Raw genomic sequence first — 70,227 nt, forward strand, 5'->3', positions numbered from 1 at the left:
TATTATTCACGAAAAATAATGGAGAGGGATGTTTAGCAATGGTACAGTAATTGAGGACCATCCTGCAATGTCATTGGCTGATAGCATAACAGATCGACGCGATGAGACAACTTATTGACATGACAACTCCTCCAAAGTGGTGGTTTGGACTTCAAGTAATTCAGCAAATGCGTTTAAATTACGGATAACCTGGCAAAATTACGAAAATTGTAGGAAAATACGAAAAATTGATGAAAATACGACAAAAAATGTGGAGGGTAAGGTTACTTACATGCTCACGTAGGCGTACGAAAATAATTCCATACCTCCACTGGTGGGATTGACAACTGATGGTGCAGTCTATCCATGATCTATGGGTTTAAGTCCTGCAGAATATCCCGCTTGTTCCATATGTGGTTATGCACTGTAAGTGATAAAAATGCGTAAACTCTGCATGATTGTGAGTTTCCTCCTGTACATTAGTTTGCTATTTTTCTCATTGTAATAGCTCTCTACTTAGCCAGTGACGGGTGAAGGACCAGACAGCCTTCTAACTAATGGCATAGTGCTGTGGGATTGTGACGGGATTTCGAGGGAATTAGCTTTTACTCGTGAAAATATTTCGACTCAAATGCTATACATCGAAGACTGGAAGATTCGTGAGAATACGGCAGGTAACACTGAACAGTAAATTTGAAGTGAAAGTGCGTAAATTGCATGATTTTGAGTCAGATATGTTTATTTCAGTATAAAATGATACAAAATCATCATCTTCATAAATATTTAACTCTAGTTTTTTTTTAAATTAATCTGCACTTTTGTATAAATAACTGACTAGCTAAATATGCATTCATGTTTCAAGATTCAGCATATCAAATTTTAAGTGCATAATTACTTGAATTATGTTATGCGTTATGCATTGATAAATATCAGTGCCATTCAGGAAGTACAAAAGTAAAATATTAAGAAAAAATGAAGATAATATTACATGAATGAAAATATTTTGTAAGTCTATTTTGTACCAGAACTATGTAAAGCATAGAAGAAAATATATAAATTAACTGGTCACAAATGTATATAAAGGATTACAAATGTTAAATGTCCATATGTACAGTATATACAACTACATATTTTGTTAGAGATAAATTCAGAAGATGACCGTTTTCGCTTGGCTTGACGTTTATACACGTACTCGGGAACATCCCTTATGACAGTCCAGCAACAATCTGCTGAAATGGTAGGGCTCCACTTTCCGGCATACCTCTTCTCAAATGTGGCAATATCTTGATGAAATCGCTCCCCATGTTCATCACTTACTGCATCACAATCTGTGGGAAGAAGTCATGATGACTGTGTAAGAAATGCATTTTAAATGACATGTTGCAACCAAGTTTTTAATAAGAAGACATGTTATCTACAATCTCCTTTTAATGTATTGCTCGTTTTCTCGCTAAGAACTGTAAACAGACTGACTTAAAACATTCCCATGCATGCTTCTCATCGCCTTGTATCATTCCATCAAAATACTCTCGAATCTGTGAGCCTACAAACATGCCCTCCTTTACTTTTGCATCACTTAATAATGGAATTTTTGCCTTAAGTACTTAAATGTGTCACTATCTTTGTTCATTCCCTTAACAAAGTTTTTCGTGAGAACCAACCTGATGTGCAAGGGCGGGAGCAGAATCCTGTTAGGGTCTACTAAAGGTAGAGATTTTCTAGTGGGCCATTCATGTTTACTGTAATGAAATGCACTAGCTGGTCTTTCCCATTCACAGGGAAAGCAGCAATATTTAGTATATCCTAATAGCAGTGCAACCACTTTCAAGTCACCACAAATCTCCCATTGAAAATCATTATACTTATGGCTTCTAGCAAACTTTTCATGTTTTGGTATGACTCTTTCGTATACACACTGTGCCCAACTGGAATAGAAGGGAGCACATTACCAACGTGTAAAAGCACTGCTTTTGAGCTCAACTTTGACGACTCAATAAAGAGTCTCCACTCATCAGGGTTGTAATTAAATCTGAGAGCCTTCATTAGACCATTTATGTCTACAAATGCACACGACTATCTTGCATGTTAAAAAAAGGAGTGAATTGTTGCTCTCTTCTGCAGTAGAATGAAACATTTACATTGCTTTCCAGAAAATTGCGCTGCTGCAATCTTGATGCCAAAATCTCAGCCTTAGATTTAGAGAGCTCCAAAATCTCTAAGGAGATCACTTAACTCATTTTGAGACAATTTTTGTGGATCATCAGTTGATGATATATTTGGAAGAAACTCTGGATCTTGTAATGTACGTGGTTCAGGACATTCAGAATCCCTATCAGAAGTAAATTCGTACTATGTCGGTGGTTCAGGTGTTGGCAATCCTTCCCCATGTAGAACTGGACGTGTGGCAGATGGGATGTTAGGATGGATCACTGTCCGCTTCTTCTTCTTAGATATTCCCTTCTTGATAGGAGGAACCACACAATAGTAGCAGTCACTGACATGGTTAGTTGGCTCACGCCAGATCATGGGCACCGCAAAGGGCATTGAACGCCCTTTCCCATGCATCCAATCCCTGAGGTTGCTGGCGCAAGTGTTGCAGATCACATGTGGAGCCCAGAATTTATCCTGATCACCTATTTTACACCCAAAATAACAACTGTAAGCTTTTTTAATCGATAGAGTTATTTGCTGCAAATCTCACTTCTCCACACACGCAGCAAAATGTGTCAGCAGTGTTAACACAAACTCGTGGCATTTTTGTACACTTCAATAGCAGTCAACTTGAAGAAGTGGCAGTTAACCTGGAAACAAATGTGCAAAAATTATTACATGCATTTATAAAGTCACTGAAGTTGAAGAGGAGGGAGACAAAAATATCACTAAAATTGGTATCAAAATGTTTATATCCAAAATATTGCACACAAGTAAGACCAGGGACAATAATATAATCCATTGTTACTAGTTATTATGACTTTGATAAAGCAATATAATATTTGACTTTAAACTTAACATAAAAATCCGTATATAATTATCTCACCGTAATAAAACTGTGTAAAATGAATACTAGAAAAAATGGTTCAAATGGCTCTGAGCACTATGAGACTTAACATCTTTGGTCATCAGTCCCCTAGAACTTAAAACTACTCAAACCTAACTAACCTAAGGACATCACACAACACCCAGTCACCACGAGGCAGAGAAAATCCCTGACCCCGCCGGGAATCGAACCCGGGAACCCGGGCGCGGGAAGCGAGAACGCAACCGCACGACCACGAGCTTCGGCCAAAATGAATACTGGAGCTAATTTTGAATTGTCTTTGTGATATTCGCGATCAGCACATTAGAATTGATAGGAACTGGCTGTTTTCATTCGATTTACATTTTCATTGTTGCACAGTGATAAGCGACCTCGGGAGAAAGAGGATTTGAGATGTGAGCTGTATACCGTTTCTTTTAAGTGTTGTGGGCAAACATATTACTACCTTTCACATACGTCTCGCCAAGTGACTGCAGTAAGAAAATTAGGAGCTAATACGAAGATTTTTAGTCAGAGACAATCAGCAGCAGACGTTTCATCTTCTGTTCTGAATAAGAGACAACATTCTTCAATGAGGTTTGTGTGCCTGTAAATGGATGGAGTGACGTCTTAACGGTAGACTAAACTTACATTTACGTCTATATGCTTAATTCGCAAGCCATGGTACGGCGTGTGGCGGAAGGTACCTGTTTCACTCGCAAACAGAGCGAGGGACAAAATATTATATACCTCCTTATGAGCGCTTATTTCTCGCATATTATCTTCGTGTACGTCGGCGGCGGTAGAATCCTTCTGTGGTCAGCTTCAAATGCCGGTTCTCAACAATGTTCCTCGTCTTCCCTCCAGGGATTGCCATTTGAGCTACCTGGCGAGTGTAATCCAATAGCTGGAAGAAAGTTATTCACCGTGAAAAGTGACTCTCATGAGGAGTTAAATTAACTAGGCTATCAAATTGATGTCAATGATGTGCCGCCAGGCGTGTGGAAGCGAGGGCTAAAGCACCACGGACATGATTCGGGGTCGGAGCGGTAATCAGGCGTTTTTTCGTTGAGGAGATTTCTTCTAACGAAATATCAAAGTTCCACCTACACAGGGAGAGATGACCATCGTAATAAAATCAGGTGTACCACCGAATTTATAATGTGGTTGATACTATAAACCTGAACTTTACAACTTCTCTGTGCTGCTACCTTAAGAAACTTTGCATGTGACGAAGAATTTGGTGGCTTTAAGAGAGTTGGAAAGTGAGGAAGCATACTGTGACAGAGGTTCAGCATGCTCTTAGTACTCCGTCATGAGCCAAAGTGAGGTAAATATTCTTGTCCTGTGATGCAGATATTAAGCTGATTAGAACAGATTTATTTTTTACCAGGTGAGAGAAAAAAGCCTATGTCATACTGTCAAAGGATTTTCACAACACGTAACGATACTTTAGCGAGTCAAAAAACACCTGTATGCCCCGATTTCTTCTGTCTTCGAAAATAACTCATATAAAAGTGAAAAATCCACATTTCGCGCATCGTCAACAGCATACCTATCTTGGATTGGGTAAAGTGGATTTTTCAAATGTTCAAATGTGTGTGAAATCTTATGGGACTTAACTGCTAAGGTCATCAGTCCCTAAGCTTACACACTACTTAACCTAAATTATCCTAAGGACAAACACACACACCCATGCCCGAGGGAGGACTCGAACCTCCGCCGGAATCAGCCGCACAGTCCATGACTGCAGCGCCTTAGACCGCTCGGCTAATCCCGCGTGGGGGATTTTTTAAACTTGAGGTGGTCAATGTCGGGGTGGAATTGGTTGGAACTACTGTGTACGCTCAAGCCGCTGCTGCTTGTCTTGCAATGTCTGCGACTAGCGTCCGAACAGAAGTGGTGGCTTAAAGAAAAGATTCTCGCTAGTCAGCTGTGGACAAGAGCCGACTAGCGAGAATCTTTTTTCAAACCACAGCCCCGAGACCAAGAGCCGGCGGCGGCCCTCGCGGCGCCCTCTGGATAACTTAATAGTGAACTAGCCAGTGTGCTGGTAGAGCGGCGGCTGAAGCGGACGTGTGTGTTACGTGAGAAGACTCAATATGGCGAGTGTTTGCGCTGAAACTGTGTAAACTGACCAGTCGACAACTTGGCGGCCACGGCGGCAGTCTCTTCTGCCTTTGATCATCTGGCGCGACCGGCGTGTGGATACCAGGAGGGGTGTGTGCAAAGACGACCAGCGGCGGTGTCCTCCGGAAGATTCTGCGATTGCCAACATCTGATCGTGGCAACTACTACGCAATGGATCGTGATTTAAGTGTATGTGTTTACAAAGTGCCCTGCCCATGTGCTGACAGCTGTTGTGTGTGGCACTGACAGTTTCTCAACACATCCGAGTGGACTCTGTCTTGCTGCTGAAAGGTGGAGCGTTTATGTTTAAATAAACATGGATTTTACGTTACTACCATCCTGTCATATGGTAGGTCCTTTCCCCTCTTTCTTTCTCCCGCTGTAGCAGAGAGAACCGACTTGGGAATTCTACAGTGCTTTAAAAAATGCACTTAGTAGACCTGTAGGTTGTCGGGAATTACACAACCGTGATGGCATAAATTCCCGCCGAAATTTGAAATTATACTTTTATACAGCGCCATTTCCAATCACGATGTCAAATTCCTGACCGATGAATTTATTGTTTCCAGTAGTGGAGTTGCGAGCACACTTCAGTCAAACACTTACCCTGTCTCTTGCAAATTGTTTAGGAACATAGCGCAATTGAGCTGAAATTTGAAATTCTCACTACCATTTTCAGCTGCATCCAATGACATGAATTTCCCACCAAACTATCTAACTGTGCCAGTGTACACCAATAGGAGGAAAGGAAAATCGAGAAGGGGCAAGATCAGGGTTTGGAAACTGGACAGTTACAGAGTCGAACCCCAGATAGCCTCAGAATTTCCCATCAAATACGTCACTCATAGTATCCCCAATAGGGAGCAAGGAACAAGTGTCCCACCCAGAGTATATAGATTTAATTAATTAGTCAATCAATTCGATAGAGTAGACCTACAGCAAATGAAATATTTCTGAAACAACCACAGCAGGGATTTATCAGGTATGCATTACTTTGTTCAGGAAGAAAGAGGTGTTAGTGCGGTTTAATTAAAATTTAATTAACATTCTGGGACAGTTTGGTCTGCTGGTCTGAGGTGCAGGTGCTACAACCGGAAGGAACCATTTGAGGAAGGAATTCTTCAGAAAAAGGACCACAGCTGCATCGTGACCTGGCGGCTGGATGGCCACAAAAATTACAACTTTCTCCTGCTGACACATCCAGCGGAGCTCAAAAATGGCTCTGAGCACTATGGGACTTAACATCTGTGGTCATCAGGCCCCTAGAACTTAGAACTACTTAAACCTAACTAACCTAAGGACATCACACACATCCATGCCCAAGGCAGGATTCGAACCTGCGACCGTAGCAGTCGCGTGGTTCCGGACTGAGCGCCTAGAACCGCTAGACTACCGCGGCCGGCCAGCGGAGCTCATTGGGCACTCAGTATGCATCGTTTAATTTCTATATTGATCGATGGTCTCCGTAAGGTCAACGTGCTGATACTGGGTATAGGATTAGCGATCCTTCGTTGCGAGGTGCGGTGTCGCGAGCCCGGGACCACTGCACCTTCCAGCAGACAATGCATGCCTCTTGGCCAGCTTAGAGCACTGCAGCGCGTGCCATAGACTGGCGATCGCCAGATACGTTTAGCGCGATCCGTGACAGTATAATTACGTGAGGTGAGTGTTTCATGACGGTATTCCTTACATGATCGGAATAAAAAAAGTGCCTTCATTGCTTAAATATTCCATGCACTGCAATCAAGTTAACAATAAATTGTTTAAATAAACAATGTTACACATACTGCAATCGATTCCCCCCCCCCCCCAAATCAATCAATATCTTCAGAAGGGGCAGTATGCACCAAGGAAAACTGTCTCATAAAAAAGGATATCGATTTAATTAATTAGTAAATCAGTTTGGTAGAGTGTGATGTGGGCTATTCAGATAACTCGGGCCTTACCTGGAGCAGCTCATGTTCAGCGACAGAATACCGAAAGTGGTACAATAGGTTAAGGGGAAGGGAGGTACCTCGGTTGAGCTATTTCCCTCCATTTTTTTCAATTAATTTAATTAATTAGTCAACTAATTTGATATCAAAAGCACTGACATGGAACAAAACATAGTTTAAGGGGGTGACAAAGACAGTGTGCCAGAACCCCTTCAAAAACACGTCAGATTCATAAAGTTCTCTTGTACCAGCAGAGAGGGAGAGGGAGAGAGAGGGGGGGGAGTTGTGGGGGATTTCCCAGAGGGATGGAGAGATGACAAAGAAATGTGTGCCCATATTGGCAGCCATGAGCCAGCCAAAGAAAACCCATAATATCATTTGCGGTGGGGGTAATTAATCGAGCAAATTTATTTATTTGCCTAATTAATTTGATATCAATTTGATATCAAAAGTGCACCAGAACTGCCATTACCCTACTAATTACATCCAAAACAATAACATTCCAGAAAAAGATCACTCAATGCTAACCCAGTATCCATTCTAAATCTGACAAGTAAATTCTTCCTGCATCGACTAACCTGGTAGGGTGATCACTGCAATTCTGTAAATTGGGACAGTTAGATCTCTCTGCAGAGTTCAAGAAGAGTACATCAGCCAATCAACTTGCCTGAGAACTTGTAGTGGGATGCGAAATTGAAGCGTCACCCATCCACCAGTGTCAGCCCAGTTTGCAGGTGAATATAAGTTTAATTTAGTGATTTGTTTATGTATTTTTGTAATATCTGTAATGGTTGTGAATAATCTAAAGTTTGTATTTATTTTTTATGTTTCATGTACGGAGAGCGCGGCGCAACGAACAGAGACAGCATCTTCACTGCCGGGACCAGAGAGAAAATTGCTGGCCACTATACGTCGTGGGTCGACAGCCGAAGAGCAACAGAAGATACTGAAACCGAGTTGTTGCATCATGCTTCTAAAAATTGAAAAAATAAGAGTTTGTAATGTTTCTACAACAATGACGTCATAGAAAGTTTAATCATGTTGTAAATGTTCAGTCCTATCTTGTCAAGGCTCAGGATCACGTCTATATGCAGGAAGATAATAAACTAGTGGATTTGACAACATTATTAATTTCGACAACGTTCATCGCGAGTTTGAGTCTTGAAAGTTTATTCGATGTCGTTCTAATATTTATTAAAGCAGATAACTAGCATTAAATATGATTTCTGAGAAGAAACAAACGACATTTAAATTAAAAAACGTTTGCGCAAACCAATTGGACTGAGTGACATAATTCTGCGCATACGACTCAAATGATGATGTTTTAATTACAGTTTCGTTCAAGAACCATTCAGAGACAATTTAAAAAGAATTTAAATAATTTTGAAGTGTGTTGTAACTGACATAGGTGACGAAGTCTGCACATGGTCATATGTCAAAAGAAAATCATCTATACAAAACTTACATCATTACACTACAAACTCCTGAAGAGATAACTCATGAAGTAAGCGATCTTCAGTTTACTTTTCTTAAAGGATAATATTATGTAACAATATTCATTGTTTATTTTGGGTTGTAAAGTATGAATTAGTAGACTTATTGTTGTTGTGGTCTTCAGCCCAGAGACTGGTTTGATGCAGCTCTCCATGCTACTTTAAATCACCAACTTCATGAATTTATTTCGTATTATAGTAAAATACAATTATTTTGAATTTAATGGTAAACTATATCAGTAATAACATGACCTTGCAATGGGAAAGCACTTAGCAGGAATCCTTGCAGATGTGTTCATTAATTCTTTAGAAATTAAATTTCTAAGCAATTTTTCGGCGTCAACTGTAGGCATTCTTTCATAAGCTAGATACGTCGATGACATAATGATCATATACAGAGGGCCTTTTTAATACGTTCAACGAGTTTCATGAAAATATTTCTTCCGCCTGTGAACCCGAAAATGAGTTCCAGCAATTGAATTTCCAAGATCTCACTCTTATGACAGTAGACAACAGAGTTAGCTTCAATATCTTCTGTAAAGAAACTAGTTCTGATCAAATTATTCCATTCAGGTCAGCACACCCGCATTCTCATAAGATGGCCTCTTTTCATTCAGTTATTCATAGAGCCACCTCCACACTCCTTTCTTCTGAAAATCTCAATTCTGAAATCAATCTGATTGAAACTGTGGCTACCAATAATGGCTATGATCCTTCTATAGCAGACAGTATTTTTAGTAGGAAAACCAGTGAGAGAGTCACCACCCTATGCCTTTCTAATGACGAATCTAATGAAAAGAAAAAAAATTTCTCTATACCATTTCTGGGTCCAATTTCTTACAGGATACAGCGTTTACTTCAAAATAAATATAACTGTAGAGTAGCCTTATCCACTAATAATTCTTTAAAAAGTAACATCATACATAATTTGAAACTTATGCTTTCCCCTTGGCAGAAATTCTGGTGTCTATAAAATTATTTGGGGCAATTGTCCTGCCTATGACATAGATCACACAGGTCGAGCTATTTCGAAAAGATTTAAGGAACACCTTCTTGGCAGACAAGGCACCAATGTTCACAATTCGCTGTGTGGGTTTAGTCAAGTAGTCTAGTGCGCTGCTGTCATAGACTGTGCGGCTGGTCCCGGCAGAGGTTCAGGTCCTCCCTTGGGCATGGGTGTGTGTCTTTGTCCTTAGGATACTTTAGGTTACGTAGTGTGTAAGTTTAGGGACTGATGACCTTAGCAGTTATGTCCCATAAGATTTCACACACATTTGAACATTAGTTCACAGTTCAACTTTCGCTGACCATTTGTTAACCACAGGACATAATTCTAAATATGTAAATGGCGTCCAGATCTTGCACTCGTAGAAAAATGGCTTTAGACCTAACATCTTAGAAGAGCTAGTGATTCTTAAACACCTATATCTAAAGGACGGTCTCATTCTGAACGAACAGCTGCAATAGCGCAATAAAAACTTTTTTCAAGGTATAGAACCACTAATTAAAAATAGTCTTAATGGCGATACTCTCCTCAATATAGACTCTTAAACATCGTTTTCCTTTCCAGTTTTATATTTTCTGTGTACATTTCGAACTACATGTCATATATAAAATAAGACCATTACAGCATATTGTAATTTTCATGCACTGAATCCTGTTGTTGTCTATAATGTTAAATTGAAACATTTGTTCTAGTCTGTAATTCGATTACTTCTTGCTAGATGGCGCGAATCTGTTTTTCATGTCCATCTTGTGGCTGCCTTGGCCTGTTAGCTGTCTAGTGTGACGGAGTTGTGGTTTGATGCAGTTGTTTGACCCTAAGCGACCTCGTGACTGCCATTGTATTTCGAGGGAACATTTTATTCTATTCGACAAACATGTTATATTTTTACAGTTTAATTTTTATTCTTGTGATAATTTCAATTTGACAAGAGCGTTTTTGCTCAGATGTTTTTCACCTACAGTGTGATTGCATGTAAGTACACTATTTCTACATTTTATGGAAGTAACCCTATTAAGTATATTGTACTTTTGAGCGATGTCATTATATTTTTTAGGTAATCCTATGTAATTTTTATTCAGACGAAGATCGGCTTAGAGCTGTCGCAGCCAGGGACATTTGACAGCAATTTTATGCAGCTAAGGTGGTTATACGTACATTCTGTAATTAAGGTAATGCACGGTTGCTGGACTTCAGCCAATAACAATGTTTATAATTTCAAAACTTCCCACATATTAATTAAAGTTAATCCTTACCCTAACATGTATATATAATCCTACCCAGAGGTACTGTAATAATCTACACAACACAGAAAAAGAAAATAATCAAAATCGTAATAATCATAACAAAACACAGAACATATAACTTCCTCCTCAGCCTTGATGCATCCAGTCCACAAGGTACATGGGTCGCCTTTTTCGGTTGCTCATTCATCCAATTCTTATTTTTGTTTCCTTAATTAATTATTGCCTCTAGGATTGCCTCTGATACGCCCTTGAAGGGCTGCAAACGTCCGACGTATACCGTCATTGACCTTATTTCCAACTATAGTTTTATATTCATAGGTGACGTTGTTTCAATCACTTAGTATGGGCCCTGATACCACATTACAAACTTCTTCTTCTTCTTCCCTTTCAGAGTATATGGACTCAACATCACCCACAGGCCCACCTTGTATTGAGGCAATGTTCCTGCATGCTTTACTGCATCCTATTGCCTTTCGAATGCCTTGGTGTTCCCTTGTTGAACGTTCATCCAAATTTCTCTCATTATTGTCTCAAATTCTCGGACTAACTCTTCCTTTCTACTCCCTCTCAGCTTATTCACATCGAATGGCGAGGGCATCTTCTTCCCATACACCACCTAGAATGGCGACTACCTGATGCTGGTGTGTACTTTTGAATTATAAACACCCATCACAAAAGATACATACATGTTCCAGTCGTGTGGTTGGAGATATAATAACTGAGCATCCTCTCAGTCGTTTGATGAACCCACTCTGTCCTTTTATTTGATTGGTTATGAAGTAGACTAGTACTTAGTTTCTTAACTCTCAACAGTCAACACAAGTCCTTCAACAGGTCTGACATGAAGTTTGTCCCTTGATCCATAACTATTATCTCTGCCACCCCAAACCTCAACACCCATCTATTTGCCACGACTCTGAGTGCATGCTGGTCCATCATTGGTATCATCTCGATACATAGGGAAAAATGGCGTTTCATAACAAATACAAAACTATTCCCTGCCAGAGTGTGGCTGAATGCTCCTCACGCATCCACCCCAATAAAATTAAATAATTCCACGCTTCTGGCAGCCTCTGCAACAGTTCTTGTTTCTGACTCCAATCTGCACGCTGACACACACTGTACCCAATTCCTGATGTACTGGTCGACATCACTTTTCCTTCCTTTCGACCAGCACTTTCTGCCACCACCTGATTCGTTGCTCTGCGTCCTCCATGGTCCAACAAAATGTGATTATGCATTTCTCTCGGTACCTCTTCCTTAGCTTCAATGGTAGCACCACTCTTGGTCCTCATCTCATCTTCCTACACAACAACCTGTCAACATACTGAACTGCTGTTGCTTTCCCTATCACCACTCTGTACTGTTTGCCACTCAACAAGGTTGCGACCTAGTACCTGTATCACAGCTGTATCACTTGCTTAATGTGTCCACATTTCTGTGTTTCTTCCCAGGTTTGTGGATCATTTCATACTTGAAATAACTGGGTGTTAATACCTATCCCATCAGTCCACCGGATTTGTTCCTTAAACTTAGTAACCACTTCAAAGCAGCGTGGTCAGTAACTACTTTAAAATTCCTCCCGTACACCGAAAGTATGTTACTCTGTGCACCAAGCTAAGCACTTCTCTCTCCATCACAGAATAATGCCTCATTGCTCCATTCAGTTGTCTGGATCCTAAAGCAGTTGTGTGTTCTATATTGCCTTCCTGGCTCAAAATGTACCCAAGAGTATGGCTCAACACATCACAAGATAACATAAACTTCTTTCGAAAATCAGAGTATACCAACACTTGACAGCAATAATTTCTTTAACTAGACAAATGCATTTTGACAGTCCTCAGACCAAACAAATCTGGTATCTTTCCTTAGTGATTGTGTAAGCGCTAGTGTATATCTGCTAAGCCTCTCAAATTTTCTATAATAATTTGTGAGGCCCAGAAAATGCTGAAACTCTTTGCTTGTTTCTGGTTCTGGAAAACCCCACAAAACCTATATCAATCTTATACCAGTCTTCATACTAACCTTACAAATTACATGACCTAACTAATTTAGTTCTTCCAACATAAAGTGATACTTTTCAGTTCTCAGTGTTAACTGAGTTACCAGTAAACTTGAAAACTTCCTTCCCTTTTTGTCTATTTTCTTGCACACCTCTTGAGAAAACAATTATTTAATCCAGATACCCAAACATGGACGAGGCTTTATCTCTTTCAACACTTCATCTGAAAAATGCATGGTGGCATATGTGCACTTTATGGCCTACAACTTCTACACAGCAATCTTCCTTATCGAGAATTTTCAAAGTTGCCTCTAACGTTCCCTTTAACAACTTACCCTCCTCGGCGCAAAAACTATCCACATTGATAGATATCACCCTGCTTCTGTCCCTTTCCTGTATGTGTACAATGCTTTGTCTTTCTGATCAACATGCTGCCTCTAATACTTTACTCTCCTCCAGCTGTTATGCTGCATACAACATACCAGTAGGTAAGTCAGGCTTCACACTCACCCACAGCCACTTCTCAGTGTAACTGAAGACTCAGTAATGGGAACTAAATCTTAATGTCATTACTCATGGTTTAACTGGGACTGCCTTGTACAAAAGAAGCTCCTCATGACAGGTCAACATTAATGACTGTTTCCCCTAATTGAAATGTCTTCCCACTAAGTTCCACCACAGCTGTTGAAAGTCTATCACGGCATGATGCTCATGTAGGAAGTCTAACGCTAGGATTATGCTATAGTCCTCCCTCACATAAGACATCACTTCTACAAACTGCTTAGACTTTCTCCGACTGAAAATTCATCATTATCGACCCAAGTGGTCATATGTCATTATCCCTCACCCCAAGCAAATTATAACATAGTGGGTTGAGTTGCCTCTTACCTACTAAATCTCTCAAGGTCATGGATATGTGTACCCCTGTGTACAACAAAAACTCATACTTCCTACCACCAATTACAGTCTTTATGGCTCATTCCGCCTCTGCATTCGTATGTACTGCGTTTTCTTTTATTGGGAACGCCTTTCAGAGGTTCTGGGGTTTCGTTTAGTGTTTAATGGGTGCTCATTAACCATCCAGACCACCCCTGCCATTATTCTTGTAACACTGCTGCTGGTTCATACCATCCCTACTTCTATTCCCATAAATCACTGGTAGCTCATACCAATCCTATTACTCCATAGCTGGCGGCACTGACTCTGCACATGCCCTGCGCATCCACAATTAAAGCACCTCATGTTTGCTGCAAACACATATCGTCTATCTCTTACCTCTGTCACAATATCAGTCTCCTCAAACTCCATTGCTAGCGTAACAGACACATGGAGATCCCTAGGGGCACCAGTGCACGTCCTCCTAGACATCTCTGGCGCTAAACCCCTCAGGAAATCATCGAGCGCCCTTTGCTCGGCTTCCGGTACCAATACCTTATTTGCCTGATCACAATGTGTCAACTCATACACATAAGCTCATTAAGCCTAAAGGACACTCCCCTGCTACTGCCGTGACTGTGTTCCACTGTGGAATGGTTGCACTCAGCAACTCAGGCTCTGCTCACATCCACCACAGAGCCACAGAGGCAAATGATGACTGTTGTGCATACGACATCACCTCCCCCCCCCCCCCCGGGCACAAAACTGCTGATGGCAGGTGTGAGGAGCAGTTTGCCAGTGCTGTGACATGAAGTTCCACAAGGAGGCTCAATGCAAGAGGTGACTGACCTGACCCAGCCTCCAAGCCATGGCTGCAGCTGGTAGTGCCTCATTGTGTCACTGTCTAGCATGGGCCAGGCGTCATGGTGGTGCTATTGGACTCTGAGTAAACCAGCCTCCAAATTCACAGCTATTTATAAGGTTCTGAGGTGCATTTGTTGCAATATTAGAAAGCCCTCCGTAACGTAGCTCACAACATTAATCTGGTGAGGTGACATCATCCCATCCACTCTGGTTATTACCACTCTGATGTATAGATTTTGCTAAGCATGGTTAGCCCATCTTGAAAGTCTTTTGCATACGTGTTATTATGACCCACAAGTCACCATACTGTGCTCACTGGTTATACTGCGCTCACCAGACAAACTGTGCTTTCCGATCTTATGGTGCTTACCGACCAGGGGTAGCTAACGCAATACTTCGTGGTGGCTTTCATGCAAATTCTTACAAATTTCACTTAAAACTAGGCAGTGACACTACATTATAATTGACTGTGATATGAGATTCAATTGTGCTACAGCTATTTGAGATACATTCATATTGAATTTTTAGCAATCAAATCCGTCTTACCTGAACGCATCATCTGTAAAATAATCTGTGAAAAGGTCCAGAAACTAGACACGCTTATAAAGTCACAGTGTCCACATAGTACTAGGAAGAGGGCTGGCTGAATCCAGTTGTCAGTAGCAGTGAGATACTAAACGCCAAGAGAAAACTTGGAGAAAATTTCGCATAAATTTCCTGGTCGTATTATAAACTTATGTGGAGATTTCAACTTACCACCAGTTATAGACTGGGAGACTCAAGTGATTAGGGTGGGTAGTAGGGACAGGGAATCGTTTGAAATTGCTCTAAGTACCTTATTCGATTAACATGAGCAGTTAACCATCTTGAAGATAACATCTTAGATCTGTTGCTGACAAACAGAATCGAACTTATCGACTAAGTTAGCGTAGAATAGGGAGTCAGTGATCATAAGAACGTTACAGCATCATTCAATACGATTGTAAACAGAAATACAAAGAAAGATAGGAAGATCATCCCGCTTAGCAATAGTGTTAAGAGACAGATTACCTGACAGGTCAACACGAAAATTTCGTCTCCAGCGCTGCCAATGTAGAGTATCAATGGGCAAAACGTCAGGAGCATCATACAATACGCTTTATACAGGTCTGTACTGAACAAAGTTGTGAGCGATGGAAAAGACCCACCATGGCTCAACAACCATGTTAGAAAGCTGCTACAAAAGCAAAGAGGGCTTAAATGGAGCTAAAGCCTCACAGACAAACAAAAACTAAACGTAGCCCAAATCAGCATAAGTAGAACTATGGGTGAAGTGTTCAACGAATGCAGAAATAAAATTCTATCTATCCACTTTACAGAAAATACTCAGACGCTCTGATGCATTGTATCATTTGTGTTAAATCAGAAAATGGACTGAAGCAATAATTGCATTGAAAAAGAGACTGACACAGAAAGGCCCAAATACTAAAAGTCTTTTTCCAAAACTGTTTCACAGAGGAAGATCGCACTGTAGTTCCTCCTTTAAATCTTCACTCAAACGACAAAATCAAAGACATCGAAATAGGTGACCAAGGGACAGAAAACCACTTGAAACCGCTCAGAAAAGAAAAGACACTAGACCCGACAGGATATCAGTTCGATTCCTCAACGAGTATCTGAAATACCTTGTTCCTCTTCTAGCAGGAGTGCACCTTGGGGCTCACGAGTAGATCACTGCGGTTTCTGCCCCAAAGATCGCTTATGTCAGCATTAGAATTCCCAGAATCGATGACATCAGCATCGACTTTCCCAGGATCGCTGACTCCAGCGTCCAGCAGTTCTGCAATTATATCATCCCTGTCCCTCACCCTGGTGCCAGTGGCATTAGACCGAGAGGCCCTGGGGCACTAATGGCGTGCAAGATCAGCCCCTCACCTTTCGAGTAATTTTAATTTTTATAGTTGAGTTTTGTGTGCACTGTCATTTGTTCATAATCTGTATGTCCAGTCAGTATGAAGAACCGCCAACAGCAGCAGCTCTCAGCTGAGAAGAAGAAAACTATCTCTAATTATTACACTAGTCTGTATTTTAAAACCTTTTGTCTGATGATTTGTTGAAAGTAAGTATTCTTAAATCAATTTTTAATGCTGATTCTAGAACTAACTACAGTTTTTGTGTATGATGTCAAGTTTTTACACAAAATAAGCAGTAATATTTTGACGATTTTCACTTCTCAGCCCACCTACATATTTTAACAACATCTCACACAAGGTGAGTTTCTAACCAAATACATTTTTAAAGAATACGTTTAAAAATACTCCTCAGAGTTCCCCTAATTCGTTTCTTGACTACCTTGTATAAAAACAAGAAGTCAACAGTATTCCATAACTTTTAAACTTTCTCTTCTTTGACTTCCTTCCAGATCCTTGTGTATGATGACTGTCCCTCTTCAACATCCAACAGCAGTTGGCCGACACAGCTGCTACCCAGGGCTGCTGGTACCTCCCCTTAACATCTCGGGGAAAACTTTCACTTTGCTCTTCAATGTAATGTAATTTCCGGAAAGTAGTCGATATGTGAGTGTAGAAAATGGACTTTTACACATTTAATAATCCATCTTCTTGAAATCTTGCAACTTGTTTCAACTACAGCCTTGTAATTAGGATCTTTGTTATTCCATAGAAAGTTCTCAGTAACTGATCAGAAGGTGGTCATACAATTTTTTCTCTTTTCTTCGTTGTCTTCATTGTCAGACCAAACTCTCACATTACATTGACTTTACCTTACCTGACTGTCCCATTCGCATAGAAAGCAAGGCATTTTTGTGAACCCAGCTTGTTGTCCTAATAGTATTCTGCTAACTTGAAGTCACTGCAGATAAGCCAAGTGTGTTCCTCATACTGGATACTTATTAAGAGTATCTTCATTTTCTCATATGTTGCTTTCATTTGAACTGAATAGGCCACAAGAATGGACACATACACGTTTCCATTATGCAGTAACACGTCTTTCAGACTCCTCATTAATAACTCTAGAAAAGTCTCCACTTTGTAGGATCATGTTCAATGCCAAATAAGTGCGTTTACTCATTCTGTGAGAATAAATGAACTAATTCTTTCTCTCTATGTATGTTCCATGAGTAATGGGTTCCTGATTCCAGAAGATCTTACTTTTTAATGTGGAGCTGCAGATTCCTTAGGCAAATTCAAATCTCGTACAAGAGCATTAAGTTTACTCTGAGAGAACAGTTATGGAGTTCAGGCTGGTGGACATCACTATCGTCTTTGGTAATTGCATCAACTTCATTTGCTTCATCATTTTCTGCCACATTCTGTACAGCAGCAAGACGAAAAGGAGCAGTCAGATCTTCTCCATGTGCAAATTGGCCTAATGGCTGAATCAATGCTTGGATACACGATTTTTAGAACTGCACCCCTTAATGTTAAATAAGCAGAAGTAACAGTCATTAAGGTAATTTTTAAGCTCTGTCCATACCAGTGGAATCACAGATGGCATACATGTTTTCTTTTCTTTTGTCCACACTCTGAACCATTCCACACAATAGCGGCAAACTGTCTTCGGTGATCATCCCTTGTGCTGGTCACCAAGTTTCATATTAAAATAAGCGTGGTAAGCTTTTTGCACAAAATCTGTTAGCCACTGTATAATTCCCAAAATGTAACAGAAAATATTTAGGTTCTTCACACACTTGCGTGTTGACATGTTAGTAACTACACTCATGATCATGAATTAAGGATAATGCTGATACATGGTGAAACAACGCTCTGGTGGGCGGTTTTCGGGTTTAAATCACCTTGGCGTATGACCATGTGGTGTATTTGACCCGCGGTTGTCGCACGGTGATGCTGGCAGTAATCCACATACGCAGAGGTGTGTTGTTGCATGTCAAAGTACGGTGCAGTGAGTAAGTGTGCTGACGTTTTCAGAAGTGTTAATGGTGACTGTGTGTTGAAAATGGCTCAAAGAACACATATTGATGACGTTGTGAGGGGTAGAATACTAGGACGACTGGAGGCTGGTCAAACACAGCAGGTCATAGCATGGACCCTCTGTGTGCCACAAAGTGTGATCTCAAGATTATGGGAACGATTCCAGCAGGCGCGTGTCCAGGCGCTACAGTACAGGACGCCCACAGTGTACAACACCACAAGAAGACTGATATCTCATCATCAGTGCCCACAGACGGCCACGGAGTACTGCAGGTAGCCTTGCTCAGGACCTTATCGCAGCCACTGGAACAGTTGTCTCCAGACACACAGTCTACAGACGACTGAACAGACATGGTTTATTCGCCCGGAGACCTGCAAGGTACATTCCACTGTCCCCTGGTCGCAGGAGAGCCCGTAAAGCCTGGTGTCAAGAACACTGTGCATGGTCATTGGAACAGTGGTCCCAGGTTATGTTCACAGACGAGTCCAGGTATAGTCTGAACAGTGATTCTCGCCGGGTTTTCATCTGGCGTGAACCAGGAACTAGATACCAAACACTTAATGTCCTTCAAAGGGACCTGTATGGAGGTCGTGGTTTGATGATGTGCAGTGGGATTATGATTGGTGCACGTACACCCCTGCATGTCTTTGACAGAGGAACTGTAACAAGTCAGATGTATTGGGACGTTATTTTGCACCAGTATGTCCGCCTTTTAAGGGGTGCAGTGGGTATCACCTTACTCCTGATGAATGACAACGCATGGCCCCACTGAGCTGCCATCTTGGAGGAGTACCTTGAAGATATCAGGCGAATGGAATGACCTGCCTGTTCTCCTGACCTAAACCCCATCGAGCACATCTGGGATGCTCTTGGTCGACGTATCGCTGCACGTCTTCAAATCCCTATGACACCTCAGGAGCTCCATCAGGCAGTGGTGCAAGAATGGGATGCTATACTCCAGCAGCTGCTCGACCACCTGATCCAGAGTATGCCAACCCATTGTGCGGCCTGTGTATGTGTGCATGGTGAACATAGCCCATACTGATGTTGGGGAACATGGGCAGGAAACAGTGGCATTTTGCAGCACATGTGTTTTGAGACGGTTTTCTCAACTTATCACCAATACCGCGGGCTTACAGATCTGTATCATGTGTGTTCCCTATGTGCCTATGCTATCAACGCCAGTTTCGTGTAGTGCAACATTGTGTGGCACCACATTCTGCAATTATCCTTAATTTATGAGCATGAGTGTATCAACAGTAGGCGAAATGTTTTATTAATACTATCTGTATATTTAATCACAATATAGCACTGGTAATCCAAGCCTGTGAGACAAGCAACACTTTCAGGTTCACACAACAACAACTATCATCAACAGGTGTAACAATCAATAGGAATACAGGACCATACTGAGGAATTTCCCTCCAACAATTCACATAACCTATTGGCACAGTAATATACCTTTGAAGTCAAATTGCGACCAAACTATACGTGATAGGTGAGAGGAAAAAACTGAAAACAGATTTGGAATCAGCACAAGAAGTTGAGGTAGTATCACACATTAGTTTTCAGTCATCTGATACCATGCAGAAAGGTGTGTTTTGCTGTATTTGAGGCTTTGTTATTATTATTATTATTATTATTATTATTATTATTATTACTGACAATGACACACAGATGTTCCTTTGTGAATCACAACAGTATTAACAGCAGTTATTATCCACAGTCATGGACATTCATGCCGATTTCCAGAATACACTGGGAGACTCTACTCTTTCATATGCAACTGTTACCAAGTGGACAAATGAATTTAAATTTGGTCAGGAGAGCTTATATGGTCAGCCAAGATTTGTCACTACTTCAGAAGTCATTGGAAAAGTGCACAAAATGGTCATGAAGAATCGTCGATTGAATATGTGTGAAATTGCTCATGCTTGCAAGATGTCATCTGAAGTGGTATATCACATTTTAATTGAAGAATTAGAATTTAAAAAAATTATCTGCAAGATGGGTGCTGCGACTCTTGACGCACTCCCACATACATGTACCGTCGCTATGGTAAAATTACACGAACTAAGGTATAAATTGTTGCCACACCCACCTTATTCGCCTGATATGGCTCTGTCAGACTTCCATCTCTTCCCAAAACTGAAAATTTTTTTAGGTGGACGAAGATTCACTTCAAACGAAGCTTTGATAGCTGGAGTTGACAATTAATTTGCAGGCTTGGAGGAAACTCATTTTCGAGATGGGATCGAAGCACTGGAACATCGTTAAACCAAGTGCATTACTCTACAAGGAGACTACATTGAAAAATAAGAAAAGTTTCAGTGGTGTACGTACTTTTTTCTATTCTGTTCCAAGAACTTTCCATACCACCATCGTACACAGCTGTGTTCATAAGCATAATTTTGGGAACTGCTTGAGGCTGTGTATTGATCCATGCATGAAGATTTCATGCCCCCCCTACATTTTTTTATGGTCTTTGACATAAACTATGATATCTCTATTATCATAGGTTCAGAGCAGTGTCATCATATTTTCGTATGATGCTCCATCTTCGTCCCACCATTTTCCATTATGACAGCGAGTAAGCCATGAAATTGTTCAATGAATCTTAACACAGCGTACTGTACTAAAAGGTTTGGGTGAAGCAACAATAGTGGAATACTTCATGAATACTTGTCCAGCACTGGAAAATACAGCGATATCAACGTCTTTAAACACAAACTTCCACACTGATCATAAAATCCCTGTATATCCATGACGATATTTGCTCTTAGAGACATCACTGTGAGATATGACACATGTGATGTAATACCTCTACATTTATGCTACACATTGTACAATTTCTGTAAAGAATTCTTGCATTATTATCCACAGTAATACGAAATAGAAACAGTTCCTGTTTATCATTCATAATGACACTTTCATTACCCTCCAATAAGCCCATTAACATTGTAAGCGGCATACAGACACTGATGTAGGCATCTATCAATCCATCTGTAAACTATCCTGCAGCTTCTAATACATTCAGGTTAGAATTGATTTGGAGACATATGCTTTGAGCATTGATATGATTCCATCATTTCTTGTGTGGTCATGCTTGATACAATTAAGTATGTACCTTAATTCTTGAAACAGAAAGATGAATGCATTATGAGTAGGTTGCAATGTGTTGTTGACAGAGTGCTTCCAACCTTCTTCTTGGGTATAAATCTACCTTTAAAGTATAGGAAACTGTTCCTTGGAAGTGTTAACTCATCTTCATCTTTAATGAGAATTCTTACCTTGTAGTTGTTGTTAAAGGTTGCTGAAAGAAAAGGTTTGTCACAGAGAGATTCCAGACAAATGATCTGTTCATAATGTTGCACTGGAGTTGTTATATCAAGCTATAGCATTTCTAGCCTTCAGCGCAATCAATGTAAGAAACTATTAATTCTTATACATTGCTGCCGTCTACTACCACTGTAAAATACTCACCTGATGGCCATGTGCTTGTATTTGTATTTGAAACCCATGATGTTGCTTTAGTAGATGATACGCTATTCTGCAAATAACCTGAAAACTTTTGGTAATGACATAATTCTCCAATCATCTTACTGATTTATGCCAAATGAGGTTTTCAAAACAGAGAAGATTTGTTTAAAAAATACAGTATTCTATTGAATGGTCTTAATTATCATAGTTTTATTAACTTGAGATGATTTACTATCAGGAGAGCAACATATAAAATATGATAGTGTTACATTGCCTAAAGTAATTTATTTGTTAATGTGTCTTATGAATTGAAGATCCCAGCTATAAACAATGGTAAGGGACAAGTTGGTTGCTTTCAGAAACTGTAAAGTTTAAATAAATAAAATATTTAAAGTACATCCACTGTAATTATTTTATTCAGGTAAGTTATTGTTAAGAAATATTTCTTGAATAACAATATATTTTTAAAATCGAATGTTTTGTCAAAAATTTTATGCTTAAATGACAGTCAGTAGGGACTTAACACTGTTTACTGTCAAAGTGAGTGCACTTCACATGCTGTAGTGTAATATGTCATTCTGATAAAACGATGTGTTGCACAATGATCACCACTATAAAAATATTTTTTTTTTAGTTTCAGTAGTGAATTGGGAGTTGTGAATTGTGCAGAAGTTTCAATTGGTTTGAGCATGAAACCGCCAAGATAGGATGACAAAGCTGCTTTATCACATTTCACAGTGCCTGCTAATTTAAGCAGTTTATTCCATGCAGTCTCAACCAAGTTCAGAGAAGCACCATGCACCAAGTGCAGTGAGTACCATGACAATTAGCATTACGGCAGAGGAACAAGGGAAGAAGCTGAAGTGTCATTAAGATTGTACAGATCTGTCATCCAGGTCATTCTCTCGAGAAATGGCTTAGATCATTTGTAGTCAGCGTGGGCCCTATCATCCACTAGCGTGCACTGTGGCTTTCGTAGTGGGTGATAGGTGATACAGGTTTCAAAGATATTTTGATTACCTTTTTATAAAATGGTGACAGGAAGTATTTGATAAGTAATTATCATTATATGCATTAAGTTCCTGTGACCCTGCTCTACAAATTTTATGAAATAAAGTTACTTCCCTACTTAATAAATCGCCAATACTGTAGATCTGGCGTGATGTTCGAAAATTTTACTACTAACAGATATTGAAAGCAAGTGGTACATAAGAAAGACTGACTACCCTTGGTTTAGGCCGTTTAATAGAGGTCTACAATTGAATAAAGATCTCAGCTACGAGACCAGATGCAGATACAGAAGTAAGGAAGATTGCAAAGACAAAAAAAATTAACGTGGTTACTCTGATCATTGAAGCATAAGGCAGAAGATCACAATTAATAATTAATGGTGATTATAAAATTTTATCACAGTACTTTCACCTTTCACATGAGAGAATATGTCAGTTGATTACCACTGATTTAACATTGTTTACTTGCATTTGTTTAAGGATCATTACTGTGAAACCTCTCAAAAATATAAAAGATCTGAATATTTTCGGTTTATGACAATAAGATTTGGATTACAAACGTTTTTGCAACAATAAGGCATAAAACCTTAAAAATTAATCTATGATTCAGTTCAGTATAAAATTAGTTTATACTGTCACCTTACTGCAGCACATAAACGATGTTAATGATGACCCTCAACATTTCTGCTATCACACTATCATGTAATTTATGATAAGAAACATAACCTAACATTGGTTACTTGCTTAAATAATTGTCTACATTTACCTTATTAGCAACAGCTTTTCAAGTGCAATAGGTTCAAGAACATATTCAGGATCTTTATCTGAATCGTAGTTATCCACACCATCCTCAGATTTGCACAAATCGTCCCTCTAAAGCATTTTCGTTGCATTAATACCACACACATTGATACAACTGACATACATATTGTTGGCACTTACCAATATTTCCATACACACATCCAGACAAAGTTGCCATTAGCGAGAATCTGAAATTAGACATACAGCTGTCATTTCTCAGTTTATCATGGAACTATCAACTAATAAGAGTAAACCTCATTACGTGCTGTGTTTTAATGCAATAACTCTGTTCCTTATTAACCGTTCCTTACCATTATTTACAGCCAATGCTTTCAGTTGAGTATACTGACAGCATGTTACAACATCGTATTTTGCACATTTTCAAACTACTGTCAAATTCCATAAACATCACAACACAACATCTGCCTTAATAAATACAACAGATAACCTGAAGCTTGCCATGAATGCACAACAACCAACTATCATGTTCTTCATTCCTGATTTCTCGGTGGCAATGCATCATGTCAGGCACCATAAAGTCACAATGGAGGCAAGTAGTATCCGGCATCCCCCAAGGTTCAGCATAAGTCCTATACTCTTTTCATTGTACATAAATAATATGTCATCAGTTTTGTGCTACTGCAAATACCACAGAAATATTGGTGACCATCAGTTGTTCCCAAATGGAAAACCAATAAACCTGGAGATACCTATCAAAAGTCTCAACACTGACCTGTGCACTATCTTAATAGACACAGGATATAGGGTTAAAGCTCAATCCACACAAAACCCAAATGGTACTGGTTGGTCATTCTAGGCTTATTAGACCAAAATATCGGTAGTCCCTGCAATATTTAACCATAAGCAGGGCAAATATCATCTTCTCTCCTTTAGCAAAGAGTCTAGGATTAACAACAGATGAAAATCTAAGTTGGACTGAGCAGAGAACTGCTGTGTTCAAGAAGGCATCAGCACCTCTCCATGCCCTCTTCACCTGAAAAAGGAACTTGTACAAACACTTATATTTCCCAATACTGATAACAGTACTGTCTCTGTGTAAGACCATTCTTAGGAAAACTCATGGTGGCTGGAATAGGTTATGAATGCCTGTGTTCGTTATACCTGCGATGTTCAATTCTTTGATCACATTTCACCATCATATGCACAGCTATCCTTTCTGTGTGCAGCCAAGTACAGAGATTACCATAACCGCTGCCTTGTCCACTGTCTTATAAGTGACTGCTGATCCTTGAATCTCTCCTTGACCTTAATGACCTGTCTAAACAACATGGCAGAAATACTGCTCCCATCAGAGCAAAATCCTTTCTTCCCCCTCCATAGCTCAGCGATTCCCAACAGGGGACTGGGCGTTGTGTGTCCCTCATCATTTTCATCATCATTGACGCCCAAATCGCCAAAGTAGCGTCAACTAAAAAGACTTGCAATATGGAGGCCTAACCGCAAAGGGGATATCCCAGCCAATAAATGCCATACGAACATTTAATTTCCTTTCTTCCCCACTCTATCACTCAGTATAACCATTTGCATTGTAACTGAGAACTGAATAACACCACCTGCTTCAGAAGACAGTTAACGACACATCTGCTAAAGCAACAATACGAATTATCATTGTCCCTTTAAGCACTTGTTGTCCTGCACATTCCTCCCTCCAACCTCATCTACCTTATTTCCCTTATATCAGAAAGCATCGATTTTGTATAACTATCAATTCTTCTTATACCTACCACTGTCATTATTGTTATTATTGTCATTATTACTATCGCCATTTTTATCATTACTATTATCACTACTAGTGGCAGCAGCTGCAGTAGTACAAGAACTGCCAGTATTAACTTTACTAGTCCATAGTCAGTACAGTTTACTCACACTGCCACTTCAGACACTCAAACCATTTTAATACTATTTTTCACATAAAATTGTCATTCCTTATCTAACAATGGTGTAAAAAAGGGTACTGTATGTGTGAAACCATGGTCTGATGTAAGAAAGCACTGGTCAGATCAGGTTAAATAAATGAATAAATAAGTGAATATTGTGTTATTGTGTGAGGTAACTTTATACGTGTGACATTTTGCTGCCAAAATTGTCAAAGAGTGTCATTAAAGCTACTATTGGATCTTCATGTAGAGTATTATGTGTAAATCTGTTTATTACTGTTTCCATTTTAACAAATAAGTTGCTGAAAGTAATATGCTGAGTGAAGGTACACTGTTACAGAACAAGAAACAATATTCTTGTCCATATGTCATATAACAGACTGTCATAATAGGTTAATGCCTCTTAGCACCCAGTGAAAAAATTATTTACTGACAGACAACTAAATGTATCAGCTCTTCCTGAATATTTAAACAGATCCATATATGATTTGTCAGTTGTCCACAAATTCTATGGCATGTGGAACATAATCATACTGGCCATCATGTCACAACACAGCTCATCAAAACATTCCACAATGCTTTTCAAATAAGAGCATTCCCACATGTCGTCAACAGCCCTTCAAGTCACGTCACGTCAAGGATTGTCAAGAAAAAAATGTTTATGGTGTCATCATCTGCTAATATTGGGAGTTAACCACTTTCTCGCCACTGACTTATGTTTTAGTAGTAGATTCCGTGCTTTTGTTTTTCTTCTAAGCTTTTCTGTATGATTGCATTTTGTTTTCGTGGCCAATTGCAAATGGTCCATGATGACCTGGACATTTTTTCTATTGAGTGTTCTTCCACAATCGAGATCATATACCTAAAAGCGAAAACTTATTTAGATTTTATAATAATAAAACACAACTGCTCTAATGAAGGGGAAAAATACAGTTCATTATGATATTGTTAGTTACACAAGGATAAAATAATGGATAAGGTAAACATGACTATTTAATCCCTTATAAGTATGGTTTGATGTGTCCACAAGTATATATTTTCACTAGTATGTAAATGTTCTGAGTGCTGTTTAACTTGCCACCATTTTACCACACAAAATTGGTCAGAATATATGTTATGAAGTTTGCTTTGACCATTAATAAATTTTATCGTTGTTAGTTACTCAATACTCATACTATACTCCTACTTTTTGTACAATAGAGCATATCTCATAAGCTCATTTTCAATGTCTGGATACTCGGCTAAGCAATTTGGCGTGATGTGATATGATGGACCAAATGATTTGGTCTTTGAATGTGTTTTAATGTTGTAATTTCGGTAACTATCACACTGTATTTATAAAAACTTAGATCTTTTAATACTATAATGAAAATGAAAATATTATTATTAATACCAATTATTATTATCACAAGTATACAATAAACATTTTGCCTTAGCCTTACATATATAGCTCCCCTATCTAGTCCATTAGGTCATCTGAATCTGCAAAACACTCTTTTTTTTTAGTCATCTGTCTTCTGACTTATTTGATGCTACCCACCACAAATTTCTCTCCCATGCCACCGTTTACATCTCAGAGTAGCAATTGCAATCTAAATCCTCAATTATTTGCTGCTTTATTTGAGTGTCTGTCTTCCTCTACAGTTTTTACCCTCTGTAGATCCCTGTAGTACCATGAAAGTTATTCCCTGGTACCTTAACAGATGTCCTGTCATCCATTCTCTTCTTTTTGTCAGTGTTTTCTGTATCTTCCTTTCTTCACTGATTCTGTAAGAAGCCTCCTCATTCCTTAACTTATCAGTTCACCTAATTTTCAACATTCTTCTGTAGCATCACGTCTCAAAGCCTTCGATTCTGTTCTGTTCTGGTTTTCCCAATGTACATTCTCAGAAATTTCTCCCTCAAATTGAGACCTATTTTTCTTACTAGCAAACTTCTCTCTGCCAGGAATGACATTTTTGACAGTATTAGTCTGTTTTTTATGTCCTTCTTGTTCCTTCTGTCATGGGTTATTTCGCTGCCTAGGTAGCAGAGTTACTTAACGTTGGCTTCAGTAACCAATTGCATGTGTTCACAAGTGAAATATGTGTGTATAACAGTCATCAGCCAGAAGATAAAGTGCCTCTTTCAATACTTTTCGTCATATCACTGTTTTCTCCAATGAAGACAGCAAGCAGCAAGGAATACAGTATGGAAACCTAAATTACTTCACTGACATATTATTTATGGCTAGCAGGTAACTGACCAAGAAATGCAATATTCATGAAAAAGGAAATGCTCTAAGTTACAACACTATACCGCCCACCATCACACTGTAGAAATACCATACTGCGCCATTGTCATATCACCCTGTCTGACAAACAAGAAAAGTTAAAAGCCATCTAACTTACTGTCCTCTGCACCTTCCCCCACCATCATCAAAAAGATACGCAAATGCCACTAGGTGAATCTACTCTCATTCTGCTTTTGATTGTTTGACAGCACAGAAATACACCTGATAAGGAATTCAAAAACAGTTTCAGTCGTTCATTTGCCTTTCGAACGACATATTCTGTGTCGAAAAGATTTTTATTACTAATTTTAACACCCCTAAATATTTTCTACAAGTATTCTAGTTTCATATCAAAATATTTGTCAATGGTGTTCTTTTGGTCACGTTTCTGTAAGCTCTTGATGTAAAATCTGCACAATGACATTTGCAATGCAGTGCCAGTAAAGAATGACATTCCACAAGAGCAAGCACTTAAAGCGGTCACTAGACTGTCAATACTATTGCTTAATATTTCTGATTGTGTGTAGATTAAGCTGAGAGTCTGGGCAATAATACTGTACAGATCGAGAACTTTTCAAATGTATTGCGTTACCTGAGAAATTGTCTTGTCTGCGGACAGTATTGACATTACCTTGCACTCACTCACATATTTTGTAGATTATTGTCTCTAAGCTTCTTTGAGTGAGCATTTGTGTTTATCTAGTACTAAGAGTTACAAACAAAACGAAATAACGTTCATATTACAGTGCATCAAAATGTACAAATCATTGCTGACATGGGATGTTAAGGCAGGTGAATATAAAACTGGAGAATTAAGAATTCTTTTCATGATTTATTACGCTCCATGTATTAAAAGCTGTAGCCCTCAGCTGTGAGAAAAAATCCTGTCTTAAAAATTCGTTAAGAACAAAACCTACTAGCAATCCTTACCACTAACGTTTCGAATGTTGGAGCACGAACACATCAGAAGTTCTGATGATCATGTACTTCATCCAGCTTGAGTTTGTTCCGTAGGTTCTCCTGAGTGAATTTTTAAGACTCATTGTGCCATTTTTTCCTCCACCTTTTTTTTCTGCTTGAAAGAAAATAGAGCAATTAGCTTACCTGCAGTGTATCCATCCTCCAAAATTTCGAATCACGCTAAAAGTCGCACTTTTTTAGAAATCTAAAAATAACAATAATATTGCACAATATTACTACACAGTAATATATACCGTCTAAGGATCGTTTGTTTCGACCGGCGAGGATGAAGAGTGGATGCATGTGCAAGTTTTCACTACTGTGGATGCCCCTTAAACTCTGTGCATATCTTACATTCTTTCTCAAATAATTTCTTTGCGGAGTCGTGTTTGGTTCACACTCACAGTTTGCATATGTAGTTGATGGCGCCATTTTGGCGGTGTGTTTGTTAGTTGTAAAGGAATTGTGAAACTCTTCGAAGATGGTATGTTGGGAAATATGCAAATAATGTTTCAAGTTATAATTTGTATCCAAGCATAATCTATTTTTTAAAAGTATGTATTGTATGTAGTGACGATTTACTTTCTGCAAATGCCGGGCGACGCGGTGCAACATGATTTCCATCCGCTATGTTGTATTGTTGTGATATACAACTTTGACAAAATAAACTTACGCTGTCGTCATCTTCGTCAAGAATTTGGCTCAGACACCAAATGCGCTACATAATTGTAGCAAAAGTCTATGATTTATTAGGCTAATAGGGTTTAACCATGACAAATCAAACAAGTGCTGCAACATGACCCTCTTACATTTATTTGATATTAAGTGTGCATGTAGTATTCGTAAATAGTAACACAAAACCATTTTTTCCTCATTTTTCTGACAAAATATTACGTAGTATTATGTGCTAAATGTGTAAAAAAAACATTTTTTGTTTGCGGTACGATATCGTTTTAATAACAGCTTCTGTTGTAAGCAAATGAGAATAATGAAATTAAGTTCAGTTGTACGCCATTTTAAAGCACATTTTGATAAATTGCATTCATAAAATTCTCGGAGAAATATATTTGAAAGATACTGTTTACTTCTACAAATTCTGGAAGTTTCGTTTGGGGATGAACGTTGGTTTACTGTCAAAAGTAATTTTATGTTTAAGGTGGTGCTGTAAAACACCTTTAAAACTTTATTTATTTTAAATAGTAGTCCTACATCTCATTAGTTACTTCATTGTACAGCCAGAAGTGAGCATCAATATAATATTGGTTAGAATAGATGAATAAAATATTTGCTTTAAGTGTGTTGGATTTAAAAAAATTGATACAGCAAAATACAAGAGATGTCGCAAAAACCAGTTATTAGTTCTTGTTACTGATCTGAGTTATATCTAATTCATCATGCTTCTTTGCAGTTAGTTGCTTGCACATCACCATTTCTCCATGGGATAATGTGTGTGTTCCTCATATAGCAGTTTGAGGCTTCAAGATTGCCTTTAGTTCCCAGTTATGTACGTGAAGAATGTCTGTATGACCATGGGAAATTAGACATGGACGGTCCCTCATGGATATAAGACATTAACTGTGATTTAACCCTTTACCTATTTTTTTCCAATTACCATTGTCCATTATATTCACAAGTAACATCTCTAGAAACAGACACAGAAATCCTGCTACTTTTTTAATTTATTTATTTATTTTGCCAAATTCAAAACATTTAAACATAACATTCCTTTGTGCCCAGTCAATTATCTGTCTTCCCAAAAGGATTGAAAAATAATCTTAAAGCAGCTGAGTTCTTTGAGATTTGTCTGAGAATTACACATTTGTTGTAAAAGATGATGATCTTTACCATTTGAGAAACACACAAACAATAATTAATCCCTTTAGAAGGATGGTGACACACCTGAGCACACAAGTCTTATCGTAACAGAATACCTCACAGATGACACTGTTGCTGTGCACCTGTTGCGATCCTACATGATTCTTTCTGATCAAAATATTTAATTAAAAAAAGTAAAATATATTACTCTCCTGACAGAGGCAGCTCAGTATAAGACTAGAAAAAAATAAACCATCATGTGCTGTTCCATTTTGAAGCCCGGTGGCATTTTTCACCCTGCTCTCATGGTAAGGGAGTAAGCGATGGTATTGGTGGAACAGTTACATGCCTGCGTGCCCAATCAGTGCCCATATACTGATCAAATCATGGCACTCGAACAATTGTGTTTGCCATTGATAATGTTGAGTGGATAAATTTCAAGTATACCACTATGGAAGATCGTGAAAATGAAGAATTGAAACTTTTGAGAGATTTGAGAAATGTTGCACAATTACAGGAACACAAAACGTCTTCATCTTAATTCTCCTAAGCAAGACCAGAATTATAAAGTGTAATTGAACAGGTGACAGCTGTTGTCAGTGACCCTGTATCATTGGATGATATTAAAGGATATATTGCTTGTGAAGACAGTGAACACTGATGGTTAGCCTGTGTAATTAGAAAGAATTAGGTAAAAGATTAAATCACAGTTGCTTCCTACATCTAGAGGGACCGTCCATATCTTTCACCTTTTCCAGTTCTTTCTGTAAGCAGCAGGGAATTTTGAACACTGAAATTTCAACTAATCGAACATGTATATTACCCCATGCGTAAAAGCTGATGCGCAACAAACAGACTGGCTAGAAGCATGACAAACTGAACTGTTCTGGCTCATCTGATTTTGGGCCTATCTTTGGTATTCAGCTGTAGGGTGAAGGCTCTAGTTTTGGCCACTACCCCACTTATGGCAACCTTGATGTCAAAGGTTAATTTTTAAGCTTCTCTGGAATACCAGCCAGTTCTAACATAGATTATTATAAACTTAATTTTATTTAAATAGGCTTATTAAAATATTTTTGGTATCTTTATATCAATATATACCTCATTGTTAGTATTGTTTTGGTATATCATACTAATTTACCTATGCTTGTAAGATACAAAATATGCAATAGGCACTATTCAATTATGCAACATTCTTTAACTCCATCTTTGTGCATTAGTGATAGGAAAATGAGTCAACCACAGAATAAGAGGTTTCAGTATTCTCCCAGCAAAGTTAAAGATGCTCTAAAGGCTATTGATGAGGGAATGGAAGTTGCTACTGCAACTGCAAGCAAGTTGTACAAAGTTCCAAGGACAACATTAAGAAACAAAATTTTTGGTGTATCTCCACAAGAATCTACAGGGCACTGTGGTCCACATTCTGTCTTAGGAGAACGTTTTGGACTGTTGTAGCATGGGATTTCCAGTTACTAAAGAAAACCTCTGTGCATCTGTGCAAAACCTTATTGAGAGTGCAGATATGGAAAGTTATAAGGCTACATTTACTAACAATCGACCTGAAAAAAAGTGGTATTATGTATTTCTTGAGAGACACAAGGTTCTGTCACAAAAACATGAAGAATATGTCAATAGGGCTAGAGGTTCTGTTACAGAAGAGAAAATAAGAATCTGGTTTCATGAAGTATCCAGCACTTTAAATGATATGGATGCGTTAAATCACCCAAATAGAATTTTTAATATGGATGAAACTTCTTTCTTCTGGCTCCTAAAGAGGAATTAATCATAGGTCCTCGTGGCCGTCATGTTTATGATGAGTCATGTAACTCTGACAAAAATAACTTTGCTACATTGTTTGCAGTGAATGCTGCTGGAAAATTTGCTCCTCGCTTAACAATGCCAATTCTATGCACATCTTGCAACCATTAGATGTAGTTGTCTTTGGACCTATGAAAAAAATGTGGAAGAAGATTGTTCAGAAATGGCCTTTTGAAAATAATGGCACTGAAATTTCAAAATCTGATGTACCTTCTGTTCTGTCACAAATTATTACAGAATCTAAAATGGTGGCAAATATTTGTGCTGGTTTCAGGGCATCTGGTCAGTTTGCATTTAATGTGAACAATGTAGATTACAGCAAGATAGTTGTTTGTAGTATACCAACCTCAACTACAGTTCAGACAAATGAGAGGCTTCAGAGACATTTCATATATAGAAAAGCAAATTGATCCTGTCCTTCTAGATGAGTTCAGAGCAACCAAGAGAAGGAATCATGATTGGGAAGGAAATCAAGAAGCATTATTATTTTTCAAGTTCTGGAGAAAAATAGCTCATGACATTCTGACAGATAGCATAGTGCCTCCCTCTGAAGATAATCCAACAGAGAATCTATCACAAAACACAGTCAGGCTTAATCCTTCATCCATTCAAAATGTTGATAATATTGATATATATCTTCAACACACAGCAGCATTTTACAAAATTCAGATATTCCTTCGACACCCACCAACAGTCTTATTCCTGCAGATATAACAACAACCCCCAGTAGTATTTCACATAATTGAGGCACTCTTAACATCCAACCATAGTCCATCTTCAGTGCGTATCCAAGTGACGCCACCAAAATCATTAGCAACAGTTTTTGGAAGTGTCATCACTTGGCCAGAACCCAAACAACAAGGCACAAAGAGAAAGAAAGAACACACGCCCACTGTTGTGACTAGTGAAAAGTGGGTGGAATATCATGAACTGAAGGAAAAAGAGAAGCAGGGGAAGGAGCAGGAAAAAAGGAAGAGAAACGCTATGAAGGAGATAAAGTCCAAAGAGAAGAACTTGGCAGTATCTCATGTAAAAAATGGGAAAACAAGAAACAGACAAGAGTTAAGTTATAGGCCAACAAGGTCTTCCGAGGAAGAAGAATGGACGGACAGTGGAAGCAGTTTAGATGACTACGTAAGAGATGAAGATGAAATACCAGAAAATGTGAAACTATCTTTGAGAATTTGAAAGTAGGGTACTTTATTTTGGTAAAATTTAGTTTAACAGGAAATATAACGAGCTGCAATTTTTAAGTACATATGTGTAATTTTGAAAGTGTTTTCTGATTCTGCATATGAAATTCAGTGCCTAAAAAGTTCTAATGTTCAGAAAACTTGTTTCGAATACACTGAAAATGATGATTCAACTATAACGGGTGAAGATATTACAGGCAAACTGCCACAACCAGTCTTGATGCCAGGAGGACATTCATTAAAAACAAAGTTTCCTGTTTCCATTGATCCTCGTGAGAAATAAACTTGTCTGGCACTTGATTTCTGTAATTATTGGGACAATACTTTGCCTAATGATTTTTTTTCTGTTCATTCAGTTGCTGTACCTTTGATGTATGTTTGTTGTCTTATATAGGCCTACTTGTATAAAGCACAAATTACTTTCTGGCACATGGATTGATAATTATTTTAGCCATAGTTTTATTATAATATGAAGTGGCCATAAGTGGAGAAACAACTGGCCATAGGTAGGGTTAACATGGCCAAAACCGGGGACATGCGCCATTTATTTTTCAGTATTTTTTCTGCTTTTCTTATACAACTTACAATATTTGTTTTTACGTGGTTGTAATGTGTAGACTTTGAAGCAATAGATATGATTTTTTTGAAGTAATTTGTATACTTTCTTCCTATACTAAAAATGTGATGTATCTCAAATTGCCCTTAATGTGGGCATAACTGGGGTCTGGACCTTACCGATTTTTTTTTAATGCAGCTTCTTTTTTTAATTTGACACTGATAAATAATAAGTTATTTTATTTTGTTGGCCACGTGCAGTTTACAACACACAGCTGATGAGAAGTAGGTCTAATACTTACAACAAATTAATTTTTAAAGCTGTTTCATTGCACACTCTTACACTTCAAATTACTTTAGATAGTGACCACATGCACATTCAGAGTTGAAACTCTCATTGTGTGTAAAGGAAAAGAGTATCTTAGGTTTACATTTCTGGTTCCAAAATTCAATAATGTTTTCATAAAAATAGAATATTTGTTTTCAACTGATTATGTTTATCATTTGAAAACAAAGTTCCTTCCAGTGAACTCAATTTCATTATTGTAGCTTACTTAAAACACAAGTTGTGAACAAATCAATATTATTCCGCAAGGCAAAAAATTCGTTTCCTCACCCCACTCATCGCTCGGCAACCTTTTGTCAGAAAATGTGAAAAAATTCTCACATTACTGTATGTGAATGCTACGGTTGTGCTTCATTTCAAGTTAAATCCAATAGGGTGAGGTTGGAAATATTTTTAATTTGTTGATTTTACATGGAATGACCCAATAGTTAAGTTGAATGGTTTCCCTGGTGGGTCCAGCAAACCGTATACTAAATGAATGAAATTTAGAAGAAAATGTTATAAATTTGGAGTTTTGTTGACATGAAATTTTGTTTTGTGTCCTTACTCATTGCTGGAAATGTATGTTATGTAACTTTTGTTATAGACGATCGGGAAAAATAATAAGATGCTTCAGCATATCAACTACAGGGTCAGAATTATATTGCAAGACTCCAGGACTTTTATTGGAACGTTCAAAGGTAAGTGGAGCTCTGCATACAGTCTGGTTGTGCTCGGCATCTGCACCCAGAAACATTGAAACCCACTTTGTAACGGCAAACTACATTTGAACGTAAAAGTGGAGGAAAGCTCCAACTTTGGCTATTGTGCCAATTGTGGCCACTTCGATGTAACTGCTGAATTTTGAAGTTTCTTTTGAATACCAACCAACCCAGTTCTAGCCTCCTACAAAAATTATTACAAGTGTTATTCAGTTGTGTTGAGAAGCATTTCTTTTTGTTTGGAGTCTCAATTTTGTGAAAAGATTTGATGATGTGAAGTTTTGCTTTCTGTAACATACAGTCGTACTTTACTTGTTTAAACAGAACCTCAGAAGATACATAATTTTTTGAAAGATATGGCTAATAACTTTTTAGAAATTAAAGTTAAAATATAAGAACATATTGTTAGACTTCTGTGGCAATTAACAGACCAATATTTAGTACTGGTTCTCTGTTATGACCATGCATGTTGCTGAAAGTACGTGTGTATCCTTTTTTGGCCACATTTATTAATAAATTAATGGCCACATAATAAATTGATATAAACATCTATAGTGCGGACTTGGCCTACGATATAACTAGGCTAAATTAAAAATAAAAGTTAAAAAAATTGAAACGAAATACACATAATTTATATTGTCTGGGCATTTCTCAAAATTATTAATGCTCATAATATAATAAAATGTGCAATGGGAACTATAAAAATGTAACAATTTTAACTCAAGGTATTTGTGCAATATTTATAGGAATATTAAGTCATCCAAAGGATAAGACTTCAGTATTCTCCCAGCAATGTTAAAGATGTGGTAAAGGCTATTGGGTAGGAAATGAAAGTTGGTATAGCAAGCAAATTGCACTGTACCCCAATTACAACATTAAGAAATACAATTCTTGTGTATTTTCACAAGAATTCGCTGGGCACTTTGGCCCAGATTGTCCTAAGAAACAAAAGCTGTGAAGGAATCAGTCAAAAGAGGAGCAGGTCAACAAGTTTTGAGGAAGGGTGGACAGACAATGGAAGCAGTTTAGAAACATAGAACATGATGAAATGCATGTGAGAACTAGGAAGAAATGGGTCGTAGTCAAGAAAAGTAGTAACTGGTTGCTTGACTATCTCGAAAAAATTTGATATTTACTGGGTGAATTCCCTAATGTGGAGTTGACTCAAAAATATTTTTAAAACATTTATTGTGTATCATTTAGAAATTGTGGGCATTTTTGTTTCAGTCCGCAAGTATTTTTTGCATTCTCAAGCATCTGTGTTTTTATTATTCAGTGATAGGTTGCACTAGGCCTTTCAAACAAAAAGCATTTAGTTCAGCACACTCTGGCCTACAAATTGAAACCATTATCGCTTAGCTGTATGTATTCCTTAACTCTGCTAAGGGAGGTAAACACCACAAAAAATTTATCCCAGAGGGGCATGAACAATAATTTACGTATTTCAAATGTTTCATACAGTGGCTCAATCCAAATGAAGTGGTCAATAAAAATTAAGTTGGTTTCTTGACCATTTTTAAATATTTTAATTTTTTATATGTGATTACCCTATAATTGAGAAGTTCACAACAGTTTTTAAAAAAATTTTACCTTTGACCTTTACTGAATGGCGGCCATTTTAGTTTGTAAGCGTGCAATGATGTTTCAGTTTAGAGATGTTTACAAAAATATTACTCTCTCTGCACTAGGTTAAGTTACAACATTGCAATTGGCATGATTGTTTTTAGAAAAGTGTCCTCTACAACATTATTTATTACACAAAATACCCTAAATTCAAAAATGACCTCCAAAGTTTGGTATCCAAATTTTCAAAAACCCACTTTTTAGGCCCAAAAATAACAAACAGGGAGTGATTTATGACAGTCTATTTCTTCCTGTAGTTAGATATCATACGCTACTAGTCTGATACAGAGCAAGAACACTTAAAAATGTTTCCTTAATTTTTATGAATTTTTGAAATTTGAAAATTTTGATTTTTTGTAAAGTTTGGGGTTGGTTATCTGAAGTGGGACTGAATATAAAAAATGATTTTTGCACAGTTTGTACACCTATATGATAGCAACGTACTGTATAAATTTCGACATTGGTATCTCACTGTGAACAAAGATAACAAATTTTTGAAAATGAGGAGATAATTCACATTACTCTAAAACTGATCTTATTGCTGTTGCCTATTCATGTGTGATATTGGCGGGATATAATCAATTATTATTGAAGTAAGGCAGTGAATTATATACAAAAAGTGGAAACATCACTGAAATTAACATTTATATTATTTAGACATACTTAAAATAAATATTTTCAATTAACGTCTTTTGAGATGTTAACTTCCTAAACCTGGTGGCGAATGTTAAGAACACTTCTTTCTTCAGGCGGCTTCTGTGATGTAGAATAAGAGTTTCCTTAAAAAATTCTTCATTGGTATCCAAACTTTGTCACTAGTAGATTTCTTGACTGATGGTCTTGGTCCAGCAGGGTGGTAAAAATGCCCCAAAAAATTGTTTTTCGAACTTATTCTTTCAGCCTCTGCAAGGCACCACTGTTCATCATACACACATGCCACTATGTCATTCAACGTTAAAAACAGAGATGTAATTTTACTGGCACAATGATCCTCATAAATTTCGGTTTCTGATATTACATAACATCAAACTAAGTTTTCTGCAATGCCAAGGAATTTGTGAAAATGCCTTGTTCCTTTTTTTGCTCCTTGCAAAAGACATACATGTCATGTACTGTGAGAATTTGCTCTGTTTTTGGTCTTTGTAGGCTGGCTTTACTTCAAGTTTGGTTGTACCTCCTACTCCATCACATGCATTTTTACCATGGCAAGATGGGGGGAAAAAATGCCATCCACCCTCCAACCCAAAGTCTACTTTGTGATTGCACAGATTTGAAAAATTCTTTTTGTTCTTATACTGACTATCACTTCCATCTGAAACTTGGAAAAATTTTCTTTTGTGTAATTTATTACATACTTTTGAAACAGATGTACAGCCAAAGTGTTGTGCTCCACGTAGTCGCTTAGAATGCAAATCGAAGAACTGAAAACTTTATCTTTCTCGTTTTTAAAGTAGAGAATAAGTGGGTGCACTGTTGCCTGGCCATTGACCCAGTGGCACCCTTGTATTGCATCCTGAATCACAGATGTAACATTTTCTGCAAAGTCAGATAGCACTTTGCATTCAGTTTCATAAAGTAGTACATTTTTGTTCTTCAAAAACTTACTCTGGGTTTTAGAAACATAGTGGTGACTTTTGTGTTTCTGTAAGTTATCAGTTAAAGATTCCAAGTACTCTCCTTGAGATTTGACCACTGTTATCATTTCTGCCCTGTCAGTTGTGACTCACTGTTTGATGGTAATACTGTCTTGCATTTCCTCATCATATACATGAAACAATTCAGTAATGGTTTCCTTACCAGAGCATTTATTACACAAACGCATCATGCAGTCATAACTGTTGTGTCACAGACCATTAAATCTAGTAACTCATCGTAGTTAAGATTACCGAGTTGTGCACCTGCAATCATCAGTTTGACATTTTGATGATATAAACAAACACATACGGGGTGTGTCCCTGAGGATCCAGCCAAAATACACCAGTTATGGTGGTCACAAAATTTTGACCTTCCAATTTTGCATTCAGGATGAGAATTTTTGAAAGCTACATAAAGTTCATTTAAATTTGACAGCGCTAGTCATTTCTGCTTTGTTACTTTAACTCCATTTATAACAACTCTTTTGTTGTCTTTGCAACCTGGGCACATTCTACTGTTATCATCATCTTCAAAAAACTGCTGTATCTTTTTGTTTCTTCACTTATACCTATTCCTTTCTTCTTTCTTAAAACTGGAAGAATGCCTTGCTCTTTCACTAATTTTCAGTTTAGTTTAACCAAACGATGAGAAACCTTAGAATTCATGAGCTATTTTTCTCCTGACCATGAGTAAGGGAGCAAACTTAAAATTTTAACTTTTTCCTATTTAGATGTCACTGAACATTTAATTTTTAATTTCTCTATTAAGCTCAAATATTCAGTGTCAGATGATGCTGGTGGTAGGTTTTCTTCTTCTTTAGAAATTATGTTGGTATCTGTATTATTAAAGCAAGATTCCAAGTCTCTTCTAATTTTGTCTGAAATTTGTTGTGCCTTATTTTCAATAGTTGCTTTTCTTTTCCTGCTACTTAATTTTATTATTTTCGAAGCAGGAGATATCCCCAACTTAGAACAAGTAAAATCCAATATGTTAACAGCTTCCACATTACAAATATAAATGTCATTAACAAGGTTACATGATTCTGGTTCCGGATTCACAACAGATATTTTTGAGTAACAATTTGGGAACAGGGAATTTCCTGGAATGACATTACGTTTCACTTGGAAGCTGTTTCACATAACAAGGACAAATGTTTAAGTTTTATTTCCCCCAAACCTTTTTTGTCTAACTTCATCAAACTCATTGACATTTTTCAAGTTTTTTGAAACTGAACCATAAACTGTTTGCTATCTCTCCAACAGAGCTCTGTTCATCCATGTTATTGCATTCCAGTTAATCTCTCAAAATTAATTACAAATTACACACAGAACAAAGCATATAAGACATCCTACACTCTCGATAAAGTATGTACATCCACTCTGACAGAGGTTTCAGAACAGACTGACTACAACAATGCCTCACCCATCAATAATGTACTTCTTTATTGGCAATAAACCTAAACGTAAATAGGCATTTTTATTACCAAAGAACAAAAGCGAAAGCTTCTGTTGTTTAATATTGCATTATTTAAAATAAATAAACTAGATGAACATTAGGTGATTGTGTTAACTAAATATGTTACAATTAAATTTTATTACAATGAAACAATAAGCCATTTAAATAGGCAACAGCAATAAGATCAGTTGTAGAGTAATGTGAATTATTTCGTCATTTTCAAAAATTCATATCTTTGTTCACGGTCAGGTATCAATGTTGAAATTTTTACAGTGCATTGCTATCATATAGGTGTACAAACTGTGCAAAAAAACATTTTTATATTCAGTTCCTTCCTGAAACTTAACAAAAAATGAAAATTTTAAAGTTTCAAAAATTCATAAAAGATTAAGGAAACAACTGTTAAGTGTTCTTGCTGTACATGAGATTAGAAGTGTATGATATCTAACTAGAGGAAAAAATACACACTCATAAATCACTCCTTGTTTGTTATTTTTGAGCCTAAAAAGTGGACTTTTGAAAATTTGGATACCGAACTTTAGAGGTCATTTTCACTAGTTATTTTCGAATTTAGGGTATTTTGTGTAATAGGCAATGTTGTAGAGGCCATCTGCCATCCAGTAAAGGTGCTAGATAAATTATTTTAAAAAACTGTTTGAACTTCTCAAATATAGGGCAATCACGTATAAAAAAATTAAAATATTTAAAAATGGTCAAGCAACCATCACTGGACCACTTCATATGGATTGACCCCAATGGATTTGTAAAAATTCACATAAACAACAACAAAATATTAACATTAAATGTGACGACTGCAGCTAACCATTGCCCCATAATGGTATAAAATTTCAATAGTTGGTGATTCAACTTTGGTTTAACTTCCTTTTAATTTTCTTGGTATTTCTTGTGAAGCAGTTCTTGCCAACTCTCAGGCACAACCGTACATAGCATGCTAAATGCATCCACACTGTTTGCACTGGAGGTTTTCGTGGGCTGCAGACTGGATGATGATTTAATGGACTGATGTTTACTGCTTTCGAGGTGAATACTTCCCCCTGCATGTTGCTTGTGTGCCTTGATCTGAGATGGCAGATTTTGTTTACAGATGATAAAGCAGTAGTCACTGAAATTTTTTTCGGAGCAAACATACTTTTGTACAACTTTTAATGAAAGTCCGAATTTGAGAACTGCTATATTTCAGTCTCCTTGTGCACAGTGAACATATTTTTACACAGTAGTCTAAAAGTGAAAGTACAGTATCATCCACCATTTCTTGCTCTTTTTTCCTGTAGCATAGTGTTTTTGACTTGAGTCAATCAAAATTATCCACATAGCTCATACTGGAATTGCAATCTTTCAAGGGCAAGTAATATTGGTTATTGTTCCATCTTTCATCCTACAGCTTACTATGGACACATTTTATGGTGTGTGACATGTAGAAATCGTATTCATTGCCCTCTTATCTTTCCACCTACAGATAATTAGTCCATCAGTGCTTATTGTGTAATCGAATTACCCTTTCTCAAGTTCCTTTTCCTCTGAAAGTTTTGGCATGTCTGTGAAGACCCTTTGAAGTTACAGAAGTTACCGGTATCAAATATTGACAGTTCAGCGATCTTGGAAAATGCCAAGGTTATTCAGGCTTGTTTGTAGAATCTGAAGACGACAGTTTGATGCTGAAAATATAGAATACAAACAGTGTGTGACAAGAAAGAACGGAAATGGTGACAATCGCAAAACTATGAGAAAGTGTTGGTAGCAAACCATGAAGATCTGAAAACGTGTCATGCTATTGCCAAAGCTCAAGGTAAATTTATGAAAGACAAAGACAAAAAGCAAACCTTGGCAGTTGATGAGCCCTTAGTTCTTGTTGACTTACGCGGTTCCTCGTCTGTACCAGGACTGACAGGGTGACTCTTGCCGCCACGAAACCCCTTTTCTTTGTGGAACACGTTGATGACAAGTTTGAAGTTCAGTCCTTAACCAGGAAGATATCTGGCTCCCTCCTTGTAAAGACAATTTCAGCCAGTCACTCAGCCTTCCTCCCAACCATTTAGGATACATCACAGTGAAATCACTCCTCGCAAGTCCCTCAGTATGACACAGAATATAATTTTCCATTGGGACCTTCTCCTCCAGTCGGATGATGAACTTAGGACTAATCTGTAATGATGTGTTGATTTCATCTAGTGTGCCCAGAGAGGCCCTAAAGACCATCATGTAGACACTGCTGCTTTCGTTCTGGCATTTGAGAGAGTACCCTGCCCACCTCCATGTTTTTCTTCCATTCCCTCAAGTTCGGCCACATGCCTTTGCGATGCAGTGCCACTCCAATTTGTGGTGGCCGGCCACCCTCTCAAAGTGGGCAGCCCTTGCACCATACCACTAACTATGTAAACTGGTCTCATTCACTGTCTCACCAGTGTCCAATATATACAAAGGAAAAAAGAATTCAGGAAATAAAGATTCTTGACTGTCTCAGGTGCTTTGAAGTCCGCAAGAATTTTGACAGGCTTCACCCTGTGCATCTCTCCTCTACCTTTGCCTCAGTTATGTCTTTCTCTCCTCCCCCTCCTCTTCCTTACCCCCATCCTGCCTCTCTTCCCTTTCCTACCCCCTGCAGCTCCAATCTCCCCTCCCTCCCCCCCCCCCCCCTCCCTCCTTGTAACACCTCCCTCTGGTGTTCTTGAAATATGAAACCTGCAACCTCAGGTGACCTATGCTCGGTGGTCCCCCAATGCTGCTCGCTCACTGTTCAATCCCGACATTGCCGCCCCTTATTCCGTTATTGATAATGCCTCCTCCCTCCCTCCCAGGGTGAAGAAGTGGCTGCACTAGTTAAAGGACGAGAAGGCAACGTCCCCTCCTCCTCATTCCAAATCAGTCACTTTCCCCCTGCGGGTCCGGGGATTAGAATGGGCCTGAGGTATTCCTGCCTGTTGTAAGAGGCGACTAAAATAAGTCTCACACATTTTGGCCTGTAAGTGATGGTCCCCTGTAGGGTTTGACCTTCATTTTGCCAAATTTTCCCAAAGAGCGAGCCAGTTGGGGAAGGGCACATCACATGGTGCGTAGTGTCCATGATGCACTGAGACCTCTTGCATCTCCGTCAATGTGGACCTGCACTGCGGCTCATTCTCCAGTTAGGTGAGATCACCCTCCTAGGTGCGTTTTCCTTCATCCTCTGTGCAGTATCGCTTTCTGCGCTGTCGACAATAATGGACTTCATTTGCGCCTGATATCCAGCACGGTAGCCAATCTGTTGTAGTGGAGCCACCATGTACCCTGTTGGTTGTAGCTCCTTGATAACACAGGAATCACTGTGCTGATGCCTGCGCTATTAACTCCACACGTATTTCAAGGAGTAGATGCCTGTCACCCTGAGGCATCGGGACTCGTGGCAATGGGCATACTGCCAGGTGGCCTTCTGCAGCTGGGTGGTGCATGAGAGATACCCAGACAGAAGACCCCCTAAGACCAAGGCAATTGTGGTGGCACCCACACCACTGCTGCCTACCTCTGTGTCTGGATGAGAATTCTGGCGTCCGCTAAGGACCTAGATCTCGTCAAACCATCAGACAACGGATATAGCCTGTTCAGGAAATAAGTCTGTGGCAGCAGGTGATCCTGAGGCATAGACTGCCTCATTGAGTGTTTCATGCCTTCCCAGTCTCACGATCACATTATCCTCCATTGGAATTGCGGTGGTTTTTTCGACCATGTGGCTGAGTTACGGCAACTGTTCAGCTTTACACCTGCTTTCTGCATTGCCCTCCAGGAAACCTGGTTCCTGGCAATGTGGACCCCTGCCATTTCCAGCTACAGGGGATATTATAAGAACCATAGCGAATATAATAGTGTGTCTGGTGGAGATTGCATTTATGTCCTGAACTCTGTATGTAGTGAACCTGTGCCCCTTCAAACTCTTCTTGAAGCTGTGACTGTCAGTATATGGACGATGCATGAAATAACTGCATGCAACGTATATCTCCCTCCACGTGGTGCAGTACCCCTGAACGTATTGGCTGCACTGATTGATCAACTCCCTAAACCTTTCCTACTTTGGGAGATTTTATCGCCTATCCATACTGGCCGTGGCAGAGATGTCGAAAATTTACTGTCCGAACTTGACCTCTGCCTCTTGAATACTGGGGCCACTACACATTTCAGTGTGGCGCATGGTAGTTACTCGGCCATTGATTTATCAGTTTGCAGCCCAGGACTTCTCCCATCTATCCACGGAAGAGCACATGATGACCTGTGTGGTAGTGACCATTTCCCCAACTTCCTGTTACTCCCCCTGCTGTCATGTCCATGGACACTTACCCAAATGGGCTTCAAACAAGGCAGACTGGGTAGCCTTCACCTCTGCTGTCACCGTTGAATCTCCCTCACGTGCTACCATCGATGTTTTGATTGAACAGGTCACTACAACGATAAATTCTGCAGCGGGAAACACAAGCCCTCGTTCTCTGGGGTGCTCCCTGTGAAAGATGGTCCCTTGGTGGTCGCCGGAAGTTGCTGAGTCAATTACAGAGCATCGACGAGCTCTACAGCAACATAAGTGGCAGCCTTCCATAGAGCACCTAATAGCCTTTAAGCGGCTCCGTGCCTGCGTTCGCATGCTTATAAAACATGGAAATGGTTGTGTTGTCAGAGGTATGTGTTGACCATTGGGTGCCATACGTCTCTTTCCCAAGTCTGGACTAACATCTGACGTCTTTTTGGCTACCAGACCCCAACAGGTGGCCCTGACATTAACATCAGTGGCGTGCTCACTACTGATGCAAATGCGATTGCCAAGCATGCTGCTGAGCACTATGCTCAAGCCTGTACGTCAGCGAACTGCCCCAACCTTTCACATCCTCAAACGGTGGATGGAAAGGAAAGTCCTCATGTTCACGACATGCCACAGTGAAACCTATAATGCCGCATTTACAGAGTGGGAGCTGCTCAGCGCCCTTGTACATTGCCCCGACACATCTCCTGGGCCGGATCAGATCCACAGTCAGATGATTAAACATATCTCGTCTGTCTAAAACAGATATCTCCTCGTCATCTTCAACTGGATCTGGTGTGATGGTGTCTTTCCATCCCGATGGTGGGAGAGCGCCATCATTCCGATGCTAAAACCGGTAAAAATCCGCATGATGTGTATAGCTATCGGCCCATCAACCTCACCAACATTCTCAGTAAGCTGGGACTGGTTTTCGACACCCGATTGACTTCGCTATCTCACCTTCGTCAGCTTAAGCGGGAGTGCTGGCAGCACCTAAATGCTGTCTGCTGCCTGCGTAGATCACTCTACGCCACTGCAGCTCTACAGAACCCTTATTCAATTTCGCCTTGAGTATGGGAGCCGGGTTTACGGGTTGTCGCCCCCTCAGCTTTGCGTTTACTCGCCCCAGTGCACTACTGTAGCGTTCACCTTGCAACAGGAGCTTCTAAAATGAGTCCGGTGATCAGTGCCCTGGTGGAGGCCAGAGCCCCTCCCTTGCGGACCCGACGTGCTCAACTGCTCGCCAGTTATGTTGCACACATTCGTAGTTCTCGTGGGCCTCCGAATTACCATCTTCTTTTCTCACCTGCGGCAGTTCATCTCCCACGTCGGCAGCCCAGGTCAGGGCTCATGATTGCGGTTTGCTTGTGATCCCTTCTCTTCGAACTGGAGTCCTTCCCTTTACCATCTCTACTTGAGGTCCATTGACGTACACCTCTGCCGAAGCTTCGTCTGGAACTTTCTCATGGTCCTAAGGACTCTTGTTACCTCGCCTGCCTCTCTCCGTTGTCACTTCCTCTAGATTCTTGATGTGTTTCGGGGCTCTGAAGTTGTTTACAGTGACAGGGCGATGGCCGATGGTAATGATGGCTTCGCCTATCTCCACAGAAGCCATATTGAACTGCTTTCCTTACCTGTTGGCTGCAGTGTATTCATTGCAAAGCTTGTGGCCATATCTCATGCACTTCAGTACATCCGTTCCTGTTCTGGTGAGTCATTTCTTCTCTGTTCTGACTACTTGAGCAGCTTACAAACTATCTTCCAGTGCTACCCTCCCCATCCTTTCGTAGTGTCTGTTCAGGAGTACATCTAAACCAGACAGTGAACTTGCTGACAGGCTGGCTAAGCAGGCTACACGTAAACCGCTTCTGAGATTGGCATCTCCGAAACTGTCGTCCATTCTGTCTTACGCCACAGAGTTTTTCGGCTTCGGGAGACTGAATGGCATAACAGTAAGTGTCAGTAAGGAGACATACACCTCAGCCGAAGCTTCGTCTGGACCTTTTGCATGGCTCTAAGGACTCTGTTAACCCCACCACTGTCTTCCATACAGTCCTCTCGCAGTGAATCACTTGTTATCTGCTGGCTCCGCATTGGCCATACGTGGTTAATGCTTGGTACCCTCCTCCTTGGTACCCACCCCAGTGTCACTGGGTTCACAAACGACAGTCGTCCACCTCTTGCTGGACTGCCCACTTTTAGCCGCTCAGAGGGGCTCTTTTTAACTTTCACAACATCCTACCTTCAGTGTTGGGGGGGGGGGGGGCAGTGCCTCAACAGCAGCTTTACTTTTACGTTTTATTCATGAGGATGGGTTTTATCACTTGATCTAAGGTTTAGCCCATGTCCTTTGTCCCTCTGTGTTCTCCACCCTTGTGCTTCTAGGGTAGAGGTTTTAATGTGTTGCGGAGTGGCTGGCTTCTCCCTTTCATTCTCATGGTCAGCGAGCCATTGTATTCTGCTTTCTTGTTTCGATCTCTTCTACATGTTTCTTGCCCCTCTCTGTGGTTTTCTTGTTCGATATTGTCTATTTTAGTGTTTGTTGCCCTTGTCATTCTTGTGGTTTTCTCCTTTCTTCCAACTGTGTTTTGTATGTCTCGATTATTTTACTCCCGCCCTTGTAGAATTATTTTAATCGGAACGAGGGGCCAATGACTTAGCAGTTTGGTGTCTCCCCCCTACATCTATATCTACATCTACATCCATACTCCGCAAGCCACCTGATGGTGTGTGTTAAACCAACCAACCAGGCCCAGTTTTTATGGATGGCACCCCATTCTTGTTGGTTATGACCACTGACTCGCTGACATGACTTCCCCTCGGATTCTATATGTCTAACCTGGACTCTAGCCACAGGATAATCCAGTGGAATTGCAAAAGATATTACAGTCACCTATTGCTTCAAGGAACGCCCTTCCTTGATGACCACTCTCCCATATTTTGTATTTATCAGGCATTCCATTATAACCTTACCGGCCTCGATGTAGTGACTGGAGGGGGTCTGCACTTTGGTTCGTACCAATGTCAGTATATCACGGTTAAAATTAGTTGTGACTTCTGACAGTTCAGTATGCAACAAATGGAGGGAAGTGTAGTTGCCAATGTGTGTTGAACGCCTCAGCAGGTGTTGATAACACCAGGCCTGCTCTGTCAGCCGCACAAGCTGGCCGATCTGCAATCTTTTATCAAATGATTTTAAAGAAACTATTTAGTAATAAACTCTGAGTCTCACACACCTTATAACTTTATTCGTTAGCTTCTGGATGAATTATCTACCATTTCGTTAATGGTCATAGTGATTGTGATATTATTAGCTAAACTACTGCAAGAAATTCTGAAACTTTGCACTGAAAAACAGAGGTCGCTATGAATTTGCGTTTGGTGTGTGTTAGGTCATATGTTGAAATTTAAATAGCATATTAAATTATTCTTTAAACCCCAAAGGGTATCACTATCTCAGTCCAATGTCAAAAAAATGGTATTTATGTAAAGGGCTCCATCACCAGTCACCAGTGAAAAGATCAGAATGAAATATTCATCAATCCCTCATGTCTCATAAACGGTCTGAAATATCGACATATGATTTTGGCAAATGATAGCACGCAAAATGAAGAGTTTTTTCCCCAACATGATTAATATGTGAAACTTCCATATCGATCATGATATTCAAGCAACTACTGATTTTAAAAAAATGAAATACCATAAATTTTAAGGACCATCAATAGTGTGCGAAACAGGAATTGCTGTGGGTTTTGCAACAACATAAGTGAAGAAGCTGCACATTTATTTTTTCACTGAAAATGCACTCACTTAGAACTATTGATGTCTCGCCCTCAATTACTAGTTTAAAAGTATGCTGCTTTTGGATTCTGCCACAGTTTAAACTGCGTTTGAATGATAGTGAGATGTATACCTGTAGACTCTGCTGTGTTCAGGCAAAAGAAGCACATGTTAACGCAACAAGAGAGAAGTAACGTAATACTCAAAACTCGACACAGTCCTGCGATGTAAATTTGCAATGACTTCTTTTGTCAGCATTTCACCCTCACTGAGCGTAAATTTCTTTCTGTTTTTGGCATCACTACATTTCAGCTGGGCCTATATATATTCTCAGTCACATTTAAATGAGAATGGTACATTGTAAGCCTGATTAAATTATACTCTTCAGCAACAACAATTTCTGCGACCTGGTAGCATGGAGATTTTAGCTTGTACACTAACACAAGTTCCATTACCTTTGCGTTACGCAGGCTGGGTTTAACTTCATCCAATTGAACATTCGTTTGTATCCAGAGAAAAATAGCCACTTTCCTCCACTACATTGTAGGAGCTTTATTCATCACAGCCGAGTGCTACTGCATATTGTCAATTACTGTTCTCGAATGCAGAGGAATATTTTGCAACACAATGTTATCTTTACAGCCGGTGAACGTATATTCTTGGCTGACCACTTTTATTGCAAGTCTCGTGTTGAGATATGCCTCCCTTTTATTATTAATGCTGCACTAACACGAAACACTTTTTCACGATACCTGATGACTGCAGAACCATTCAACGCCAGAAAATATCACTTTACAACAAGAGTTAATGGACATCCATGCCTGTAATACGAGCCATCACATGGTACTGTTTATCCACAGCATGGCAGCAGGGGTGCTTTACCAACCGAACTGGGCGGCGTGGTATGGAGAGCCGACTCGCCATTGGTATTACCTGTGCAGCGGCATCATGTCTCCTCTGGTGAGCCAAACATCAAAAGTCACAACTAATTTTAAATGCACTATAGGTACTGGATCTCCCTTCATACCAACCTGGAAACAATGGTGGCATGAATGAGAACAATCTCGGCAATCATCATTCGAAATGTCTGCCTCCTTCCCAGTAGGCCATGTCCTTATGTTGATCTGCCTACCAGAATACTCCTGCCACCATACCAGCTTCTCGGGGACTTCAGTACACATCACCCCCTATGGGGGAGTGCCGCTTCGATGGTTAGAGGTCTTCTAATTGACCAACTTACTACAGACTTTGATTTTAGTTTCCTGAACGATGGTTCCCCTACCCACTTCAGTGCCACTCTCACCTTTTCTGCAATCGATCTCATAATCTTCTCCCCTGCTCTTGTGGCTTCCCTAGATTGTTCACCTCATGATTATTTTTGTGACAGTGACTGCTTCCCTATGAATCCATTGTTTCTCTGCTGCCGACAGTCCCCCACATTGGGCACTTTGCAGAACCAATTGGCCTTTATATATGTTTGCTGTGCACTTCAACACCTCTCTGGGATTGAATTCATGCAAGATGCCCCTGCAAGATGCCCCTGCCATTCTTCTTCATGCCACTGACACTGCTATCCTCATGCACAGGTCCCCCTTGTCATCATTCAGTATTGTGGTGAACCTAGGACATAGCAGTCACTATCCAGGACCGCCGATGAGCACTGCAGTGACTTATTCACCCTTCAGAGGCCAACCTTATCACTTTTAAGCATCTCCTTGCTAAGGCTCGCTACTCTAGTAAGCAGAGTAAAAAAAAAGAGCACTGAGTTTTCTCCCTGGTGATGTCTCTCTCTTCATCAGAGGTGTCATCCATGCATTGTAGCCTACTGGGCTGCCAGCGACTATCGACTGTCCAGGGTCTCGTCTTACAGGATGCTCTGTACACTGATCCATTGTTCCTCACTGAACACCTCGCGACACACTTTGTGATAGCATAGAGGTCCTCTTCCTATACTGCTACCTCTCTCTGTTAGAAATGCCGATTTAAAAATAGCCCTCTGTTTCAATCCCCACCAAGGCAAATCCTATAATGAACCCTTCACTGAATGGGAATTCTTGCAGGTTCTTACCTCTTCACATGACACGGCCCCCAGGCCCAGATTCCATCCACAACCACAAGATCCAACACTTAGACATTAACCAGAGGGAACATCTCCTCAGGGTCTTTATGCGCATTTGGCTCACAGGTGCCTTCCCCATGCAGTGATGAGACAGTGTAGTTATCCCCATCCTTAAGCCCGGGAAGAATCCTACATCTCTCAACAGCTACCGCCGGACTAGCCTGATGAACATACTTTGTAAACTGCTTGATAGAATGGTCAGCTTCTGATTATGTTGGGTGCTTGAATCTCGGGGCCTTTTACCCACATATCAGTGTGGCTTCTGGGAAGGATGCTCTACAAGTGACCATTTCCTCAGGTTGGAAACAGCAACCCAACTGGCTTTTACTAACTGCCGGCATCTTGTCATAGTGTTCTTTGATCTACATAAGGCTTAAGACACAGCTTGCCGCCGTCATTGTTAGTTGCCTTCCATGACTGGGGCTTTTGCAACCCCTTTCAGATTTTTATCTTGAGACTTTTTATCCCACTGGCTCTTCCATGTTCGAGTTGGAACTTCACTCAGCACCCCTTGAATCCAGGAGAACAGTCTCCCACAGGGGTCTTTGTTGTCTTGCTCTTCCTCTTAGACATCAATGGGCTTGTGACTTTTGTTGGGATTCTGGGTTACCCCAGCGTTGTATGTCTGATTTTCGCTACTGGTGTAGTTCCCACTTTATTTAGGCAACCAGCGCCTAGATGTTGTACTACATTCCCATTTCTTGGGCCTTATTTTTGATAAAAAGCTGATGTGGCTGCCTCACATGCGCCACCTAAAGACAGCCTGCAAGCGGAAGCTTAATGCTTTCCGCCTCCCGACGTACACACATTGGAGTGCAGATCAAGCTACTCTCCTCCATCTTCATCATGCTCTGGTTTTGTCCAAACTAGATTATGAGTGTCAAGTGTGCAGCTCAGTGGCTCCTTCCACTCTGAAACTACTTGACACTGTTCAGCATTACAGACTGCATCTGGCTGTCGGTGCCTTTCGCACTAGTCCTGTCGACAGTCTCCTTGCAGAAGTGGGGATTCTCCTGCTACAAATATGGAGCCAACTCCTGGTTTCTTCACACACACACACACACACACACACACACACACACACACACACACACCCGCGCACGTGTGTGTGTGTGTGTGTGTGTGTGTGTGTGTGTGTGTGTGTGTGTTGTTGACAAAGGCCTTAATGGCCAAAAGCTTTAATTGTGAGAGTCTTTTTGTGGTGCCTATTGGCAACTCATCATTTCCACTATATGGTGAGTAGTTATATTGTTACATTCCATTCTGCATTTTCCATTGTTTGATTCTATTAATGTTAAGTATCTATACTACGAGGGTTGTTTTTTTATGTAAGGGCTGCTTTTATTTTTAAAAAAAGGTACATATACTTTAGTAAAAAAACTTTTATTTTCTGATTCTACACACTTTTACCTATTTTTCTACATAGTTGGCTCGTTTATTTAAGCACTTGTCATACCATACAACTAAGCTTTTAATTCCCTCTTCAAAGAATTTGGCCGCCTGCTCTGACAGCCGAGAGTTCACGGCCGCTTTCACTTCATCGTCGTCATTGAAGCGCTGCCTGCCAAGATGGTGTTTCAGGTACCAGAAAAGGTGAAAATCGCTAGGAGCAAGGTCGGGGCTTGATGGGGCATGGTCCAAAACTTCCCAGCCAAAGAACCAATCAAATCCCGAGTCTTTTGAGAGGTGTGAGGCCTAGCGTTATCGTGCAGGAGCAAAACTCCTTTTGTCAGCATGCCGCGCGTTTTGTTTTGAATTGCTCTGCGGAGCTTCTTTAGAGTTGCACAGTAGGCATCTGAGTTGATTGTCATTCTTCGTGGCATAAAGTCCACTAGCAAAGCACCGCGCCGGTCCCAGAACACAGTTGCCATAATCTTGCGCTTTGACAGCGTCTGTTTGGCTTTGACCTTGACGGGTGAGGTTGTGTGTCGCCATTCCATCGATTGTCGCTTGCTTTCGGGAGTGATATGGGATACCCATGTTTCATCTCCAGTGACAATTTGACTCAACATGTCATCCCCTTCTTCCTCGTAACGAATCAAAAAGTCCAATGAAGTGGCAAATCTCTTCCCTTTGTGGTCCTCTGTGAGGAGTCTGGGTACCCACCGAGAACACAGTTTCTTAAAGTTTAGGTCTTCAGCCACAATTTTGTACAAAACCGGTCTTGAAACTTGTGGAAATTCCAAAGAAAGAGTGGAAATTGTGAATCTTCTGTCCTCACGAATCTTTGTTTCGACTGCAGCCACCAAATCAGCAGTGATCACAGAGGGCGGGCCTGAGCGTTCGTCATGGACGTTTTGACGACCATTTTTAAACACTCTAACCCATCGACACACTTTACCTTCACTCATTGCATTCAAGCCATAAACTTCTGTTAACTGACGATGAATTTCTGCTGCTGATAGGCTTCTCGCCGTCAAAAAACGTATCACTGACCGTATCTCACACGCGGCGTGCGATTCAATAATCGTAAATATTATAAAGTAGCACAGCGATGCGTACACATCAGCTACAGAGCTGCAACTTGTACCAGTGTGAACGGGAAGGATGCCGGCAAGTGGCGCGGTGGCTTGTTGCGGCGTCCGCGCGAACGGCCCTTACTTAAAAAACAACCCTCGTATAAGGATGTAGACAGTGTGACTTGCGGAAGTTCAGGTTCGTTCTGGGCAACATGGACTCATAGCTGAAGTATTGGAGATGACAGCTAGTGATCAGCAGGAAATCCGGGTTAGTCCCAATCCAGCACATTCTTGTGTGTATGTAATACAGCTGATGTCGAGGAATTCAGTCAGTCAATTAATTTCGAAATTCGAGGCAGACTTTCATCAACTGACTTAGCTACGGAGAATGTCGAATGGTTGCAGATTGTTTTACTCAAAATGTATCACCTGTTTTCTCATCATTGAGCAGCTGCAACTATCATCCTGTAGATTGTATAAGGGAGTTACCTTAGGGAGTTAACTTTCAATCTGTCTTTTGTCCCTGTTTGAGACAGCCATAGCTTCTTTCTTGCCTCAACTCATGTTATCCAGATTGGCTTGTATTCCTAGAAACTGTTCATGTAAATTTTTTCCCCCCACTAAGAGCCGGAAAAGTCTTTTTACTTGTAGCTTTATTAAATGTCACCTATTTTCTTTTTGTTTTTGGGGAAGATAAAGTGTTGTTCTTCCTTGCAGCTTTTGACAAACATATGAACCTCATACTTGGAGATTGTGAAGAATTTCGTAAGGTGAAACCAAAGAACACAAAGCAAGGTGAACGGGAAGAAAAACGTGTATTAGGCTTTGTTCTATTAAGAGGTGAGAATATAGTGTCGATAACGGTGGAAGGGCCTCCTCCACCAGAGGAAGGACTGCCCAGGGTGCCTATACCAGGAGCTGCACCGGGTCCTGGAGTTGGTAGAGCAGCTGGTAGAGGTGTACCTGCCGGTGCCACAGGTGTTCCTGCAGGTAAGATTATACTTTGGTGAACATCATTTTCACGTTTGTAGTGAACACTGATCTCATGCCACTACAAATTAAAGCTTGTCATGCTGTGGAGTAATTGAAAGATGCACAGTTTGTGTTACTATTCATTGAAAAGGAACATCATGAAAATTAATAGATAGTAAAATTCAATAATTGTATTTGATAGACCTAATAATTTGTTCTAACCAATATCAAGTTAATGGGTTAGATGTAGCTTTGAGTTGTAATACTTTAATAATTCACCAAGCCATACAAAATTGGTAATTTTTTCCATTTTGATTTATCATATCAAAGAAAATTAAATATAACACAATTAATAAATTAAATATCACATATTTTGAATTTAGTTCTTAAGATCACAGTTTCATTTGTTTAGCGTGTGGAAAATTGGAACCATAAGTTATTTTAATAAGTTCTGTGTGAAATGAGAAGTGAAACATCTTCAGCCATCTGTTTTGCATGTAATCTATTTATGCAACCAATTCTGACTAGCAGTATACCATCCTTTGACTCCTTGATCAGTGTAAATTGGGTGGAATTGAATCTCAGATGCTTTCATAATAGTAGCCAATATTAAATAACTGGTGTCTGTAGTGGTTTGCACCACACTATCACTTCTTGGTAGTTTTTCATGCTTAACACATCCGTTATGTACAGGGGTACTTGTCAAATTTCAGAAATTTATGACTGTTGTGTATCATCTTCCACTCTAGTGGAAATAACGCTCTTGAAACTGAGCTTCATCTTCATTCTTCCTTGCTTGCCTTCTATGAACTAGAAGTATTCTAATGAGGCCTGTCAAATGCAGTGATTGTTGATTCCAGTCTTCCATATTATTAAATTTTCTTATAATATTTGTTCTTTTTTTTTTCAGCTCTTAGTTCCTCAAAAAACTTTAAGTTAGAATTACAGTCTTCTCCAAGTTTGTGTGACTGAATTCTTTAATTTCTTCATGACTAATCATTTATCCTCGTACTTGCCTTTTCCTAACACCATCAGAATCTGAAGGTTTCTGTTTTTATTCCTCATATGAAGTACTCATCATTCAGTATTAATTATTAAAACTGAAATGAATCACGTACACTACCTGCATTACAAAACAGAATGTCTCAAATTAAAGCAGCAGTGTTCACTACCACTACCAATGCACAAAAAAGGAAAATTCTGTGTTTCTTGCTTCAACATTGTTTGCCAACCCACGAGGAATCTAAAACTTAATACACAACGTTGGACAAAGCACATCTACTCCCTGTAGCAAGAGGCATTAGCGCATTCTTTCCCTGCATGACTAATCTGAGTTGGGTATAGAATGTGAACTATTCGTATTATCACAATGGTCAGTTAACATTGTCAAACAACACAGAATCCTCCAATACTATAAATTGGTTTTCTGTCACCCACCAACTTTTTGTGACAATATTAATATCAAAACAATAATTAATATTAAACTAGTGCTTTCATTGCTAAAGATTTGTGTTGGTCCTTGCACATGAGTAGAAGCACCATTGTGGACAGTAGTCCCAGGTGTTAATTTCATCGTTGTGAATTCTCCTGTTAGAGCAACAAAGTAGAAATGTTAATGTTACCACTTTTTTTAGGCTTACAAGGACCAGTACGGGGAGTGGGAGGCCCATCTCAGCAGGTCATGACTCCTGCTGGCAGAGGTGCTCCTGCTGTTTCTGCACCTCCTCAGATGAGACCTCAGCAGCCTGGACCACCAAGAATGCCTGTTGGTGGTCCACCACCTGGCATGATGGGACCACCACCAGGAATGATGGGTAAGATTTTTGTCACAGTGAAATTCGTGCTGTTTACGGAAATCTACTAGGTTTTCAAAATGCAGTTAGCGAGTAAACAGCTTCAGATTATCATGCTTCGTTAAACACCTGAATTTTGTGGAAGATGAGTAGCTCCTGCCTCTCTTAGTGAAAGTATTAGTTGGTGGTGTTTGTGCTTCAGCATTCTCAGTCTGCCTGGGGGAGGAGGGGGTTGCAATGTTAAGAGTTATTCTGCCTCACCTATGTTAAATAATGACTAACGAACGAGAAAGCTTTCCTGCTCTTACACAATAGTACATCCATCTAAAGTCTTCTTATGAGCTGTGATACCAAAAAGTGTGGTGTATAAATATTTTGCTGTGGTACACCACTTGTAGCCTGAGAATCTTGATAATATCAGAGGGCTCTGTCTGTCTAAAACTTGTCTTAGAAATATGCCAGTAATGGATGGTGAATTGAGCCACTGGTAGAGCATGTGTCATGATGGGAATGGGGGGAGAGACCTGTGGTAAGGTGATGTGTATCATTTGTGCAAGTTATATTGATATATTTTAAATGGGAATAACCAGTATATCATATTGAATGGTTACTGGAAAAGTAACAGCTGTTACGTAACTGTGTGTTTCCCACATTAAGAAAAAGAATAAAGAGACTTATATTCTATTTATCAAGGTTCTCACAACCATAGGCATAGGAACTTTCCCTCATATACTTGGCTCTTTTAATTTGTAGTTTCTTTGTTAGTTTTCCTTTTCTGCATTATTTTTTCGTGCTTTTCCCTTTTCTGTTTAGATTCTATGCTGTTAATTTGTCCTTGTGTTTAATATATAGCCTTCTTTCATTTTTTCCTAATTTGGCCATATCACCCACTAAATCTTCTCATTTTTTCCTACTTGGGTTTAGAGTCTTTATTTGCACACCACGATCTCTTCAAAATAAGTTTAACTGATAGTTCACCTACATGGCATTACCAGAACTTGGATTCTGTCTGATAGTTCTGTTGCTGCTTGTGCCCTGTACCTTCACTTTCTTTATAATCAGTGTTCAGTGGGTTTTTTATCGCTGTTGTCCTAGGTTCTATCTTACACTACTTCTTCCAGATGGATATATCCTCGAATGGATGATGGGGTTTGCTTCTTGCTCTAATAGTGTAAGAAGTACTCTATGAATGAGCAATAGATATATTAGTCATGTTTCTTTCTTGAACACAACATGCTCAGTATTATTGAAGAAATTTGGGTTCTTTGGTGTCCGTAGAATAAACATTTGTTACATCTGTTACTATAGGTTATCCATCTGGAGCTGACTGTAATTTAATTAAAAAGTATTACACCAGACGTGTTTCACTTTTATTTATAAAGCATCCTCTGTGGTTATTGGTGTTTCTTTACATATTCTGCTCCTTGCCTCCTTAATAGCAGCCGTTGGCATCGAAAGGCTTCATTTCACATTTTACTTGGCAGTTTTTGCCATTCTGCAGTATTTCCTGCACTGCGTTATTTACACTTCACTTTCTTAAATGTAGCCTAACACGAAGAGTTTAAGAAAGTGAAGTGCAAATAATGCAGTGCAGGAAATAATGCAGAATGGCAAAAACTGCCAAGTGCAAATGTGAAATAAAGCCTTTCGACACCAGCCACTACTAGCAATGAGGGAAGGTGCAGAATATGTAAACAAACACCAATAACCATGGAAGATGCTTTGTAAATTAAAGCGAAACACATCTGATGTAATTCTTTTTAATAAAATAGCAGTCAGCTCAAGGCGGATAACCTATAGTGACAGATTTTAACAGCTGCTGTGGAAGATGGCCATGCAAACAAACGTAACATTAAGTACAGATTCAGATGTGGTGGCATCTTTGAAAATTTGAAGGAAACATAATTTCGAAGTTAGTATAGTTACTGAAAAACAAATGTTTGTTGGAAAAGGTGCTTGACTGAATGTTGGTGTAAAAACCTGAATAATATGTTTGTGTGTTACTTCAGATATTAAAATATTGCAGTTAAGACTTAGAGGGTCGTCAAAAAGAAAAAAAAATTCTGTAACTCCAATAATAAAAATGGGGCATAGCTAGTTGTGAGACAGGCAGTTTTGTTAAGAAAGTCCGGTTTTAGAGCTGCTTTTAAGGTGTTTGTGACCAGTTTTGTTGAATAAAAATATAGCAAGATAGTCATGGCTACCAGCAGATTTGAAATTCAGGACTCTTTCTTTCTTTTTTTTCCATAGCCAGTTTAGATTCTAGCCCTTCATATCGATATATTGCCTGGAAAACTAGCAATCAAGCTTTGTAGACTGCATACAATCACCCTAATGATACAAATATTGTGTAACTTTCCACATAGAAAATCGTGTGTGTGTGTGTGTGTGTGTCTTTCCAAAGCCCCAGCTCACAGAAACTACACTACTTTCTCTACATTTTGACTGTTGGAGGTAACCTTTGTTCAGCACTGTGCTTCAATAAGTCAGCCCTTTCTCATTGGATAAGCATACAACATTTGATTGTGGGATGAAATATGTAGACAGTGGTGAAAAATTTGTACGGTAAGTGCAAAATGTTATTAACAATGATTACATGAACATTATGGAAAAATATGTGGTTTCAAAAGACATGTCTTCCACATTTTTCTTGAAGATGTGGAAGAGAGACAAAATGTACAGACTGTTGGTAGATTGCATGTGGGGGTAATTTGTCTTACTTTATTTCCTCTGTATTTTCTTTCTTAATTATGTTTAAAACTCTGCACAAATCATTTTTAGAAACCTGGCATAATGATTGTATGAAGGCTGTCCAGTATAAAGGCATAGTTAGAATGGCCTGGTTTGTCATGCCATGAGCATTTCCAGTCTGATGTGACTTGCATATAAATAAAATGCATCAGTAAATGTGGATGTATTTTCAGAGAAATTTTTATATTAGGTTGCTGAGGAGATATTTATCTTCCACTTCAATTTTCTTTCTTGTAGGAATGCCTCCTGGAATGGCGATGGGAAGAGGTGGACCAATGGGCCCTCCAGGTATGAGAGGACCACCTCCAGGAATGATGCGTGGAGGTCCTCCAAGGCCACCTTATTGAGGTCCATTACTTAAGAGGATTGAGACAAACTGTGATTTGTGAGCGCATTCACATTTGTAACTTGATACATGCCATTCTTTTATCCTTCATACTCAGTAACTTTTGCAAATAAAGCAGTTTAATAAGATAATTTGTGTCAGTTGTATTAATAGATGGACAAATATTGACAATATGTGGTCAGTGATCTCATACTAAATGTTGTATGAAAATGAAAAGAATTGTACCTGCAATAAAAGTTTTGAGTGCTACAGTGTAAAAAAATTGCTGATTGAAATGTTACTGCACCTGCTGTAGCCACTCTCCCATAATCACAGCTGCAGATACACAAACGTGGCTTGCAAGTTTCTCACCACCTTAAAGAAATTTGAAGAACTGAAATGTTGTTTCTAACATTATAGATTTGTGAAATGTTTGTTCTGCTCACCATTGGGGCAGGATAGCTCGTGTGCAGGGATTAGTAGTGGTAGATTTAGAATTGATGAATTTACTTCCCAATTTAATTTTCTGATTTTATTTATCATCATATCTGTTTGCATGAAAATAATACAGTAAGCAATATGATAAGGCCTTATGTGTGCGTGTATGCTTAATTTGCTGTGGGAAGCAGGAGCTTTCCATTTGTGTTGATAAATTTACCAAAGACCTTTACGGGCAGCAATACTGTGATTACATAATACAGAAACATAGTCCCATGTCATTTAATCCAGGCACATAAGAAAACTTGCTTTCACCTTGAACCGTCTGCCTATTAGTAGCCCCCGTATCACCATTCTGAGCTAGATGGTGCAGAGCACAATTGACTGAGGAAGAGGTTCTGATCCCTGTCCAACCATCTTCAGTGGGTTTCTGTAGTTTATTTGGATTGCTTAAGGCTAATTCAGGGATGACTCCGCAGAAAATAACATGGCCAATGTCTCTCTCCATTCCTCCTTAACCCAAACTCTCCAATGACCTCATCATTCACGGGATGTTATGCTGTAAAATTTCATTGTTCATGCAAATAATGTAGGGTTTGAAAGACATCTTCACTGGCTCATATTGTGCCCCAAGATAAGATGTATCCTCAAATCCTTCGTAGTATGTTGTGAATCATTCAATATCCAGATTTGTGCTTATGCCAAACCGGTTCCTGATCTTTTATTTCAAAAATCTTTCTCCTGTGGATGATCCAGGTGCGACATTTGTACCATAAACCCACCCGCATCTGTCAGGTCCCGCAGCCAAACTCCTGGCACATTTCACAAGGTGAGGGAAGCATCCTAGTGAAAACAAGCTCCATCTCGTCCAGAAAACGATTTAGTGGGCACCATTTTGGTAAGGTGCGGTGGCATCTAAGAAACACAACGTCCGAAGAAATTCGTTGTCCTGTCTCACAAGGTACACTGTTCTTCCGGTTCCCCCCCCCCCCTCCCCCCCTTCCCCCCCCCCCCTCCCCCCCTTCCCCCCCCCCTCTCTCAGACAAAATTGCCAGTACTTTGAACCACTGTTAGTTAATTGACTCAAACATGTCGAATTTGCTGTCCCATCATGTGTCCACTTCTCCTACCAGGGACTTCTGCAGAGGGTTTCAGACAACCAGATCTTTTACTATTGACACCTTGAAAAAAAATTTACTGATCACAATACATCACTTCTCATTATTGATATCAGCTCAAGTCATACGATCCAGCACAGTGTTGAGCCTGGTGCAATGACCATGAGTGTTGCATTGAAGTGCTGTTACAATATTTGGATCTCTGGCAGCAATAAGCACAATATTTTGTGAAGTGCTGAAGAAATTGCACGACTCTTAAATTTATCAGTGGATGTTTAATATTTTCGTTCACAGATTCATGTAAAAATCTTGCTCCCAACATAGCCTTGTTCACTGTTAATATACTGTGCAGTTATTCATATGTACTTCACTTTACGTTATTAATCACTTCATAGATGACTGTGAGTGCCCTCCTACATTTCTGAAAATGTTCCTAGCCTCATTAGAAACAGCTTGACACAGATGATGGACAGTTTACTTGTAATTTCTGAAAATAGTGGTTGGATGAGGTGGCAGTTGCTTGACAATCACTGTACTGTACTTGCCCTATGTCAATAAAGAACTGTGCCATCCTGAGAAATCGGTTTCCATACGCAGCTTCGAAAGCTAAAATGTATTTGTTGAAAAGATTGATGGGTTTTATGTCATGGCTATTTTCGAAACTTCAGAAACTTTTACCTCACTCTTTGTATTTTAAAAAGTAATTACACCACTTTGTCTCCATCCTCAAACATATGTTTCAACACATTGGAAGTGCTAGTTTTGTGTACAATTTAGTAGTACACTTTTGTACTCACAAAACAAGCCACTATACCATTTGTTCTTCTCTTTGGTGTTAAATACATAATCCAAATTTCTTGCAAATTGACAATTTCAATATGATTTCATGCTGTAATGCTAAATCACCTTGTTTCAACTTAACGTGAAATTATGTCCATGGTGTTTATTTTATTAAAGCACTCTCACTATTTACTCCAGTGCACTTATTGTGTGGTCACTCAGTCACTACAAAGTGTTAAGTGAAGGCAGCAGAAACTGGGCTGTTTGCACGTTTCAGGTTGCCCAGTGGCAAGGGTTACTATGAGGAACTTCGTTCCCAGACTGCACAAAGTAGTGTGACAGCTGTGCATAATCATTGGGTGCATGTGTCTTGGGTGCTCCAGAAGCTGTTATAGCCTGCAGATAAGGAAGGAAACAGACTTCCACTTTAACTGCATCTTGCAACCTTCCAAGAATGCCCTCAAATTTAGTTTTCAGTAAACGTTACAACATCCCCCTGCGGGTCCGAGGGTTAGAGTAGGCCCAAGGTATCCCTGCCTGTCGTAAGAGGCGACTAAAAGGAGTCTCACACCTTTCGTCTTTTATGTGATGGTCCCCTGTAGGGTTTGACCTTCATTTTTCAAAATTTTCCTGAAGAGTGAGCCAATTGGGGAAGGGTGCCTTACATGTTGCATTGTGTCCATCCTGCATTAATATCATTAGCCCACTTTATCACCCTGGCATTGTCCCAATCATCCTCCATCTGTTGGGTAAGGACACATTCCTGGGTGTGTTTTCGTCCACCCACTATGCAGTGTCGTTTTCTGTGCCAACAATGACCATGGAATTCTTTGCACCTCGTATACAGCACGGTAGCCAGTCTGTTGTGGTGGAGCCGCCATGTACCCTGTTAGTTGTAGCCCCCTGACTACACAGGGATTGCTCTGCTGATGCCTGTGCCGTTAGCACTCCCATGTATGCCGAGGAGTAGATACCCATCACCCTGGGGCATCGGGACTCCCAGCAATGGCCATCCTGCCAAGTGACATTTGCTGCGGCTGGTTGGCACTGGTGAGGAGGGCCCCTGGTTGGAGTGGGTGGCATCAGGGCAGATGACAAGTGATGAAGCATACCATGTCATCACCAGCACTTGCTGGTGATCAAATGCCAGCAGTTCCACTAGTTCCAGTTGTTTCTCAGAGCCAGAAGACTACACCCCCACCCCCCCACCCCCCTACCCCCACCCCCTGATGGTGAGGGGGCACTTCCTTCCCTGTCGATCCCACACCACGACCCTCGGGAGCACTGACCCCCCCCCTCCCCCCCCCCCCCCTCCAACCATTGGGGACACCAGTCCCCACTTCTCAGCCAGAAAAGCGTACGTATTCTTCGAATCCTCTCGCTAGGAAGGGGTCCTTTGGGTCACTCCTTCCAGGTTTCTGATAGTGGGAAAGAGCCGCCAGTGCCTGAAGTGCCCAAAAGCAGCTGGTTGTAGGGCTTTGCAATCATCCTCATTCCCAGAGACTGAATCAGTGAGAGATATCCAGACAGAAGACCCCCAAGACCAAGGCAATTGTGGTGGCACCCACACCACTGCTGCCTTCCTCTGTGTCTGAGCATAAGATGAGAATTCTGGCATCCGCTGAGGACCTAGTTCTCGTCAAACCATCAGACAATGGATATAGCCTGTTCAGGAAATAAGTCTGTGGCAGCAGGTGATCCTGAGGCATAGACTGCCTCATTGAGTGTTTCATGCCTTCACACTCTCACGATCACATTATCCTCCATTGGAATTGCGGTGGTTTTTTCAACCATGTGGCTGAGTTACGGCAACTGTTCAGCTTTACACCTGCTTTCTGCATTGCCCTCCAGGAAACCTGGTTCCTGGCAATGTGGACCCCTGCCATTTGCAGCTACAGGGGATATCACAAGAACCATAGCGAATATAAAAGTGTGTCTGGTGGAGATTGCATTTATGTCCTGAACTCTGTATGTAGTGAACATGTGCCCCTTCAAACTCTTCTTGAAGCTGTGACTGTCAGTATATGGATGATGCATGAAATAACTGCATGCAACGTATATCTCCCTCCAGGTGGTGCAGTACCCCTGAACGTATTGGCTGCACTGATTGATCAACTCCCTAAACCTTTCCTACTTTGGGAGATTTTATCGCCTATCCATACTGGCCGTGGCAGAGATGTCGAAAATTTACTGTCCGAACTCGACCTCTGCTTCTTGAATACTGGGTCCGCTACACATTTCAGTGTGGTGCATGGTAGTTACTCAGCCATTGATTTATCAGTTTGCAGCCCAGGACTTCTCCCATCTATCCACTGAAGAACACATGATGACCTGTGTGGTAGTGACCACTTCCCTGGCGTCATGCCCATGGACACCTACCCAGATGGGCTTTAAACAAGGCAGGCTGGGTAGCCTTCACCTCTGCTGTCACCGTTGAATCTCCCCCATGTGGTGCCATCGATGTTGAAATTGAGCATATCACTACAATGATAATTTCTGTGGTAGAAAACTTGATCCCTCGTTTTCTAGGGTGCCCCCAGTGAAAGCAGTCCTTTGGTGGTCACTGAAAGTCGCTGAGGCAATTAAAGAGCAGCAGCGAGCTCTACAGCGATCTAAGTGCTAGAGCACCTAATAGCCTTTAAGAGGCTCCTTGCCGACATTCGCCTGCTTATAAAACAATGGAAACAGGAGTGTTGCTAGAGGTACGTGTTGACCATTGGGTGCCATACATCACTTTCCCAAGTCTCTATGATGCCCCAGCCCTTCGCACCCTGAAATGGTGGTTGGAAAGGAAAGTCCTCTTGTTCACTACACGCCACAGTGAAACATATAATACCACATTTACAGAGTGGGAGCTCCTCAGTGCCCTTGCACATTGACCTGACACAGCTCCTGGGCTGGATCGAATCCACACTCAGATGATTAAACATCTCTCATCTGACTCCAAGCGATATCTCCTCGTCATCTTCAACTAGATCTGGTGCGATGGTGTCTTTCCATCGCAATGATGGGAGAGCACCATCATTCCGGTGCTAAAACCCAATAAAAATCTGCATGATGTGTATAGCTATCGGTCCATCAGCCTTACCAACGTACTTTGTAAGCTGCTGGAATGTATGGTGTGTTGGCGGTTGTGTTGGGTCCTGGAGTCTCGTGGCCTACTGGCGTCATGTCTGGGTGGCTTCTGCCAGGTTTGCTCTGCCATTGATAATCTTGTGTTCGTCGAGTCTGCCATCCGGATAGCCATTTGCCAACACCTGGTTGCCATCTTTTTTTTACTTACGTAAAGCATTCAACATGACCAGACCTCATATTCTTGCCACTTTGGTGAGTGGGGTCTCCGGGACCTGCCCCCCCCCCCTCCCCCCGATTTTTATCCAAAACTTCCTGTTGTCCATACTTTGTGTCCAAGTCGGTGCCACCCATAGTTCCCCCTGTATGTAGGAGAATGGCATTCCGCAGGGCTCAATATTGAGTGTATCTCTATTTTTAGTGCCCATTAACGGCCAACAGCAGCTGCTGGGACCTTGGTCTCCCCTTCTCTGTATGCGGATGACTTCAGTATTTAGTATGCTGCTCCAGTACTGGTGTTGCTGAGTGGCGCCTACAGGGAGCCATTCACAAGGCACAGCCATGGTCTTTAGCCCACGGCTTCCACTTTTCAGGTGTGAAGTCTTGTTTCATGTACTTCTGTCGGTGTCGTACTGTTCATCCGGAACCTGAGCTTTTTCTTGACGACAATCGACTCACTGTAGTGGAGACATATCAATTCTAAGACTGGTTTTCGACACCCGATTGACTTGGCTACCTAACCTTCGTCGGCTTAAGCGGGAGTGTTGGCAGCACCTCAACACTGTCAGCTGCCTGAGCAACACCAACTGTGCTGCAGCTCTACAGCTCCCTTGTTCAATCCCGCCTGACTACGGGGGTCTGGCTTACGGTCCGGCGGCGCCCTCAGCATTGTGTTCACTCGACCCAGTGCACCACTGTGGCGTTCGTCTAGTGACGGGAGATTTTAGAACGAGTCCAGTGACTAGTGCGCTGGTGTAGGCCGGAGTTCCTCCCTTGAGCATCCGACTTGGACAACTGCTCGCCAGTTATGTTGCACACATTCGTAGTTCTCCTGAACCTTCGAATTACCGTCTCCTTTTCCCACCCGCGGCAGTTCATCTCCCGCATCAGCGGCCCAGGTCAGGGCTCACAATTGCAGTTCGTGTGTGATCCATTCTCTCCAAACCAGTGTCCTTTCCTTTACCACTTGTACTTGAGGTCCATTGCCGTACATCTTGGCCAAAGCTTCGTCTGGACCTTTCGCATGGTCCTTAGGACTCTGTTAACCCCGCCACTCTCCGCTGTCACATCTTTCGATTCTCGAGGTGTTCTGGGTCTCTGAAGTTGTTTACACCAACGGGTTGTTGGCTGATTCTAATGTTGGTTTCACCTATGTCCACAGAAGATATGTTGAACAGCTTTCCCTGCCTGTTGGCTGCAGTGTATTCCCTGCAGATCTTGTGGCCATGTCTCTTGCACTTGAGCACATCCGCTCATGCCCTGGCGAGTCATTTCTTTGTGTGGACCCCAGGACACATCGGAATCCCAGGCAACAAACTTGCTGACAGGCTAGCCACACAGGCTACGTGGAAACCGCTCCTGGCAATGGGCGTCTCTGAAACTGAACTGCGTTCAGTCTTACGCTGCAAGGTTTTTCGGCTTTGGGAGACAGTGTGTCATAACAGTATGCACAACAAACTGCTTGTCATTAGGAGACTGCGAACTCTTCCATGTGGTCTTCTTGCAGGGAATCAGTTGTCCTTTGCCGGCTCCGTGTTGGCCATATGTGGATCACATATGGTTACCTCCTCTGCCACTAGGACCCACCTCAGTGTCATTGTGGCTCCCAAATGACAGTCTTCCACCTCTTGCTGGATTACCCACATTTAACTGCTCTACATTGAACTTTTAACTTTCCCAGCACTCCACCTTCGGTGTTGGGCGACAATGCCTCAACAGCAGCTTTAGTTTTATGTTTTCTTGTGAGGATGGGTTTTCATCATTTGATCTGAGTGTTCCTGCATGTCCTTTGTCCCTTGTGTCCTCCACCCTCGGGCTTTTAGTGTGGAGGTTTTAATATGTTGTTCTCATGGTCAGCCAGCCATGGTAATTTGCTTTCTTGTTTTTAATTTTCTTCTTCCTGTTTCTTGATTTTGTCTGTGGTCTTGTCCTGTTTTGCCCAGTGTCATGTTTGATGTACTCCTGTCGTTCCTCTGGTTCTTCCTTCCTCCTGTTGTGCATTACATCTTTTTCTTCTTTCCCTTGAGTAGAGTTCTACTGCGAACAAGGGACCGATGACCTCGCTGTTTGGTCCCCCCTCCCCCCCCCCCCCCTGCCCCCCCTTTCACCAATAAGCCAACCTTAACCTACCTTACAACAGATATGCGGTGGCGATTCAATTAATCTCGTAACTCAATCTGACAAAAAGTGTGGAATAAGATTGATGTAGTTCTATTAATTTTAAGTACAGATTACTTATTACTGCAAATAACTGTTGGATATCTGCAACAGCGCATGCTTTTATCCAAGAGATAAGTTACTGTGGATATCCGTTTCCACGCAGACCACTATCGATAGGAAACACATTGACAAAACTATCTAGCAATGTTCTCCAATAGACTGCCTGCCACATTTCCATATTTTCATTCAACACTGTCCCCTATTGTGTTGACTATGACAGTAATTATGGCCACACAAGTACGTTGTACATTCGTAAGCACCCCACATGTACAAATCGTAAATAGTTGCTGAACCAAACATTTATCAAGCTAGTGCACTGAGCAAGAAACACTGTAAATGGCAAAAAAATGTTAGATTTCAGTTCACTTTATGTTGTTATTTATTTTACATCAAAATATTGCACTGTAATGGTCCTTTTGTATGAAATGACTAAAACTACAACACAAAATCAAATAATGGGAACTCCAGGCTGGAATATCAACAATATAAGGAAAAGATAAATTGCTACTCACCATGAAAGCTGACATGTTGAGTTGCAGAAAGGCACAACAAAAAGACAGTTACACATTTTGCTTTCATCCAAAGTGTTCTTTAGGTGCACACGTACACACACACACACACACACACACACACCACAAATGTGGGCTGGAAGAACAGTGGCACTACTGCATTGCAGCTTGGACTCGGTTGTGCTGGGGGTAGTGTCAGGTCATAGATCAGGTTGGTAGAGGGATAGCAGATGCAGGAGGCAGGAAGAGGGGTTGGCAGTGGATGGGTAATGACTCAAAGCGTAGTTTGCGGGCTAGGAATGTGGGTGGGAGGGGTGACACAGGTACATGAGCTAGGTATCTGATGCACCATTACTGGAGCTTGTGGGGGAGCAGTGCGGACTTTAGGCAACATTAGGTGGGAGGAGGTAACAGGAAGGGGAAGCTGTTGAATCCACCAGGATGAATGGCCACTGCCAAACTGTTGCCAAGAACAGAGTTGATGATTGCGTGGCATAACATGCAGCTAAGCACAACATGCTCAATTTCAGTTGTCGCCTCACGTCCCAGACCATCAGGATCCTTCCCTCCTCCATCAGTTTCTCTGTGAGCTAGGCAGGTGGGAGTTAAGGTTAATAGAGTTGGGTCACTGGTGAACGGAACGGAATGGAAGGACCAAGGAATAACTTCTAAGAAATGGTTGTTCACTATTCACTTCAGCCAGTCTTGTTTTGGGGGTGGTCACTTCATTATTGAGTTGGTTGTTCTGTCCACTGCGCCCGCCAGTTCATGTTCTGGTTCAAATTATTCTTGTACTCTGGACTTAAAGGTTCTTTGCATATTCTATTCAGCGTCCATATCCAGTAATTTACAAGTATTTTGTATTTTTTAATTTTAATAAAAAAATTAACATTCTATATAATACATACATTTTTTCACTCAACAAAAAGGCAGATCAGCTTACTACTTCATCATTTTGAAAAGCAGAAGACATACTGACAAGAAGGCCCAAGCTTTTTATTATTCATACATTTTTATATTTTATCTGCCTGATTTAAAAACTAGTTTTTAAGATAACTTGACGCTTCAAGGGGCTCCAATTTTTTTCAAATTTGGTTGTTTCCTATTTGTGCTACCTATTTATTCCATTTCTTTGCAAAAAAAAGCTTCCATACCAAATATTTATTACTTTCAACTTCGTTTTTAGTATTGCTACATTAAATGTTAATAATACAACCTACTAGTTACTAAGTGTATCAGACAAATATGATGAGAATATATTATTTTCTTTTAAAACTATTTACTCTTCCATAAACTCGCTGCCTCAGAACCTCGTGACTCGGACCCAACCTGAAGTATGTACAGTGTGTAAACGAAAATTGTTTACAAAATACCACAGTGATGTGCATGAATTAGAGACGAACAACTGTATACAGGACACGTACAGTCTTATAAAGTCAGGAAACAGTCTCAAATTGGCCTAAAAGAACAACGTAAGCCACATCCCATACATATTCTCTTCTCTTAGCTCTCTATGCACCAACTATTAATCCTAGTGAAAAAATGACTAAGACTTTTTTCTTTATGGGAAATATAATGCAGTTTCACTTTGTGCTGGGAAATGTTTTTGCTAGATGCCACGGTTTTCTAGTTATTAAAGAAAAATTAGAAAAAGTAACCTTCAAACCTTTTTCCATATTCTGGCCGAAATATGCATAAAATTATCATCACTGAACTAGTAGTGGATTCTTATTTTATTTTCATATACATTTGGGGTAAAATTTGTATATTAGGTACCGTAATACAAAATTTACTTACGGAATTGTTACGTTTCATGTTCATTTCACTCTTGTCTATTAATGACTGACTTACTGTCTGTGCTCGTTTAGTAGTCCTTTCTCAAATAATTGATTACTGATTCCGTGCATGAACCCTGGCTGCCCCCCCCCCCCCCCCCCCCACACACACACACACACACACACACACACACACACACACACACACACACACACACACAACTGTTGAATGATCAAAAGCTGGTTACATCTTTCAATTGTAAAGATCTTGAGAGTAGTGGCATGTGCTTTGTCCTAAAGCTTTTTCGGGGGGGGGGCAGGCAGGCAGGAGTCTCCTTTCTTTTCACTTACAACAGGGTGTATACGCACCGGGAAATCTAGGAGAAACCTAGGAATTTCTTTGTCTGGAAAAAACATGGGAATTTTTTAGTATTCTGGGAATTCTTCATTGTTTTAGTTAAATTTTTTTAATTTTGACTGCTAAGAATTGATACTCCAACAAAGAATTTTACTGTATCCCGCTACTGCAAAATAATACTCCAACAATAAAACATCGAGAAAGAAAATCAAAATAAAACTTAAGTTGCCAAAAAAATGTACCCTTTACAACAAAAAAGCACAGTGCACACACCAGTGTATACCAACAGCAAAATGTGTTAAAGGTTTTGGGATGACGACTATGCAGTATTTCTTATCAACAAGCTGCTTCCGAGCTGTTTGACGTTGTTATTGTTTACATTAGGTACGTTTCAGCAGTTGAGTCGCATATAAGCAGTACCCTCTCCTGCTTCTGACTACTTGAAGTGTGGCTGTTAGTTGTATCAGTAGTAGCAACAACAAGCCAGATGCTACCTGAAAACATTTTCCTGGTGCACCCAAGTAGCCAGATTCACCTGTGTGCAGAGCAGTGTTAGTAGTAGTGGGGAGGGGATAGTCCTCGCGTGTTTAGTGATTTGCTGTTTCCTCTTTGTCTACAGCTCTCACCTCTCACGTCACATGAAAACAAAATGGATTTCTATGTCTGGCAGCTGTCAAGTGAATTAAAGTACATAATTGCACAGGGCTAAAATATGTTAAGTTTCAGTTTCCTGATTTTGTTTCCCTATTCTTTGCAGTTGCATTGATCACCTTGCCGAATAATGAAGTTATTTTTGTTGGTTTTGCTAAAGAAAATTAGCTTTCATGAATATTTTCCGCAAGGACGGTCAATTTATTTGAAACTAAGTGTTTCATTCTACTTAGCAAGTTGCAACTGTTCGCAGAATTTCAGGTGCACGTTTTCATATTTGGGCATGTATGGCATTTTGTCATAATAAAGAACCAAGCATGAGATAATACAATACTGGTACTCCAAGAAAATTTGCATCCTGAAAACCACATTGAGAAGCTTAGTATCAGGTTGGGGTCTACTTCATTGTGAATCTGGACAAAAGAATTATGCATTTTAGTATGGTTTACAAAATTCCCATGCACTCTGAGTTCCCTCTGCTGTCCTGTTTATTTTATGACATAATGTAAGAGCTGTTAATGCTATATACGTACAAACATATGTGCTTCCTACCTCATCGTAGCTGAGCATGCA

General features: G+C 40.2%; 1 protein-coding gene across 1 annotated transcript; it reads left to right on the forward strand.

Moving 5' to 3' along the window:
- Positions 1 to 29,267: 29,267 nt before the first annotated feature.
- Positions 29,268 to 58,666, forward strand: LOC124615724 (small nuclear ribonucleoprotein-associated protein B). The gene is made up of 5 exons (XM_047143793.1): positions 29,268 to 29,379; positions 35,209 to 35,302; positions 53,391 to 53,663; positions 55,280 to 55,459; positions 58,427 to 58,666. Exons 1-5 carry the CDS (start codon positions 29,377 to 29,379, stop codon positions 58,534 to 58,536), a joined length of 660 nt encoding a protein of 219 aa, XP_046999749.1. The 5' UTR covers positions 29,268 to 29,376; the 3' UTR covers positions 58,537 to 58,666.
- The last annotated feature ends 11,561 nt before the right edge of the window (positions 58,667 to 70,227 follow it).

The sequence above is a fragment of the Schistocerca americana genome, chromosome 5 (genome assembly GCF_021461395.2).
Source record: "Schistocerca americana isolate TAMUIC-IGC-003095 chromosome 5, iqSchAmer2.1, whole genome shotgun sequence".
In the NCBI taxonomy this organism is placed as follows: Eukaryota; Metazoa; Arthropoda; class Insecta; order Orthoptera; family Acrididae; genus Schistocerca; species Schistocerca americana.

Excerpts from the sequence above, each read along its gene's own strand:
- LOC124615724 (XM_047143793.1), top strand. Across the intron at positions 53,664-55,279 it reads TGCCACAGGTGTTCCTGCAG|GCTTACAAGGACCAGTACGG; the intron begins GTAAGATTATAC and ends CACTTTTTTTAG. Across the intron at positions 55,460-58,426 it reads ACCACCACCAGGAATGATGG|GAATGCCTCCTGGAATGGCG; the intron begins GTAAGATTTTTG and ends TCTTTCTTGTAG.